This window comes from Pezoporus occidentalis, unplaced genomic scaffold, assembly GCF_034315485.1.
Source record: "Pezoporus occidentalis ecotype Australia unplaced genomic scaffold, CSIRO_AGI_Poc_V1 ctg115, whole genome shotgun sequence".
NCBI lineage: Eukaryota > Metazoa > Chordata > Aves > Psittaciformes > Psittacidae > Pezoporus > Pezoporus occidentalis.
The window spans coordinates 3,236,513-3,308,601 of NW_026912940.1; positions in this window are offsets into that span (position 1 = coordinate 3,236,513).

Consider the following 72,089-nt stretch of genomic DNA (forward strand, 5'->3'; position numbering starts at 1 on the left):
CAGGGGAAGGACTCTTCATGCTTTTTCCCCTGCCCCCATAGGAGACAGTTCTCCATGAACTTCTCCAACGTGAGTACTTCCCACAGGCTGCAGTTCTTCACAAACTCCTCCAGCTTGGGTCCCTTCCACAGGGTACAGTCCCTCAGGCACAGACTCGTCCAATGTGAGTCCCCCATGGGGCCACAAGTCCTACCAGCAAACCTGCTCTAGCTTGGGCTTTCATCTGCATGTGGTCACAGGTCCTACCACAAGCCTGGCCCAGTGAGGGCTTCCCATGGGGCTACAACCTCCTCTGGGTGCATCCATGTGCTCCACCATGTGGTCGTCCCCAGGATGCAGGTGGATATCTGCTCCTCAATGGACCTCAATGAGCTGCGGGTTAACAACCTGCCTCACCATGGTCTTCATCACTGGTTGCAGGGTAATCTCTGCTCCAGCATCCTGCTCCCCTCCTTCTTCACTGACCTTGGTGTCTGCAGAGCCGTTTCTCTCACATATTCTCACTTCTCTCTCTGGCTGCCATTACCATTGCATAGCAACTTTTTCCCATTCTTAAACACGTTATCCCAGAGGCACTAACATTGCTGCTGATGGCCAGCAGCAGGTCTATCTTGGAGCCAGCCAGCATTGGCTGTATTGAACAAGGAGGAAGCTTCTAGCAGTTTCTCATCTGTAGCCTCCTGTAGCCTTTAGCCTCCCCCACTACCAAAACCTTGTCTTGCAAACACAATGCATACATGTGCCTCTGCATAAAGTAGGTTCCCTGAAGTTATCAGACTTACTTCTCCAATTACTTGTTTAAAAAATATTTATTCTTCTGCCTCATTCTATTTCTCTACTTTTTGCTGATGTCTTCCTTCAGTTTTCTGTGGCCTGCACAACAGCTATAATTAATCAACTCCATAACTGCAGCCTTTGAAAATCCTTTGAAAACAACCTTTAAGACCACATTGCTGGTCTGTCTGACAGGGTGGTCAAAGCATGTGTCTTCTGAGTTGAATCTTCTGGATGCATCCATAGGCTGAAAAATCTTTCTATACAGAAGCTTTCTAGTGAGGGAAGTAAATATTTTGTCCTATTACCATATATTTATGCATATAATACATATTGCATCTGATCCTTTCTCATTTTGAAGTACTGTCCTCAGATAATCTGCTCCAAAGATATCCTCCGTTAAATCAGAGGTATAGGAAGTTAGGACAGATGAAGGTACATGAGGACTATTTGGACAGAGACAAGTTAGCCATAGGAAAGTAGAGACAAGTGTTCTTTGGAAAGAAAAGATGTGCAATATAACTTTCATATTTTGAAACTGGAAATACAGTACAAACAGAAATACAACATGTTGTTGCTGAATACAAGATTGGTTTTAATAAAGGTAAGTTGCAGGCTACACTTGTGAAAATGAAGGGGAATGCACAATTTTAAGGCAAGAGCATTGCTATCTTAAAAGTAGCTTGATCCCATCACCTTCTATTAGGGTTTTGCTATGGTGCAATCATATCTGTGCAACCATTTATTTACACCAAAATTCAGTCACTACATCATATACATAAAATCAGAAATTTGCAACAAGTGTTCACATGAATAAAGCACATCAAAAAAGACAAAAAAAACAAGGCCAGCTATGGCCTATGTCAAGCACAGGTCATTTCTAGTACTGCCAATGAAATGTCTCCTGTGAAAGGAAAAAGGATAAAAGCAAACTGAGCCTGGATTATACTAAGCTTTTTAGCTATTTTTCATGATTTTATCTCCTTATAAATAATGACTCATTTTATTTCAGTGCTTTGGCTCATGTAAAAGAATGGTTCAAATTAAGTGTCCTAATTATGCATTTAAATGGAAGGAGATTTTAATTTAAATTCTCATTGACTGCTAACAAGTTATTTAATAAGGAAAACCAGATCTCATCTGTGCACATTACATAGTTGTTGCATGATTTAAGACCCCGTGGGGTGACTCTTCAAGTGTTTTGCTTTGAGAGGAGCCAAAAAGTTCAAATTCTCACTCATATGATATGAACGGCTTAAGAACTGTAAAGTTGTTAAAGGCGTGTTTTTAGAATTCTTTCTTATCACGTATTGTATCAAAGTCTGTAGTCCGTATACCACTATAATTCGTGAGCGTGTTCCAGAACGGCATTAAGGAGTTGTTGAACATCTGCTGTATGTAGTTCTCTATGCTATTCCTGCTGCTGTTCAGCTGGAAATAAATAGTAAATTTTGCCTTTTTGTTCTTTCCAGATTCTTATAATTTTGCGGTCACTATTGTAGCTGACAGCCTTAGAGGCTGGAATTGGAGGATAGTGGCTTGATATTTTAGGTTAATCTTAGTTTATTTTTTTGCGGGATTCATGTGGTGCAAGGTACTAACAATGCAGCTGGGTGCTGGCTCAAGATTTGCTCAGCATCAGATGCTGCATATTGCCTTCATATTTCACCCAGCCTTCAGACTGGCAGTGGACAGTCTAGCTAAGCTATTTAGATGGTTGATTTGAGGTAGTTTGAGTCATTTCTTCATGTCACTTCTTATCTACAGATGTAAAAAGTTTTGTAATAATACAGTATTCTTTTGATTAGTTCAGGATATGCAATGTGGGATCCTGAAAAGCTTTTAATGAAGGATGTTAAACTTCCTATCTAAGAGATGGGAAGGGAAGGAATAAATTTTCTTTGTATTTCTTTATTGCTGAGGTGGTAGATTGCAGCTCTCATTTGATGCAATAATATCTAACCCTAAAGGATCTTTGAAAGATGAAGTGACCAGCTGTGCCAGTCAGTGGCTGCAAACATTTAAAAGACAGTAATGCCACACCTGGCCAAATGTTCCTGCTCAGAGCCAGCTGTAGATTCTCTTATGCTGGGAAAGTCCTTATAATCTAATTAGGATAGCTTTAAGAGGGAAACTGTAGGGATGAGGTAGATGTAGCACCTAGCTTTGTATGTGTATTCAGTGGGATGGAGGTAACTCAGGTCTCAGAGAACACTGAGCTGGTGAAAGCCCATGAAAAGTGTGGGGTTTGCTTCAGAAGATTCTGTCCAAGCTATTAGCTTTCACTACTGCCTATCATTATCCTTTCTAGAGGAGACTGGAATTAGTATTTATATAATCCAAGAGAAAAGCTAGTTTTTGCAGTCTGTGTTACTCTTCGGGTAAGTGATTACAGGCTTGGTTTCATTTACTCCATGTGTTAAAGAAAGAAACCATTGGGGTCTGGTTTGCTTATTCCATTCTTTATATGGCTGTAACATTTGTGTGAGCAAATTTCTTATATTTCTACCGCATATGCAAGATACTTTTGAAGCATATCCAGAAAGTTGTGTGAAGAAGTCTTAAAGCACATTTATGAATGAATGTTTCAGAACAAAAGCTTCTTTTCTTTCACTCTGTCAGCCTTTCAAAACTGATTCCTCTTTTGCATAACTTAGATCTTAACAATCTTTCAGCAGGATTGATTTATTTGATGGGTTCCACGAATAATTGTGTCAGGTGGAATATAAGTGATGTTTGTTTACAAGGCAGGTGATGATCATCATAGGATCACAGAAAAATTCAGGTTGGGAGGGACCTCAAGAGACCTGTAGTCCAGTCTGCTGCTGAGCCAGCTATGTTGTCAGATCAGATTACCTGCTTGCCTTAAATACCTTCATGAAAACAACTTGGATGGCTTAATTAATTAAATTTTATAGAAATGTTGGATTTACTACAAAAGGAGGAATATTCAACAAGATCTCACATGGAATCTGTGATCTAACTTGAAAACTTTTTAATGAGCATTTTTGTGTCCAACATGTATCCATTTCTTGGTATGGAAAGAGTCAAGTGCTGTTCTGGGAATGAAGCGCATATTTTAGTAATTAATCCCTCATGTAAGGGAAAGAATTTAACACTTAGTGTTGGCAGAGTTTTAACGCCCCTCCCCCCCCCCCAAAAAAAAAAAAAAACATTGCTTTGAAGCGTTCAGTATGGAAGAGTAGTCTGTTAGATATGGTATATATGATGCTGATAGTAACTCTGGTGACAAAGTTGATGTCATGTGTACATCATCAAAACACCGCAAAACTGAAATCTACTCAGTTGAAAGTATGAAAAGAGTTTGAGTCATTCTGGTGCCAAAGCAGAATGGTTTTTTGTTCCTGAATTATTTTTGTCCTTCGTATTGCTGTGTGAAAAAATCCCCTGCCTCAGATAACAGAGGTTAGTACCTGACTAAGAGTGAGCTGAAGTACTCCTGCATCTTATGAGTTAAAGAAGCAGACATCAGTTCAAACTGTTACCTACCCAGGGGTGCTGGACACAGTATCCCTAGGGAGTTCGTGGAGAGAGGTGAGATGTCACATAATTTCACCGAACTTAAGTTTCTTACCTATAATGATCTGAATACAGTTCCAAATTTTTCCACTTTCGTATTTTTTTCCCCAGTGCAAGCTATTGTCTGGCAACCTTAGCAACAGGAAGATTAAATTTCTATTGTGCTCTAGAAGTCAGCCCCTAACACGATGGCAGAATTACATGTGAGTTTGTGTGCCAGCTGGGACCTAACTGAACATATAATCAAAACAGTGTGACCACCTGGATGCACAATACTGTCAACTATAAAAAAAGGCATACTCCTAATAGTAACTGTTATAAACAGACCAAACAAATTTTACAGGTAGCATGGTGAGTGCTAAGGAGAGTTTTGTTCCTTTAAAACCTGTGTAAATTCTAGTTGTGGCTGTAGATTAAGACTTCCTCTAGAAAGATGATTTAGTGGGTTCCTGGCATAGCTTTTGGTTCTCCATTTACCCACACCACCCAGTCACCATGACATAGCTTCCATTTTCTCTAGTGATTTGAAGAAGTTATGCATAATCCACCTCTTATTAATAATCCAGTCCTCTGAGGTACCAAATATTCCCATTTCCCATTCATTTCATATTTTATAGGACCCTAAAAGTTGATGTAAAGGAAATATGCTTCAGAACACCTATGTAGCTATTATGATCTTTTCTTTTAAAGTAGATAAATTGGGCCCATAAGGCTTATTGTGATTAAAAGCTTCACTGCTTATGGTGAAATCCTAGAGATACCCATATTGCTGTTATTAGCATATAAATGCTCTTATCTGCCAGAGTTGGACATAATTATGAAATATGCCATCATTCCAGGATGAAGTTGGGAGCTGCCTGGGGTCCCATAACATTATGAGAATGAAGTAGCAATACTACTGTCACGGTTGAAGAATCACATTCATTACCAGCCCCTTTTTTTTTGAAACTGCTAACTTTACAAGAAAAAGACCTTACATATTAGGTAAAATTTCTGAGACTTATTTTAATGTCAAAGCAGACTTTTTTTCCCCAGTACACTGACTTTAATACCTTTACTTACTGTCATTTTTTGAATAGCAAGAAACACTCTTTTAACTTCATTTATTCCACATTCTTTGCAAGCACAAAGAAAACAAACAGCTTCTTCATAGTCATACTGTTAGGGATTTAACCTAATTGTAAAACAAGTACCTATTTATGCCATATTTTAACAGTCTGGCTGTTTTTTCTGTGGAGCATTTTAGGATCCACTTTTTTCTTATTTGCTTCTTGTTTGTGTGGTTTTGACTACTGCTGCACAAGGACTTCTGGCTGGGATTGTCTACAGGGCTTTGCATGGAGGCAGAAGCTGAATTGGTCTTTCAGCCTGCCTCTTTGTAAATATGTGAAACATAGCTAAGAAAATCCTTGATGGAGTTTTTCTATGGACCTAGCAAAAGGTGAAATAGGACAAACATCCTTCCACACAGCTTTATTTTCTAGAAACAACTTATTTTCTAGAATTTTTCTAGGTGGGTTTACATTCTGCCGGTAGTTTTGGAATATTCAGGCCTTATAAGGAGATCTAGATTCCATTAATGTGTATAAAAATTAGATGAAAAAATCTGGATCAAATAAACTAAACTGTGGCTTGAAATGTATGTTTCTTTGAATTTCTTGTGGTTATAACAAAACCTTTTACTGGGCATATTTCTGCGGTCACCCAAGGCTTATAGTGACATGACAGAGGCTATTTTTGCAGGACATATAGCCTGTATGAAACTTCAATAAGTTTCTAGGAAGTGGTTCTGTTCATGCAAGGTTTCCAGCTCAGTTTTCAGACTAGCAGATAAAACTGGCTATAAAACAGATAAGTATCCGGTCTTTTAATCCTTACCTAAGATAAACCTTTTGAGGTTCTGTCCTCACCACTTTTCTAAGGTGTACAGATGGTATCAGTTCTGTCAGTTCCTAGACCCAGATCGATCAATGTTGAGCCTGGATTTATAATCAGCAGTTTCTTGAGGATCCCTTGATAGCATGCATCCTGTTCATTATTTTTGACCCGCACTGCTGAGATTGAATCCATATGTTTATTAATTCCACAAGAAATCTGCCTGAAATCTAAGGTTGGTAATTTATGAGCTCTGGCTATATTATGGAAACCTTTCTGTGAGAAAATACAGTATTTAAAAAAAAAGAAAGAAAAGCTCACTTATTTTCATAATCATAAATTATTTCATACCTAATTACAAACAGACAGTCTGAATAATTGTCTTCATTGAAAGCTGTTTGACACTGAGAATATACTGCCTTATTTTATAAACTTTTTAATGTGCAGCCCATAAATATGTCACAGCTAAGGAGTACTGCATCTTTAAGTATATTAAATGCAGTCTTGTGTAACGAAACATAATAGGATTTTTAAATGAATTATAACAGAAGTATTTAACAATCAACTTTTTTAACTTTCTAGATGTGTAAAGCTTCTTTAAACTGACCAATTCAAGTTAAATATCTGAAAAGAAACTTTGTATTTGGCAGTATTGAAACAAATTAGTATGATTCTTGTTTCATGTACATTTAAAAGCAATAAAACAGTTTCAGGGAAACTGGTTTTAATTAATTCCTTTAAAAAGCACCTGTTAATGGGCTTTAGCACAATACCAAAGCCAAAGAAATGTGAGAAGTGAGAATGCATATGCTTTGTTTCAGTGAAGGTCATGCTGACACCTTTATAGCTGCTTAAGGTCTGAACTTGATATACATTGTACTAATTTGTAGGCTTCGATTTTAACAGCCATTCTCTTATTTTATATTGAGAATAATCTAATTCAAAACTTCATCTTGAGCTGGTATACATTTGTTAATAATGTCTCTTTTTGAGAGGATGGAATTTTATGTAAAAGATATGGGTAACAAGCCATGTAGCAAACTTCAAAGATAATAATCCAAAAAGCAGGGGAACTGTGGAGAGGGTAAGGGGTTAGAAAGGGAGACAATAAAAGACAGAATATTAAATTAGCTGCAGAAAACATAAAAAGTGTCCTGTACTCCGAGTACTAACACCTCAGTCTAAATGACGCATTCAAATAATTTCTGCTCTAAGTACTCAACCATGATTTCATCTCTAGTGTTTTAGGTTTTTTTTTATTATTTAGGAAAACAACTGGCCTTCATTTAGGTTGCAATGTTTCAGCAGTTAATTACAGCTCGTTTACAGTCTAAATTTGCCAAGCTTCAGTGTTCATCTACCCCCATTTATAAAACAGTAGTTCTGGTACCAGAGTCCCTATTTCACTGTTCACAAATCTGTCACAACTGGCATTAGGTTTTCTTTCTGTTCTTGAATCATACCTGCAGCAGATATGTGCAGTTGTGAAACCTGCTAAATAGAGAAATGATAGGCAAAATATTGTGCTTACCCATACCAAAATAATTCCACCAGAAATACTGACACAATATGTTCAAATAATCCATTTATATACTTGTGGTTGTGTCTTTCCTGAACCAGATTTGCCCTACATTTCAGAGTTTTATCAAAAATTTATTTGTTAATTTCAGTTACATTTGATTAATAATTGGGAGTTAAAAAAGCAATTTCCTGAAAGCATTGAAACTTTTTATCTTAACATACTTGGAATGATATTTTTCTTTGGAAATGCAGACTTATTTTAGTTTGACATTTTTCTACCACAAAATTTCTTAACTTTTTATTTTGAAGTTGAAAGAATTTTTCATTTAAAAATGTGATAAGATCAAAAAAGAAGGTGAAATGAAAGAAGTGAAACAACTCTTTGGTTTCAGTTAAATAGAAATGACATAGAATGGTGTTCTCTGTGGTTGTTTTGGGATATTTTTTCAGTGTTGTTGAAAAACTTTAAATTCTGTTTCAACTGACTTCCAGAAAATGCTGGAAAGGTTATTCTGAAGGAAATAAAAATTGAAAAAAAAAACCATTAATCACTATGCATAGTGATTTTTGCTTTATTGCATGAAAATTCAGGCATGTTTCCATTAAACATCTTAAACATATATGTAAGATACCTGCTTTAAGAAAGTGCTAAAGTTTTGTGCGCTGTGACCCCAGTATGAACCCAGAGATGTAGGCTTCATTATGAAGACTTTCAGAAAGATGGAAATAAATTAGATTGGTAAACGCAAATGTAGGTAACTTAAGAGCCCAGTTGATTTTGTCAGGTCTGTTGAGCACTTGGTGGTTTCTGGGAAGTCAGAGCTGTTTGAAAAATGCTGTCTGTAGCTAAAGGTGAGACAGCCTTGCTTAAAAAACAAACTAAAATAAACTAAAGCTTCTGCATTAGGTTTTCCTCCATGCTTTGCAGCACAGCTTACCACACATCAGGCATTGAAAGATTAATTTTATCATGAAATACAGTAAATAACATATTGAAGGGAACTGGTATATGTGCACCTTCCTTCCCTGAGCCCTGCAATTCTGCTGGTGTAAGAAGTGTTAATGGTTTATGGCAAAATATGTGTGGTGGTTGGTTTCTTTAGCCAATAGTGTCTCTGGTTTTCCTCCAAAACACAAGACCCAGAGAAGGAATATTTTGCCTGATTGCATCTCACCTTGTAGCCTGTGAGATTTCTGAGTTAGATACATGGCAAATGAGAAGATAGATAGTCTGGTGGTGGACTGGGCTTCTCTGACAAAAGACAGCTGCAATTCTAAATTCGTTACGCCTGGATGAAGCTGAAAGAAAATGGTGCTGGCTAATGTCTGGTGCCAGATGGTTTTCTGCCTGTTTCAAGCAAGAGCTCAGATGTTAGAACACACATTAAAATGATACTTCTGATTATGTTCAGTTTTGGGTTCACACAGCAGTGTTTTTTAATGCATGTGTATCATCATATTTTTCTTTATTTCCATAAAACTTGTTTCTCTTCAGTTACAAAAGGGTGATATCCATTAAAGGATCAAATAATTCAGATTCCATTGCTGTTATGGGGCGTTTTCAATTAATTACTTCTCATATAATAACTTCTTGAATCATGTATCTGCGAAACAATGTCCTTTTTAAAATGTTTAAATTGGAAAGATCGGAAATACACCCTGACTCTTCAGAACCTAAACTAAGCAGTGTGATCCATCAGCTCTGAATCAGTGAATTCAGTTGACTGGTAGTGGTCTACCTGGAAGTGATTAGCAAACTGGTTATGGTAATTGTAGGTAAAGAGGCAAGTATTCAACTTCTCCTGTGCCTCCAAAGGGCTGTGGAATATAGCCAGAGAGTTGCCCGAGTTGTTTATCTGTCTGCCTGCCTCCTTTGAAGTATTAAGTCATAGCAGTAATGAGAATTAGAAATGCATTCTTTCTAAATTATGTTCAGAATTTTCTTTTGTCCTGTTCTTATTTGAACAAAACCCATAATATCCATAAACACCACATTCTACCAAATACTAATTCTCTCAGAAGGCTACTATGTATCTCACATATCCGAGAAAAAAGTTCAGATCAGTAGTCATCTTGCCCTGATCTTTCTTATGTCAGCATTCAACATTGGAGCTGTCAAGGAAAGAAACCATATATTATTGGCCATAGTTGAAGCAAAATAAACAAGTGCTCAGGATAAGGTTTGTCAAGAAAGACTTCACAAAACCTTTATTTTAGCATGGAATATACTATACTCTCAGACATAATAGAGGTATTCTCCTGTTAACATTAAATGTCAATGACATTTTTCTCCTACAAGTTTGCTGCCTAATTTTATAGTATTGCATCTCTTTCCTGCTTAAAATGTCAGACCTATTTAAGTAAGTGTGCACTTGAAAATGAAATTAGAGTTTGTGGTGCTCTTTTCTAAACTCCTTGTGATAACCAGTTTTGTGTATCCACCTCTGTAAACAACAGTGAACACCACTTCTGTGATGGACACTGCCTTGGACTCATAAATGTTTTGACTGATTTGAGATAACCTGGCGTATAAATTCAACAAATAAAATCTGTAAGCTGTAAAATAAGATTCAGGAAAAACTGAGGTGTCTAAATGAGTGGTAATGGGAATCTATTTTTAGATGTTTCTTTCTTTGAACTCTGATTTGCATTGTCCTACAAAAGTAGAACAGTCAAGGGGTGTGAGAAATACAAGGTCAAAACTCTCCTTAGCAGGCAATGAATTGAAATCTGTCACCTGTGAGAATACTGCAGTTATCATACTAGGACGAGAAGAAAAGTGGGAAAGCACTATCTGTTCTTGGGGAAGTGTTTCATCACTCTATGACATGGGGCTCAGGCAAAGGATTATCACTGAAGGAGAGAAAACACAAAAACCTGTGCACTGAGACTTGCTAATTCATAAGAGTAGGTTCAGATGAGTTCCTCCCAGCACTTCTTATGCATTTTGCTGAATGCGGAATATTCATATACATCAGTTCTGTAAAATATATGGTAATTAATATGTGAGCCATTTTAACATCCTCTGTTGATGACTTCTGGGGCTTTTGATGCTGCTTGACCAAGATGCCTCACTGTCCCTGTATACCAAGTATCATAGCTGCTACAGAGAGGCCCAGTCACCTACATTCTTTGTAGTGGTTACAGAAGGTGCCTGCAATCTTTATTGATTCTTGCTCCATGTGATACACCCATGTATTTTTGGAGATGTAAGTCCTGGAATCTAAATGAGCTCAAGTATCTTGTGTTTGTATGGGAGGAGAGGCTGAAAATTACTGTATGGGTAAAGAAAAAGAGAGCATTAGAGAAGTGCTGCCCATTGTAAAATCCTTTGCTCAGGGTTCTCAAAACTTGTCTATGTTTTGATTGTTTTGAAGCCTCATCTAGGAATACAAAAAAGGAATATACTTGCTGCTTGTAAGCTGTATCCCAAGGAGATTCAAAGACAAGTGTAGAGAGCTGGAGGACATAAACAGTTTTTATTAGGAAGCTAAAATTAACTTCTTTTTTTTTTTTTTTTTAAATGGGTCTATAAATTAGCATTGCTGTATACGCTATATACTGTATTTTCCCATATATGCCTCAGGTGACCTCAGGAACCAGTTTCAGGCATTGAGGGCTTAACAGAAAAGAAAAATGAAAAGGTATTGATTGATTTCTCCTTGTAAGCCTAGACAAAAACATCCTTGCTTGTTCATAGTTTTTTTGAATATAAAGTACCACTGCTTGCAATACACTCGAAATAAAAATTAAACCTGAGTCCTGGGTTCAGCAGTAGCAGTCATGTTTCTCCTCCTTGGTAGCTGGTGCAGTGCTGTGTTTTGACTTTCGGCTTGGGAACAGAGCTGATAATAATGATGTTTTGGTTTGGCCAAGGACTTTGTGAGCCTCATGCTCTGCCAGGGAGGAGGGGAAGCTGGGAGGAAGCAGAGACAGGACACTTAACCCGAACTGACCAAAGAGGTATTCCATACCACAGCACGTCATGCCCAGGATGTAACTGAGGGTTACCCAGAAGGGCTGGGAGACTGCAGGGTTGGAGGAAGTATTGGTCGGTGCTTGGTCAGGCTGGGTGGGTGTGGGGGGGAGTTATTGGTCGGCGGGTGGTGAGATGTTGTGTTCTCTTCCCTTGTTATTTCCTTTATCATTGTTATTATTGGTGGTAGCAGCAGTGATTTGTGTTATACCTTAGTTACTAAGCTGTTCTTATCTCAACCCCTGGGAGTTGCATTCTTTTCGATTCTCCTCTCCGTCCCTCCAGGAGTAGGGGGAGGGAATGAAGAAGGGGAGTGAGTGAACGAGTTACCTGACTGGGTTTAAACCACGACAGCCCGTTAGATGATACAACTGTTTGGTACAAAACTGTACCAGTTTGTGCCATTTGCTTGGTACGAATCTATGGCATTCTGTTGTATTTCTCTATAAATAGGAAAAAATATACTTTTTAAGCTACTAGTCATTTAGAAGTGCCATATTTTAGAAACAGCTAGTATGCATTTAACAAACAGCCATGTGGATTCACCTAAAATTTCCCTGCAGAGTAACAACTTATCCTGCAAAGGATCCTGTATAGGTTGGGGTTTTTTGTTCCGAAAATGAAAGTAGAGGAAGAACTGATTGTGCTAAAGGGTATCCAAGTGGAATGAACTTTTTCCAAAGACAAGGATTTCAGCAGCATCCGTTTAGAATCTACCTCATAGTCTCTGGGATTTTTCAGCTGTTTACAGCCGGAAATAAATTACTAGAAGTACGTTGGGCTTACATATGCCTAGGTACCACACACCTCCTAAATTGCTATTTTTTTTTAAGCCATCTATGCACAATGTATCTGCTATGGATAGTGAAAAAGCCAGGGACTTTTTAATGGCTGATTTAAATGTAATTCATTTTTAAATGGTATTCATGGTGGAGGTGCAGTGAGAGGAAGCAGGAGCAAAGTGTGTAATAGAAGTTGGAAGTCAGGTGAAGTGACTGTATGGTTAATGGAGCTGTAGGCTACCAGTTGCTTCTTTGCTTTGAAAATCGTATGGCCACTATTAGGATACAGAAATGCTTCTTTTAATTCAGGAGAATAGGAGCTGTGTAAACAGAACTACACCATGAATAATAAACATAATTAAAGTGTTTTGTAACCTATTTGGATCTCTAATTATGGGAAGGCTTTCAGGCTGCCCTTGTTGGCTTTGTATGATCACTTAAAAACATGCAATTCTGAGTTCCAAATAAATTCATAAGGGAAATTCAATGAGACAAAGTGCTTGCCAACCCTTCAATATGTATGGTTAGTGACTAGTAGTTTTGATTAAAGCTGATTTACTTTCTTTAGGCTGAAGCAAAAATGCATTTAAGAGGCTTGATTAGAAACACTTGGATTTCATCTCTAGGTGAAACTGCTGCTGAAGATTAAGGAATTTAAGGAGCATAATGGGTTTTGTGTTTCATTGTGGAATAAGCAAAAACAAATTCGTAAAACTGACATAGTATGTAAAAATTAAGCACTGCAGCACCTAACTTGAGCATCTGGTTCCCTAAGAAGCAAGAATTACAAGTAACACTTTTCTGAAGTGCTAAGTGTGACTATAAACAGAATTTAAATTAGGCAGTGGGAAGCACATAGATCTGTCCAACTGGGAAATAGTGAAGAGAGCCAGTATTGCCTGAAATCCTCTGCTTCTCTGGACAAGAGAGATCTCATTTACAGCTTCCAAAGAATTCACCGGCACCAAGTACCTCTTTGAAACTAAGTAGATACACCTGGTTTTGACAAACCTGCTTTAAATTTCAGTTATGATTGAGCTCATCTTCTACATCCTGCCCAAATACCTATGCTAGTGAAAAGCTGGAGATTCACATGTAGGAATTTTGCTAACTTACCTCTGGATTTTGCATTCCTGCTGTGGGACTCAAACATTAAGGGCTGCAGTAGCTGATTTGTAGGTGTTGAAATAATCTACTGACTTCAGTTCTAAGTCCAAACTACATACTGAAAGGGTCTTCTCATGATTACCATCACATCTTCTTTCTTTTAAAGTGAATGCTGTTGCAGATATCCTGAGATCAACAGGCAGCTGCTGTATGTGCTTTCTCATGATGTTTTGCTTCTCAAATGACATACTGAGATGTCCCCTGTCACAGTTCTGCTAGCCTTTTATTATGTTTCTAGATGCAGGAGATTCTTTCATTTCTTTAGTTTCTGGTATATTATGCTAGACCCCTCAACAATACACAAAAGACATGTCCAAGGCTGGTATTGTAACTGATAATTCATTTTGTTATTGTCATTTTGCTTGGACTATGGATACCACTGAATGCAGCAAACTCTTTTTTTTTAAACCTGCTTCTAGTTTGTGCATTCTGGAAAAATGCCGTAGTGCTCAAATGAGGTACTCAGAAGAGCTGCCACAGAGAGCAGCATGAACAGACTGCAACATCAGGGCTACAGTACAAGAGAGCTTAGGGAAAGGCTGGCTAGTTCAGACTCACAGGCAGATAAAGGCATTATTTCCAAAGTTGTTTTGTGCCTTGTACAAGGAATGAGTATGAGATTACTGGGCTGGTCCAAGGAGGAACAAGAACATAACATGTATTTCTAAATCAAAATGAAATGTTACACTGGAAATCCCTTAGGTAGCTCTCACTATTATGTCTACATAGTGTAAATTAGTGTGTAGTGATGTTATTTCTGGAAAGGCACTGTGCTGAAATGTCTGCTTGTTAATAGGGCTGCTATTGTCAGGAACAGTATTTCCATTTCCAGAGATAGTTTGCTCAGCAGCTGGAAAGGAATAAGGCCAGGAATGGTAACCACAGGGCAAGCAGTTTGGGAAACACTGGCCTAGAGATTTACTTACTGAGAAAAGCCCAGTGGAAATAGAAAAATTCCACACTATGAAAAATATTAAAGCAATTACATACTATCTTGGATTTGATTGCTGTGGGTCATCCATAATCAAGCAATAAGTGAGCAGTGAATGGGCAAAAAAATCATCCTTAGAATGTGACATATCATTCTGCAGTAAATTACTAGGTGTCTTTTAGACTATTTAACTATTGTTAATGTGCAAATTCACATCTTTCACATGAAAAGCTCACCTTTCTCATATATTTTTTTTTCCCCTCTCTGTACCTCCAAGATATCAAATAGCCTGGGTTTAGTCCTTCAGATAAAAGCCAGACACTTTTTATTTAATTCTACATTAAATCTACCCATTGGTTGAGTCCTCAGTTTGAGCTACTGTAGAAAGCAAAGAGATGGTATGGACTTCCAAGGTCTTGTTTAATCTTGCTCCCTAATAAATCATTGTTAAAATCTAATCTATATCTATGGATATTAAGGGAGCTCTCTTTTCTTTCTGATACATATTGGAATCAGAATATGTATCAGATGTTTCTATTGTTCTGACATTTTAAATAAAACCAAGAAAAGATTGAAGAAACACGAAAGGGTCCAAAATGGCTGAAAAACTGAAATGCTTTTTGATAGGACTCTGTTATGAAAATATTTCAAGCTCAGCCACTTGAGTGTCCTATAAAACAGTGGAGAAAGCATAAAAGGAAAATAAATCAGGAAAATAGAAACTTCAGGTTTTAACAAATAGAAGCTTCTGGGGTCTAATTCTGTGCCTTTTGAAACAGTCAATTATGCTGTTATTGCATAGGTAAGGGCTGTAGGGTCTTTGTCATGGTTGAGTAGGGTGCAGTAATTAGGTTTGTTGCTGGTGTCACACTGCCAGTAACCCACTGATCACCGCCATGTAAGTGCAGCAAGACTTCTATAGCAACAAGTACAATAATTAGCCAGTAGAAAAAAATATCATTATGGGAGCCAGCACACAGATTTCTGGTTTCTTTTTCAGTGCATAGCACAAATTTTCTTTTAAATATAAAGAAAGACAAAGTAATGAAAGGAATATTGCTGTTCATGTCATGTAGCTTTGGGAATAAAAGCATGTTCTGTGAACAGGGAAAATGCAGTTTAGGGCCTGATTGGGAAAAGTCACAGTGCATGCTTTGAGCAGAAAGCAAGGGCTGGTCTATTAAGATCACATTAAATGGCTCACAAACTTCCCATATTCGCAGAAATTGACAAAGCTTGCCTGTTGATTTATTATTTGTATACAGAGTGCTGCTTCTTCAAGAAGATCATAAATACAGTTTCTCTGGCCCAATCAGCCTCTCTGGGTTCCTGATGAAGTGATAAGCACAATAAAATTCAGAAAGATTAAGGGATGAGGTGGAAAATGAAAGCTGAGCTGTGTTTCTGCATGTTGCCTTGCGTGAAACAGCCGCAGAGAGATAAGAAGCAAGTAGTAGAAAAATAACCGCATAAACACCCTTATAATGGAAGCTTGGGGCTCTGTCAAAACTCTCTTTCCAGACTAAATGTTTCAGATTCTCAGTTGCATAGATTTGGGAGGTTAATATTTTCTTAAAGAATTCTTCCACTTTAGAGAGTACGATCAATCCATATTGAAAAAAACACTAAAATCCTCTTCAGAATAGGCTATTTATTTACTGATACCTCTGGAATTCTTAGAACTGTTACTTTCATATGTGTTAATTCCCTGGTGCTAAAATAGTTCTTGACCAAAAAATTTTAGTAAGTATATATAAAGATAATTTAGCTGGGATGGAGAACAGACCTGAGGATCAGGAACATTTGCTTCTCCATTCAGCTCTCTGGGCACTTACTGTGTGATTTTGTCATGTTAGCTACATTCATCACTGTTTATTCATGTGTAAAATGATTGCAATGTGTTTCAGGGGTTTGGTGAGACCAAGTTATGCTGAATGCTCTTTTCAGATGAAGGGCTGTCAAAATAACTGTAACCAGTTTTATCAACCTGCTTTGATTGGCAATAATATGTTTGTTTGGTTTCATAACTGACCCTAGATGAAATGTGGGGGACTGCTGGGCTGAGGCTCTATTGTCATTACTGCTTTGCAGTATGGTTTGCAAATTCTGGAAAATGTCTACACTTGGTAACCTGAGAGACACTTGTTTGTGGGAAGGTATTTAAGTACTACACCCAGATTATATTATTTTTGTTCCATCAGAGTGTCACAACTGCAAGATGAAGAGTTTTTAAAGCATTCATCAGTTTACCAGGCGTCTGACAAAATCCCACCAATTCTTTACTTTTTTAACTCTAATTATGCTTATCATACAGGATACTGTAGTCGCTCTGTAGCCTGAATTAAGGGTGCATTCCAGTCTTAGCAAGTAAATGTTGAAATCTTGAAAGAAAACCATGGATTGTAGGAGAGAGGTTCCTAGGGAAGTCCCTGAGCAGTGAGACTGTTAGCTGGGAAGCTTGCAACATCTTTAGAAAAGGATCCTTCTGTTAAGCAGCCAGGAGAATCTGTCCTGAGTATATTTCCTCCTTGAGTTTTACTGCTGTCCAACATCCAGTTTACTTTGCAGGTGTTGGTAACAAGGAGAAAATAACATGCTAATTGAAAACTGATCTATTATTACCACTGTCCTGTTCCTCACAAGTAGAGAAATCTCTCTGAATAAACCTTCTGTGTGATTTTGAGACATTATGAGGATCATAACCCACAGGTGCTTAATCTCAGCTCTCATATCCGAGATTATTGCTGGTTTGTTTTTTTTTTTAGTAACTGTGTATTAGTGGGTTTGTTTTTTTTCCAGTGATCAGCATAAAGGGATATGAAAATGGAAAGAGGCATTCCATACTGATATCTTATTTAAACCTAACTAAAGACTGTTGCAAATTATTTCTCAAAATTGTAAATTACTTTTTCACAGAACTCACAACCTCAGCTGATATTCTAGAAACTCTTTCCTGAGGTCTAATAGCCTTTCTATTAAAGCTAATGGTAAAATTTCCATCTACTTCACTGGTGGAGGGCAAAACTTCAGTTTTATTCACACTGATGTTAAAAATTAATAGGAAATTTGCCTGGTGAAGTCTTGAGTAGGGTCAGGACTTGACAGTGTTTGGAGTGCAGAAGCTTTACATATTAATTTCCTGGCAAATTGTGGGTGTAAAGTACTTTTTCAGAAGGTGCCCCACGCCTTGCAGAAGCACATATTAAATGGGGACCTTTGCTTTGGATCACTGCAGAAATAACAGAAACCAGTAAGTCAATTTTCACTTTTAAACAAGCACAGTTGCTAAGGGGAGAAACCAAGGTGGCAGCCCTTGACATGCCACTCAGAGAAGGAAACTATTTTTCCCAATGCATAAACCAGCCTTGTGGTTCTGCAAAGAGCAGTCACTTTTCAGGGAAATACCTGAGTAACTTCAGTGCATACCATGCTATTCTTTTAGCTCAGTGAAGAGTTTAAGAGATCTAGACATCTTAATAAGATCCAGTTCAATAGTGTAAAACGTTTGCTGAAATGTACATCAATTCCAGTACACTTCAGTATAAGTAAAAGTAGGTGTAGGCTTAGGACTTAGCCTAAGGAAAGCAACATGTCAAAAACTTAAAAAGGGAGTATAGTTTTACGTGGTAATGTGAAGGTTTTTATACTGCCATTTTATACTCTTTTGTATATGGAATTCTGATGAAGACTGAGGTACCTTGAAACTATGCTTCAGGTGAAGGTCAGACACAGAAAACCTCTCTTGCACCCAAGCATTTACTCTCTCGTCAGATTTATATTCGTTTCTGGCATGTCCAACTAAATATATATGTATCAGATGTAAAATCATATTAACCTGCTGCTCACTCTCTTTACTACTTGCTGAAGTTCAGTGTGAGTGCTTTATTCTTTTTTTCCATATTAAAAAGCTACAGGTGATAATAGACTCATTTCTTAAATTCTTCCCCTGATAAAGCACTGCTGCTCTTACACTTGTGTTGATCAGTAAACAACTGGAGAAAGGAGAGCTGAGCGATTGTACTTGGGAAGAGAGCTGTCCAAGTTGTGCCTTTGTTAAAACTGTGGAAAGCTTGGAGAATTACAGTTCAGCCAGGAAAAACATTTTTAGCAAATGTGTCCTTCATGTTGTGAGTGTAGCTCAGCAAAGACATACACATTAGTTGGATGATGGTGATGGGGATGATTACTTTTCCCAAAGCCAGATGCTTGTTTGATCTTTGTTACAAAGAACTCTCCTCTAAAGGATGGCATGCCAAAGACAGCTCACTGTGGAGGAGAAATCAGAAAAGCTTCCAGGAACCTAAAGCCTCCATTTGATTCAGCCAGATGTCTTTTGGAAGAAAAGGCCTCTTTTACAATATTTTAGAGAGATCTGTGTCCTCTGCCTGCCAGAACATGGAATTGCAAAGCTAATGCTTGATCCGTTGTTTATCAGCTTTTCATCAAACAGAATTTACCCCAGGCATGTGTTACTGGGTGCAAAATATTTCATGTGCGGACTGCAGAAAGTCAGTGGGGGAATATTAAGGGTATCTCTTTTCTTGTGTATGTATGTATGCAAACTAATAGAAAACTTACCTAAATCTTTACTGTTATGTTACTGCAACACTATGAAAGAAATAACAGTTTCCCCAGGAGATACTATCACTTCTACATGGGCAAAAATTTGAAGTGGAAATTGGGTAGTATCCCTTTAAAGCAACAAAAACTTTAGTAGTTGAGGAAGGTTTCAGGCATAAAAATGAAACCACTGTCAAAACAGCCATCAACATTGAGTGGTATCTGGTTGTCAGGTAATCTTCTTGCTGGCACAAAAACGGGGATGTTTACCAGTCACTTCCACAGGAATGACACTGGCTTCCAGATGTGATCAATGTAGACTGTACTTTTCATTGATCTCTGCAATTTATCTCAACTGATCTGCTTCTGTGTTTTGTGCTTGGCTGACATTTTTTTATATGAGACTTGGTTTTACAGAATAGATAGCTTTTCCCACAAGACCTAGTTTGCAAACAAGATTGTAACCCGCTCTCTTGATTAAATGTTATCAATAGACAGTGACAAAATGTCTATAGCTGTCCTCCTTTTTTCTCTCTTTCTTTTTTTTTTTTTATAACTGACAGTCCTGCCACTTTATTTCATTAAGACACTACCCCTATGTATACACCAAATCCTTTGTGTTTCATGGTTAACTGGAGAGTCTAGTGCTTACTGTACATAAAGAAGTAAGTTGGGGGGATGCATTGAGGTTTGTGTATTAGAAATTCCTTTGGATGTCATGTTTGCCACTGGGTTGCCTTGCTAAAATGTAGGCATGATTTTGAGGGAAAAACATCTGCAGAGACAGTGTGCATACATATCTTGATCACATTTGTCTCTTTTTTAATTACAGCTGCAGAAGACCTAAGTGCTTTGAGTTATGTCCTGTGATTTAAAGGAACAAAGAGAGGATAAAAAATTACTACTATAGCTGGATCTCTTCCTTAGCTTTATTAAAAACAGAACAAAACAATTTTTTGCCTTCATATGTAAACAAAACACTGAAAGTGACCTCCCAACAACACCAGAACCTGCCTAATATTCATATTATGAGCAAGCTGACAATTATAAACTTCATTGGATGGTACTGAATATTTGTTCCATATCACCTCAAAATTGCAAAGTATCATCTTAATTCAGGTGTAGCTTGACAGCTTATATAGACCTCTTCTGGTGATTGTCCTCTGCACAGCTGTATGAAGCTCAGGTTGCTTCTCATGAGACAGAAGAAAATTGATACCAGAAGCATGTTGGAAGCTCAAGAGAAGGTAGTAAGTGATGCACATTTATTAATATGAGCAGATTCTGCTCATAATGAGAAGTTTTGTGGGGAAATAAATCTAATTAGACTTCAACAGTGTAAGTATGTTCAGTGAACGCAAACAAAGCTAAAAATAGAGACGAAATCACATATGTTCATGTGTATGTGTTTAGCTATTGAGTGTCCTTATGTACAAAATCAAGCACATTTTCTGGTGTTGCTTTAATGATGTTTTTATGTGGGTAAGATATAATTAGACTACCTCTGATATGAGATAGTCAATGAGATGCATTGTGTTTCATCAGATTCTACAACACAAACTTACATATTTTATGAGTTGTACAGCAAATATCTGTACAATATAGACAATATAGATTAAAATTCCACCTGCTGACTGAAGGTTTTTCATTTCCATATACTGTTATGTTAAACAAAATAGAGTTTTAAGTGATGGATACTTTCTGCACTGATTTAAGTTCTGTGTAGCCCTGTTGCAGTTAATATGCTCAGTTAATTTCTGGTGCAATTTCACTAAAGTCAGAATGTTAATGTCAGCATAGCTACACTCGGCATGAACTAAATCCGGTAGGATTACTCTAAGTGTATAAGATTATTGAAATAAATACCCACTTGTGCATTATGTCATAATTCAAAAACAATCAAATAAAAACTTAATTCTGCAGTTCTTCTCTTTACATACAGAAAAACAACTAACGATGTCTAACAGAAGTGCTGTTGTGAAGATGAACAGCTTGGACCATGATCTTAATAAAAATAGTAGGTTTGTGCTGTGTCCCTAATTCAGCAACTGTATAACAATGTATATTTAACAGAAAAGTAAAATGAAAAAATAATTATATGATCTTAATGGTTCTAAGACTTAAGGTTTTACTCTGAAGACACTCATGATTAACAATATTCATATGGGTGTTGTGTACCCTTAACTTTGGAACACCTGCTAAAAATAAATGAATTCAAATTGTTACTGGCAATTTAAAAGAAAATGATTGCCAACCTAGATCCACCTGCCATAATGTGTGGGCTTCATGGGTTTGTATTTAGAATCATAGAATCATGGAATCGTAGAATGGTTTGTGTTGGAAAGGACCTTTAAAGGTCACCTCTTCCAACCCCACTGCAATGAGCAGGAACATCTCAGTCAGATCATGTTTCTCAGAGACCTGTCCAACCTGACCTTGAATGTTTCACAGTGACAAGGCATGTACCACATCTCCAGGCAACCTGTGCTAGTGTTCACCATCATCATTGTAAAAAAACCTCTTCCTTATATCTAGTCTAAATCCACCCTCTTTTAGTTTACAGCAATTACCCTTCATCCTGCTAAAATGTTTCTCCCCATCTTTCTTGGAATCTCCCTTTAAGTATTGAAAGGACACATTAAGATCTCTCTGGATCCTTCCCTTCTCCAGGCTAAACAACTGCAGCTCTCTCAGCCTTTCTTTATAGGAGAGATGTTCCGTCCAATAATTTCTGTGGTCCTCTTCTGGACTCGTTTCAACAGGTCCATGTCTTTCTTGTTCTGAGGACTCGAGGACTGGATGCAGTAATCTGTCTTCAGAAAAAATAATGCTGATTCAAAATAGCTTTTCCATCTTCCCCTTCTCACGTCACACCCACATATCTCTAATATTCATCTCTTCCATGATTTTGCTTTTGTCTCTTTAAATAGCATCTGTGTTGATTTTTAATTTTTGAAGGCTTCTTTTTTGGCGGGGGGAAGAGGAACAGCTTTCTTGCTTGAATGATCCCCTCTCTGTAGTGTAGATGCCACCATACGTGTTTCAGTGTGATATCTCTCTCTTATGGTGCTGGTTGAATTTCAGTCTCAGTGACTTAGAAAAGAAGCATGCCTACCCTTGGCCTAATTTTGCATTGTACCTTTAGAGGAATTAATAACCATCCTTTTCACGAGCTTTTCAGTGATCTGTTTCATGAATCTAATATCCAGCATGTCACAATATTAATTTTTAAGCTTGGTTACATTTTGACACTACTCGATGGCTAGTTGATATACAATTACTGTTTTGAATGTAGATCACTGATTGTCTTCAGCTATTTTTCCTGAAGCTGTTGCAGATCAGGCAGGTGAGAGCACAGTTGCACCAGAAGTGTAACTATTATGTGTAACTATTATGCACTGGTAGAAAGCAAGCCACTTCCAAATGGGAAAGCTCTGACGTGCCGTCCCTAGTTTTCACTGCCCATGAGCCCATTATCATCATGAATGCCATGTGAGGTCTTTTTAAAAAAGTGGCTATGAACCCAGTATCAATATAAATATTTTCTCAAATTCTGAATCTGTATTTCTGTAAATTCTGCTGCATAATTCTTTCTACTGAGTAGTTTTGTCTCTTTAAATTCAGAGTCTATTACTAGTTTTACAACCCAGTCTATTTTCTTTGATTGTTTACAGCTGAGTATTAAGTAAACCCTTGGCACGGTATACATTCCAGCATGTTACAGTAACTCCAAAATAGGCAAATCCTTTCTTTAAGTGTGGCATCTTCCCTCATTTTGGTGTCTGGCAGTAAATGAAACCAACCAGATGGTCCTCACTGATCTGTATTGTGTGTGAGGCATCTCAGTGCTTTTATGTCAGGGCACAGATTTGTCTCATCTAACAGTGGCAGAGAAGTAGCTCTTTTGTTGTTTCTGGTTCAGATGGCTGGCAGCACACACAGTCCAGGAATGGCAGTCCTCCAGATTTAATATGATGCTGAGATTGACTAGTAGAGGAAATTGAGCAAAGGAGGAAACATGAAAGTTGCATTGTGTTTTTTGTTAGAAAGTTATTTTCATGCGGAGCTTGGCCACAGTTAGGGAAGAAATCAAATTGTATATCAACTATTTTGTTACGATCCCAGGCTAAGGGAGGACTAGTAAGTGGAAAAGGCAGTGCCTAGTGACCAAGTCTTTGCCAGTATGCCCATCCTTGGCCAAGATGGAGTGGTCTTGAACAATGTGTTGAGCGGCTTTCCGTTGTCAAACAAATTAGTAAGTATGATGCCATAATATGAAAGCATGTGGAACAAAAACCAAAAAGGAGTAATCTGTAGAAGAAAAGGATTACTGGAGTGTAAGAGAAAGGTGAAGTTTGGTTTCAGAGAGGAGAAATTTTTAGATCCTTCAGTTTGTCACAATAACTAATGCCATGTCTTTTTCAGGTATGATGGTTTGCCATCACAAGAGACAAAAAAACCCACTTGCTCTGAAAGCCGGGAAGCTCAGCAACTGTATTGTAGAAATATTTCTGCATAATAGACTGTCTTTATTCTTTCTGTAAGCAGCTGCTATTGACCACAGGTAGATATGACATAATGGAGGAGGTGAATGTTTGGTCCAAACCTGTACAGCCTTTTCTGTGTTCTTATGTCTTTAATTGCAACTTTTCTGTACTGTACTACTATCTGTTTAGTGGAAGAAGTAGTTTTTGTTGTTACCTTTCTAAACTCCTAAGCAGTGCTATGTTAAAATATAAAAAATATCGACCTGACTATCTCAGTGCCTGGGAAGTTATCTGAAGTTCAACACCTATAAAATCCAGATCTCCAACATTTCTCTTCTATGTTTTAATGATTTTGTGACCAGCCTGGAAAAAATTAAAAACACAGACAAACCACAGGAATTTAAAGGACACCTAAAATATGATAGTTTCTTGAATGTGGGCTGTATATTTGAATCTTTATTTGTTGCAAGTAGGGATAAGAGGCTCCCAACTTAGACATGTACAGTATCCATGTAGTTCATGTAGCTTTTTATTTAGGAACATAAGATGCATTGTCAACAGAGTTAATCTTTACAGTTCATGAGGAAATGTGTGAAGAAATAACGAATCATTATTTTGTATCACTTTTTAACCGTAAGTTTCCAGGTTTGTAAAAGAGGTTGGTTATCCTTATTTTTCAAATTAAGAAACTGAGTCATAGGAGAGTGGTGTTCTTCCCTACAGCTTAGAGGCACAATTGGGACTAGAACATAAGTCTTTAAACTGACATGATTTGCTTTAACTGTATCATCTAGAATAAGAGACCTCACTTGGAGTATTGCGTGCAGTTCTGGTGTCCTCAGCATAAAAAAGACATGGAACTGTTGGAACAAGTCCAGAGGAGGGCCACGAGGATGATCAGGGGACTGGAGCACCTCCCATATGAAGACAGGCTGAGAAAGTTGGGGCTGTTCAGCCTGAAGAAGAGAAGGCTGCGTGGAGACCTCATAGCAGCCTTCCAGTATCTGAAGGGGGCCTATAGGGATGCTGGGAATGGACTATTCATTAGGGAATGTAGCGATAGGACAAGGAGGGAACGGGTTAAAACTTAAACAGGGGAAGTTAAGATTGGATATAAGGAAGAAATTCTTTCCTGTGAGGCACTGGAATGGGTTGCCCAGGGAAGTTGTGAATGCTCCATCCCTGGCAGTGTTCAAGGCCAGGTTGGACAGAACCTTGGGTGAGATGGTTTAGTATGAGGTGTCCCTGCCCACGACAGGGGGGTTGGAACTAGATGATCTTAAGGTCCTTTCCAACCCTAACTATTCTGTGATTCTATTATTCTAAGATCACAAGACAGAGTTTTTCTTGTAGTCAACCGTACCCATAAACCCCCCAACTATAAATACCAGCAGCAATGTTTCTTTATATAATTTGAGACTCTCTTATAGCTTCATCCCAGACTCAATAAATTCTGGGAATGTCAGCTATTAGTCACAACATCAAGTTGCAACTGTAACTGTTCACACTGTTCATCTGTAACTATTAAAAATTCTGCTGGCAAAAATTACTTGCTCTTCACTGAATCACACAAACTTCCTATGGAAGGTGAAAGTTCTTCACTGTGGGAAGATCTGAATTATCTTGGTAGACAAGAAGAAAAGTGAAAATGTTGGTTTTAATGCCAGTATTTTTAAATTATTAGGTGTTTGCCCTATTACCCATTTCCTATATGGAATGTGACTAAGTGATTGTTAATGGCACTTGGGAAAGCTTGTTAATGAAATTTGATTTCTCAGCAAGAATAACAGAGAGCAAAAAGGCTTTCTGTGGGCCAGGCTGGGATGATGAATGTCAGAGACGAGTCTTAGCAGAACAGAAAACTCCTGACAGCACTGATGTCATGAACTTCCTTCCCCAGTCTTGTTTTAGATAAATGAAAACAAATATGTCTTCCTTAGGCGTTCAGCTGGCATCTTTTTCTTGCCAAGAGGATGCTTTCCCTAGTGATTCCTTACTAGCTTTGTTGTATAATTGTGCCTAGATTTCTGCTTTTCATATTAAAACCAGACTATTGTCCTACTTGCTGGTTGGTACTTAAATAAGTAAACGTTCTAGAAAGAAGTAATAGGAAACAACTGATTATTTTTTTCCACGTTTTCTTACACAACCTGAGCCTCTGCTATTCTGCTGCACTTTTCACAAATATAAATTAATGTCTACACATTTAATCACTTAGCTGTGTCATATATGTGGGCTTTTGTGTATGTAAGTGGAATTTGCTACTCAATCTCCTGCTTATTGCAGAGATACCTGGGAAGATTCAAGGCAAATGGGGTAATTCAAGTTCAGCAGAGTCCTTCCCCTTCATGGTCAGAATTTTCATGAGTAAGAAAGGAAGGATACTTTTTCCTTTTCTTAGTAGCCAATAAAAATTACAGATTTTTCTTCTGGCGTACAAAGTTCACAGTTAAGCATGGCCAAGTTCCAGTCAGCAAGTAGGAAAGCAGAAAATGGGAAAGAGATTTCTCTTTTTTTTCAACAGTGCACATTCTCCTTGGGTTGCCTTAAGTCACCCTCAGCTGTCTAGCCAGTAAGTCTGTGAGGCATATACTGAGGCTTTGCCTTGTGCTATATTGAATCTTTGGACACCCACATAGTATATGCGTGGTTTTACTTCAATGCATCAGCAATAGAAAAAGCCCTGACATGTTTCTGTTATAAATCTCTCTGATTAGTAAGGGAGTTACATTCAGGAAACTAGCTTTTATCAGTGCATGGAACCTTTAGGAGTGTTCTGAAGAACAGTACTTTTTCATATATTTCCTAATGGGAAGTGTGAAAAATCCCCATTATTTTAATTGCTAGGGAAAGTGTTATAAATGATGCATGAAAGTTTAGATCCTCTAAGAGTAAAATGAAGTTATATGACTGACTTGGTAGAAGAGTAGAAGACTGTTATACAGGAGGGACACTGAGAGGTTTTCACCTAATAAAAGGAATCCCTTTTTAGTTTTCATGCTGAGTGTTCTTCAGATTTGAATTGGCATTTCTTTTCCAGGCACTAATGAGCCAGTTGAAAGAAAATTCTTGGTAATGAATGACATCGAACTGATGACAAAGCAGAAAGTGAGTACAGTAAGGGAAGAAAATAAAGACTAGCACACTTGTTAAGATGAAACACCTTCTGCAAGTACCATGAAAGGCTTCTGGGGAGCAGGCAGCTTCTGAACAAATCATTCTCCAAGGAAAGCTAAAAACTTCCCACAAGGCTTTCTTTCCTCCCTCTCCTCAGGGTCTTTCGTATGGATTATTGTTTTCATGTGTATGTTTTTTTCTGGCACACAATTAACAGCTTGGAATACAAAGGTTGTACATAAAAAGTTTTTGTTTCAGATTGGTATCTTGCCAGAGAGAAGAATGTTGTAGTGGACTATACTGAAGATTTTACAGAAGTCCAGATAGATGACACTCATAGCTCTTCCCTTGTTCACTGATCTAGTCACTTGTCGTTTTTATGGATGACCCAATCCTAAAGGAGTTAACATATACTATGGTACCTCTCCCATATGACGCTAGCCTGATGGCACCAAGAAAACTTAAAAAACATGACTCAAAGAAGTATAAAACCTTATGCTACCACATTAAAACCCACGTTGCCTAGAGAGGTGGTAGATGCCCCATCCCTGAAAATGTTCAAGGTCAGGTTGGATGGGGCTCTGAGCAGCTTGATCTGGTTGAAGATGTACCTGCTTATTGCAGGGCAGTTGGAAGAGATGGCCTTTAAGGGTCACATAAGGAGATCAGGTGCTTTTAATAGATACATTCATTTAAAAGGTAAGCATTGGTGGCATAAGTAATACTTACAGTGCTGTTCCATTCTAATTTTTTTCAGGGAAGAAAATATGTATTTTATTTTAAGAATACTTTGTGTATTAGCAGTCCTATGTATACACAAATTTCTTCATAGTATTTTGTAAAGAAGTGGGGTCAGATTCATCACTGCTGTAATCCCAGTAAAATCTTAGTCGTCTTAGAGCCAGTGGCTGGCCCCCACATCATCTGTGACAGCAGCAACCCATAAGGTGAATACAGTCTTACCTCCACTGCTCTCAAAAGTGTAATTTTGGCATTTGAAGTCCTCTAAGGCAAAGGATGATAACATGACCCTGCTTTGCAGACAAGCGGATGCTCTCAATCCTCTCTCCTCCCCAGAGCAGGGACACCTTTCAGGTAAGTTTTGTGCCTCTGACTATGTTGGTTGATACCTGGGTGGAACTAAGCTTAATGAAATACCAGTTGGTTACTTTTCCATATGAGCTCAGTTAATCTCCGTCTTGCTTTGGATTTTAGCAATAATGCAGTAAGTGAATTTATCAATGGCAATTACAGATCTGTATTTTTGTTGCTTCCATACGATGCACTACTTGTGAATTGCAATCATGAAAGTTCTTACTGAATGCAAGCAGTCGTACAGTGTTGGTTATAATGAGAAGTTAAGCCCAGCTGCACCCCTCCCCACTGATCTCTGAGGACTGGCTGGAACACATACGCTGCGATTTTCCGCCAAATTTCTATACTCCTAATGCAACACTTAGGTGTATGAGACATGTAGACAGGGTTGTAGGTCCTCTGCACAGGCTACTATGCTCATATGCAGACATATTTGCATACCTGAACTCTCACTAGGTGTCTATGTTTGAAAAGGAAAAATTGAAGCTAACCAGAGATTTTTACAGTACATTTGTGAAGTAAATTTGAGCTTATTTTTTTGTTTTGTTTTGTTTTTGTATAATTACTGCTGTAAAAGGCAGAAATCACCCTGACAAGCTTCACTGAAAAGAACACTGCTTCACACTAACAATAGCTTGATTTGTTTACCTGAATTTATTAGAAAAAACCTGAGACTAATGTGCAGTGTCAAACTTCAGTTGAATCAGTCAGTGAGGAAGCAAGGAGTGTGACAGAAGAAAGAAATGAGGATGAAATGTCTTTCTAGCTTCAAGAGAAAACCAGTGGCATTAAAAATCTTACTGTTCAATTCTGGGATTATCATTAGGGTTTTTTTTGTCATTGGAAAGTAGGTTCTAAGGCCATTCTGCAAGGCCAATAGGCCTTGAAGGACTAAGTATTGGTTACCTTTACCGCAAACAAGAATTTGCCTGACTTTATATTGTTTTAAGCTCAACTAATTTTCTGCCTTTTGCAGGAGAAAATAACGAAGTTCTTCTGCTGGATTAGTTTTCTATTTTTTTTTTATCTTGTTCTTCATTAATTCTACTGACAATTTGCAAAAGACAGAAACATAGTCTTATTGGTATGGACCACAGTGTGTGCATGTAGTGTGAGTCACTATCATTCACTGTACAGTCAGCAAATTTCAAGTCCTTCATGTCCTTTCTTTAAAAAACAAAAATATCGGGGTAAACATAAATGTATTTGGGATGTTTTGGGTAAACCCCAAATCCCTTACAAGCTGGATCATTCTTATTTTGTAGGACAGGTATCACCTTTTAACTCTGAAGTTATGGACCTTCTTTGCAAAGAGTCAGTACTTGTGACTGAGTGGCTGACTTTTCTTGCAAAAAACCATGAGGCTGAGATGACAGGAAAAGTTTATTTATCCTCAGTAAAATCCTCATGTATTCATTTCAGTTGTTTAGTAGAATAATTTTTCATTTCTCTGTTTGGATCAGTGCCAAAAATCTTCCTCAGCTTCCAGAATCACAGATGCTATTTTCTTCTATTTGTCAGTTTTATCCAATTTGGTAGGAAGATATAGAGCAGGAAGCTATCTGTGGAATTGTACAATTTTCTTTATGCCATAATGATCACACAGGGAAATAGCCTTCACCCAGTGCAATATTTATAAATGTAACATTTTAAAAAAATTTTCTTTTGCATTACAGTTCTTCTTAGAAAGTATTGTAGCTAATAATTTACTAATTACAACCAAAGAAGACAAGGGCACAGAGATCACTGAGTAAGTGGGAACCAGACCTTAGGGGTTTTTGGTCTGAGGAGATGGTCTGAATCACTGTCTTTAACACCATTAAGTTCATATAAGTGTATGGTTCAGTGTACTTAAAACATTTATTATGATCCTAAATAGTAAAAAGCTTCCTAAAATGAATCTGCTAACAAGTAGGATTGTGCAATCAAACTAAGTACCATAAGATTAAATTTTGAGAGAAAATATCTTCTTTTTATGTAAGCAAGATAACAGCTGTTCTCTAGCCCCAGGTAGACTTCAGATGATTCATTTAGCTGAAAAAAAACACTCTGACTCCCCTCCCTCCCCATTTTCTCTGGGATCTCAGTATAAGTAGTTACTTGTTAGGAATAGTGCATACCTTTTCAGCAACACCAATCTAAGCTTGCTCAAAGCAAACTTGAGAGGTTGACATGACCGAAGGTTTTATCATGTCATAAATTATCTATGTCAACAAGGAAATGATCCTTATTATCAGGATGACTCAGAGACCTGACATCACACTTCTCTGAGTTACTCTTTAAAGAAGCCTGTCTCAATTGACTATAGAAGCAGCAGCTTCCTAAATGGGTGTTTGCATGTGAATAGTCTCCCTAAGTGTCCAAGGTACTTCTGTAATACAGAGATGAAAATGTAAACTCTCTCATGCTGTTGTTGTTGATAGATGACTTGCAATATTTACTTTGAGGAGCTTCAGACTTTTAATGTTACAAAATAGAAAATTAAAGATGCCACCTTTTAATAACTAAACCTCCTAAGAACGTTTTGGTTTTGCTTTATCACTTTTATTCTTGGTGACGGATAATGTTGCTGAAAATTAATTTTCCTAATATATGTTTGTTCATCCCAGGTAATTGCTAAAATACTAGTTTTGCATTTACATTTGTGTTCCCCAGCAGGAGGGCAAGTTTCCTTAGGACCAACTATTGCAAGTTAAATTTTGAAATAAAATACTCAGGACTATGAGAGTAGCATATGATCTTCTAATTGCCAGTTGAACAACTTTGCCTTTCACACTTGGAGTATCAATTGATAACGATTTGTTTTTGCCATTGTTGGAGCCCATCTTGCCAAGCCCTGTGACAACATTTTGCTGTTCAGCACTCTTAACATTCAGCTTTCAATTCCTGGGTGACATCCAAACCCACAAAGTGACAGTTGTTTTCCAAGTTATAAACACAGCTTTGAATCCATTAAAGACTCTTCCGCTGTTTCTTCTGTGACTTCTGTGTTACAGAAAGAACCAGGCAAAATTCCTTTGCTCCTCAAAAATGTAATATGTCACAGCTCATTTGAAAGAGCATCTCCACAAAACAAATATTTATAGCAGAAGCTAATGTAGCATCCCCAAGTGGCATCTGGCAGTTTGTGATATTGAACAAATAACACTGGAGATTGTTATTCCCCAGGGCATTTTATGCAAAGGAGCTTAGACTAAGCTAGAAAGAATTAAAGCGCCACAGGTTTCATGATGGAGACAGCTGGCTTTAAATTATGTATATCTGCAGCAAAGTTCCTAAATGCATCACAATCTTTTTATCAAAAATCATTATAAAAAAGGAAAAAAATAGCAATGAAAATAGGTCTTATCTGTATTGGAATTGTATACAGCACTGCTGGAAACCCCCTAAAAGTGGAAGGAGACCTTGTCTCTGGATAGCAGTAGTGTATTTCTGGAGTAAATGCATTTCTGTAATCCTATTGATCAGCTTTCTGAATTGGTGAAAAAACAATCCATCTTCTGTTTTATTTAGGTAGAACAAACAGAATTGAATAAAATACCTGCCAGTGTGTCCTGGTTTCAGCTGGGATAGAGTTAATTTTCTTCCTAGTAGCTGGCACTGTGCTGTCTTTTATATAGTGTGAAAACAATGCTGATAACACACTGAAGTTTTAGGTGTTGTTAAGTGATGCTTAACCTGATGAAATACTTTTCAGTCTCTCATGTTCTGCCAATAAGGAGGAGCACAAGAAGTCAGGAGGAAGCAGTGACAGGACACTTGATCCAAAAAAGCCAAAGGGGTATTCCATACCAGAGCACATGTCCAGTATATAAACTGGAGGTAGCTACCTGGAAGAGACTGATTGCTACTCAGGTCAGGCTGGGTATCAGTCAGTGGGTGGTGAGCAACTTCATTGTGCATTACTGCTGTTTATTGTTTTTTTCTTGCCTTCCCCCTTTTAGTTTTATATTTTTTCACCTTGTTGTTTCCCTTATTGTTAATAGTAGTTGTAGGAGTATTTTGTACTTTTGTTATTAAACTGTTCTTATCTCAACCTGCAGGTTTTACATTCTTTTGATTCTTCTTCCCATCCTGCCTGGAGAGGGGGGTGTAAAGTGGGGTTGAGCAAGTGGCTGTGTGGTTCTGAGTTACTGGCTGTGTTTAAACCATGACACAGAGACATATGGAACTGGATGATTAAGAATAATTGGAGAAAAGAATTTTTAAAATTAGTCAAAGATTTGTGGAATTACCTTTCAACCTTAAATTAACCCAAATGCACTTTATTTATTTATTTATTTTTTACCCAAATATCTCTAAAACATTTCCTTTTCTGAAAGAAATTGATGGAAGCTAAATGGGGAAGCCACTTAAAAACAGGGAAAACAAGGCAGGTTAAAATCCACTGTAGAGAATATGTTTTGTGTGTTTTGAGAAACAAAATTTGATAAAATGCAGTACTTTCTATTGTGGTGAGCAAAATAGAATAGTAAGTATTTCATAGTCCAAATATGTAAGTTATTGTCCAGGATTCAGATGAATATATGTGGTTCTCAAATTGAGAGTTAGAAACAATCTTTTCCTTATTTTGTCATAGGCAAGTATAAGTAATAACCACCCCAGAGTTACAGCTTTATATAGATGGCTCCCATAAGTAAAAAGAAACAAGACAGAATTTGTGGTCTTTCTTATTTTTATGCCATTAATGATTCTAAGTTCTATAAGAGAGTTAACATGGGAGTGTGTCTCTGTCTTTTTTTGCCCTGTTATGAAAGAGTACTGGGTGTGGCTGGGACAGAGTTAATTTTTTCCACAGGAGACCATATGGAGCTGTTCTTTAAGTTCATGACTATAACACTGTTATTGATAACAAAACAATGTTTTAGCTATAGCTGAAGGGTGCTTAAGGAGCATCAAGGCCTCCTCTGTTTCTTAGTCTGCCCCCCACAGCAAGTGTGCTGGGAGTGGGCAAGAGGTTGTGAGGAGACACAGATGGTAAAGGTGACCCCAACTGAACACAGGGATATTCCCTACCATATAATGTCATGCTCAGCGATAAAAACTGAGGATGTAATTTTAACAAAATAGTAATTGCTCAGAGACTGGCTGGGCATCAGTGTGTTTGTGGAAGATGCTAAGTGCGCCTTTCATCATTTGCATCACTTGGTTTGTTGTTTGTCTTTTGTGTCTTTTTTTTTCCCTTTCCTTCACCTATTAAAATATCTTTAATTGGAACCCACAAGTTTTTACAACTTTTGCTCTTCCTACTCTCTTCTTTATCCCCCTGTAGGGGAAGGGGATGAAGCAAGCAGTTGGGTAGGTACTTAGTTACTGACTGGGTTCAAACCACCACAAAATGGTGAACTTAATAAGCAGTTTGGAATAACAAAATGTGTCTTTCAGTGATGTAATAAACTCAACAACAGACAGAAAAATGAATAAATATGAACTCAGAAGAAGAGGAAATAACTTATTTTTGTGATAGAGTAGCCACTAGGTTGAAAGTCTAAAATAAACTACTTGTGCCTTTACAACCAGATGAAGCACAATAATCTTGCTGAATTATAGTGTTTCTCTTTCAGTTCAAAAATTGCCTGAAAAAATAACAGTAACTTTCTGTAAATAATTGCATGCTTTTGTTGATATCTGTGGTGCACCACTTTTACACTTCCCAGGAAGTTTTCTCCTTTGCATAAGAATCCTGTTAGGTCTCTGTAATAGTATTGAAAGAGTGGGAATCCAAAGTGTAGCATTGTCTGGTTTTAGAGATATGAACTTATTCTTTCTTACTAAAGGAAATAATGAGTCAAAAGGGAAAGTCAGCCCCAAAAAGTCAAACCCAAACTAGTAGAAAATTGTTCTTTTCTCTGCCAGATTAGAATAAACTTAGCAAGTGGCCATTGGTATGGGCATTCTTAACCAAGAAAACTACTGAAGCATTAAGTTCCCACAATTAAAAAAACAAAAAAAAAAAACAAAAAAAAACCCAAAACACAACAAAAAACCCTAACTCAAAACCCTCTATAGTTGAGTTACCTCATAATTTTTCAACTTCATGCCTTAAAACCTGAGGGAAACATTACTGAAGAAAGGTTAGTACTTGATAAAAGAATTAAGAAACCAAGAAGCAAGAATCTTTTTCTCAAGGTTCTCAGCTGATCTGAAGAATCATCTTTTCTGTAACATAATCCTGAACAAGAAAAGCCCCACCTTGATCTTTACACAAATATTGCTCAGACCCCTTTTGATGTGTGCAGGTGCTTAATGACTTTGTTCCAGTTTGTCTTAGTATGATTTTTCCTAAGACAGAAAATAATTATTTAAAAAGCAGTGCTTTTCTCCAAAGGAATAAAGCCAGGATAGAAAGCAAGGATTTCAGCCTTGCACTGAGAATATATTATGCCTATAAATAATTTTTACTGTGAGATAGAGTAAGAATTTGTGAAAGAACGGATCATCTGCATTTACTATAAATAGACACCCATTTTCTCAAAACAGTCTTTTCCTAAGCAATTCTAACAGCTATTTAGAATTATTCCTCAAAATGGAAACTATTACTGTTTCACTAGCAAGTTATTGTATTCCAGGGGATACTTCAGCAGAGTAGTTTGGTTAGGTAGGGTAATGTTATGCATTTTTTGTTGATAACGTGGTTGGAATGTTGATCAACATCTCGATTACTGTATTGTTGTGGCACTCTGCATTCTCTTGAAATGATTTCTGACTATTTTCACAAAGAGAAGTTTAACTGAATACCAAAAAAATCTGTTAGAATAATTTCAAAGCATGAATCTGATCATTAATTTTTTGTCACTTGCATGAAAATTGTATTACATTCACCTACAGTGTGGAGTCTGAAACAAGTAGTGGTAGAGTATATCAATAGCTCAGAGAAACAATCATGTTATTTGCAGCACCTATCTGTGTGTGCTGTGCCTGCAACTTAAGGGGGAAAGAAATTCTTTTTTTTTTTTTTTGACTAAAACTCTCAAAATATTGAATTTGGACTTTCTGTTGAGGACCATATGTTGGTATAATGTAAAGCTGAAAATGTGGAGCCTGATTTGATTTTCAACCATCTCTCAGTCTGGAGATGATGAGATACCTTCCTGTGGAAATACACAACTTCAAGAAGTTTTCCAGGTCAGTATTCTAAGGTGGGTGGAAAAAAACCAGAAGCTAAAACCACCACCAGCTCTTGTGTGCTTTCATAGTCAATATCTTTGAACTGCTGTTATTACTAAAAGTCCAGTATTTTTTATCACTTTGTAGTGACAGGTAGAAACTGTCTTCCTTGTTAGGCCTGTTGCAAAAAAAAGGGTAAAAATCTGATTTTGAACAGCTCTGTAGTTTGCTACCTTGAACCATAGTGTTTGAATGTAGCATATCTTAGCTAGACTCATGGTAAGAAACAAAAGAATGATTCATACAGAGTGCAGAGATCATCTCTGTGTTTTTCAAATGAAAAAGAACCATGAATTATTAATACAACTGCCAGATACTTGACAATACTTTATCTGTTGCAACTCTTATATAAAACATCCAGTCATTTACCTGCATTAAGTTCTCTGCTTTGTACCAGTAAATAAACAACTTTTTTTGTGAGATAAAATAATTTTTAAAAGATTGAAGTTTACTTACTGCAAGGATATTAACAGTGACAAAAACAGTCTTCCCTTTTTTGAACATAGACAAAATAAAAATGTTCTTCCATGGAAACCAAACTGTTAAAGAACTTTTCCTCCATGCACTAGTCAGTAACTAGCTAAGCTTTGCACCTTAAAAGAATAAAATATTTGGACAAATAAATCCCAGGCAACATTTCTATGGAGAATGTCTCAATATGCTGTTTCCCTTTAGTCAGTCAAAACCCTATAGAACAGTTTGGGTTTGGCCCAGAGAAAAGGATTACAAATGTATTTGGGTGTCAGAAGACACACTTAGGAAGAAAATCCATGGGATTTTCAAAAAATGATGAAGTATTTTGCTACTTAGTGAACTTAGTTCTGGCTACAGAACTAAATTCATTAAATATAATCATATAATCATAAAATCATAGAATCATAGAATAGTTAGGGTTGGAAAGGACCTTAAGATCATCTAGTTCCAACCCCCCTGCCGTGGGCAGGGACACCTTATGCTAAACCATATCACCCAAGGCCTCGTCCAACCTGGTCTTGAACACTGCCAGGGATGGAGCATTCACAACCTCCCTGGGCAACCCATTCCAGTGCCTCACCACCCTCACAGGAAAGAATTTCCTCCTTATATCCAATCTAAACTTCCCCTGTTTAAATTTTAACCCATTACCCCTTGTCCTGTCACTACTGTCTCTAATGAAGAGTCCCTCTCCAGCATCCCTATAGGCCTGCTTCAGATACTGGAAGGCTGCTATGAGGTCTCCACGCAGCCTTCTCTTCTCCAGGCTGAACAGCCCCAAATTCCTCAGCCTGTCTTCATACGGGAGGTGCTCCAGTCCCCTGATCGTCCTCGTGGCCCTTCTCTGGACTTGTTCCAACAGTTCCATGTCCTTTTTATGCTGAGGACACCAGAACTGCACACAATACTCCAGGTGAGGTCTCACAAGAGCAGAGTAGAGGGGCAGGATCACCTCCTTCGACCTGCTGGTCACACTCCTTTTAATGCAGCCCAGGATACGGTTGGCTTTCTGGGCTGCAAGCACACACTGCCGGCCCATGTTCATTTTCTCATCAATGAACCCCCCAAGTCCTTCTCCACAGGGCTGCTCTCAATCTCTTCTCTGCCCAACCTGTAGCTGTGCCTGGGATTGCTTCGACCCAGGTGGAGGACCTTGCACTTGTCATGGTGTCGTGGTTTAAACCCAGTCAGGTAATTCGTTCACTCACTTCCCCCCCTTTCTTGCCCTTCCCCTGCTCCCGGAGGGACAGAGAGGAGAATCGAAAAGAATGCAACTCCCACGGGTTGAGATAAGAACAGTTTAGTAACTAAGGTATAACACAAATCACTACTGCTACCACCAATGATAATAATGATAAAGGAAATAACAAGGGAAGAGAATACAACACCTCAGCACCAGCCGACCGATAACTCGCCCCCCAGGCCCGACCAAGCACCGACCCATACCTCCTCCAACCCTGCAGTCTCCCAGCCCTTCCGGCTAACTCCCAGTTACATCCTGAGCATGACGTGCTGTGGTATGGAATACCTCTTTGGTCGGTTTGGGTCAGGTGTCCTGTCTCTGCTTCCTCCTGGCTTCCCCTCCTCCCTGGCAGAGCATGAGGCTCACAAAGTCCTTGGCCAAACCAAAACATCGCGTTATCAGCTCTGTTCCCAGGCCGAAAGTCAAAACACTGCACTGCACCAGCTACCAAGAAGGAGAAAAATGACTGCTACTGCTGAACCCAGGACATTATCCACCCCTTATTCCATACCATTCACGTCATGCTCAGATCCCACATTTTCAATATACCATCACTCTTATCTAAGTGCATGGACCAGTAGCTATAAAGCTGCTGCGTGCATCTGGTCCATGATGCCAGGCTCCATCTCTTGTAACAGTCTTTCAGTGCAGGAGAAACTGTGTGCAGTGTTCACACTTGTGAATAACCTGGGCAATAGTGTCCATTGCTAAGTCCACCCCTCGATCATGAGTCCATGTCTGTGTTGCATCTCTGCTCTGATGGCCTGAAGTGCCATGGGCCCACCAGGCTTAAAATAATTCACTGTCCCCTTCAGCAGTTTCTGCAGCTTGTTGCTGGGGACTCCATACAGCTGCCTTCCATCTCCGATGCTTCCAAAGCACTGGAGGGGCCCAGTGGACTAGGTACTTGCCCATGCTGTCCCACACACCCTGCCACTCATGACTGTCCAGCCTTGGAGAAAACCTCTTGGTCCCCCTATATCATCATCTAACCCCAGACAAGACCCAAACCTGACTCTGCTTAACTTTTGAGATCAGACAAAATGGTTGTGGGTAGCACACAGCCTGTGTGTGTGCCAACATGCTGATCCCCATCACAATCAGCAGGCAGGTCCCAAGGATACCCAAAGGACATTCACAACCTTCAGAACTCTCACACGATGCTGCTGTACTTGTCACTGGGGCTGGTGTAGCTGCTGTACTTGTCACTGGGGCTGGTGTCGCTGCTGTGCTTGCCGGCTCTCCCACCGCCAGCTTCTCTTTTCCTGAGTCCAGCTCTTCCTCCTCTGCCTTGCTGGGAAATGCTGCGTGGTCTCCTGCATCCTCCTGGGGCTCGGCGGGCGGCTTCCGGGAAATGCTCTCGGCCGTTGCGGGGCTCGGCTCGGCCCGGCCGCGGGGCTCGGCTCGGCCGAGGGTTCGGCTCCTCCGCGGGGCTCGGCTCCTCCGCCGCCTTCTCCCGCTGCTCGGCAGCCGCCTCCTTCCTCTCCTCGACCGCCCCGACCTCCTCCACCGGCAGCCGTCCCCTCGCGGCCTCCAGCCCCGCTCCCGCCGCCGCTTGGTCCCCGGGGCCGCTCTCCCGGGCCGGTTCGGCTGCCGCCGGCTCCCGGGGCCGCTCCCCCTCGGCTCCCCGCAGCCTCACAAAGATGGAGAGTAGGGCGAGGGCCAGGACGGTGAAGAGCAGCCGGACGGCCAGGTACAAGTCCATGGCCACGTCCGTCCCGCCCTGCTGCTGGAGCCCGCCCGTATTACAAGCCATTGCCATAAAGCACAGTGAGACAAGAACCTTAGCCCAAGCCCCACACTTGATAAACACTAACACAGCAAATACCGGCTCTACGTAAGTTACAACATTCTGAAGCTGTGAGATCAACAAGAACAACTCTGAGAGCCAATAAATCAGCATTGTGACGAATGACTATTAATTCGGTCAGATCTGTTGTTATCTCAACCCTTCGTGCCCCACGTTGTGCGCCAAAACGAACTGTCGTGGTTTAAGCCCAGTCAGGTAATTCATTCACTCACTCCCCCCCTTTCTTGCCCTCCCCCTGCTCTCGGAGGGACGGAGAGGAGAATCGAAAAGAATGCAACTCCCACGGGTTGAGATAAGAACAGTTTAGTAACTAAGGTATAACACAAATCACTACTGCTACCACCAATGATAATAATGATAAAGAAAATAACAAGGGAAGAGAATACAACACCTCAGCACCAGCCGACCGATAACTCGCCCCCCTCAGCCCGACCAAGCACCGACCCATACCTCCTCCAACCCTGCAGTCTCCCAGCCCTTCCGGCTAACTCCCAGTTGCATCCTGGGCATGATGTGCTGTGGTATGGAATACCTCTCGGTTTGGGTCAGGTGTCCTGTCTCTGCTTTTGGCTTCCCCTCCTCCCTGGCAGAGCATGAGGCTCACAATGTCCTTGGCCAAACCAAAACATCGCTATCAGCTCTGTTCCCAGGCCGAAAGTCAAAACACTGCACTGCACCAGCTACCAAGAAGGGGAAAAATGACTGCTACTGCTGAACCCAGGACACATGGTTAAACTTCATGAGGTTGGCATCAGCCCACCTCACAAGCGTGTCAAGGTCCCTCTGGATGGCATTCCTTCCCTCCAGGGTATCAACCAAACCACACAGCTTGGTGTCATCAGCAAACTTGCTGAGGGCGCACTCAATCCCACTGTCCATGTCAGCCACAAAGATGTTGAACAAGACCGGTCCCAACACCGATCCCTGAGGGACACCACTCGTTACTGGTCTCCAGCTGGACATTGAGCCATTGACCACAACTCTTTGTGTGCGGCCATCCAGCCAGTTTTTTATCCACCGAGTGGTCCACCTATCAAATTGATGTCTCTCCAATTTAGAGACAAGGATGTCGTGTGGGACAGTGTCGAACGCTTTACACAAGTCCAGGTAGATGACATCAACTGCTCTACCCCTGTCCATCAGTTCTGTAGCCCCATCATAGAAGGCCACCAAATTGGTCAGGCAGGATTTCCCCTTAGTGAAGCCATGCTGGCTGTCACCAAGCACCTTGTTGATTTTCATGTGCCTTAGCATGCCTTCCAGGAGAATCTGCTCCAAGATTTTGCCAGGCACAGAGGTGAGACTGAGTGGTCTGTAATTCCCCGGGTCATCCATTTTCCCCTTCTTGAAAATGGGAACTATATTTCCCTTTTTCCATTTGTTGGGAACTTCACCTGACTGCCATGCTTTTGAAATATGATGCACAGTGGCTTGACAACTTCATTTGCCAGCTCCTTCAGGACTCATGGGTGGATTTCATCAGGTCCCAGGGACTTGTGCACGTTCAGATTTTTAAGATGGTCTCGAACCGGTTCCTCTCCTACAGTGGGCGCAAGGTCTTCATTCTCACAGTCCCTGCATCTGCCTTCCAAGACTTGGGTGGTGCGGTCAGAGCCTTTGCCAGTGAAGACCGAGGCAAAGAAGTCATTCAGAACCTCAGCCTTCTCCAAATCCCGTGTAGCCAGTTCTCCTGAGAGCTTCCTGAGGGGACCTACATTCTCCCTAGTCTGTTTTTAATTCGCTATGTACTTCTAGAATCCCTTCTTGTTATCTTTAATACCTCTAGCTAAGTTTAATTTTAACTGGGCCTTAGCTTTCCTAACCTGGTCCCTAGCTACTCGGACAACATCCCTGTACTGTTCCCAGGCCATCTGTCCTTGCTTCCACTTATTATAAGCCTTTTTTTTAATTTGAATTTTCCTCAGGATCTCCTTATCCATTCAAGGAGGTCTCCTGGCCCTCCTGCTGCACTTCCTTCTGGTTGGGATGCAGCACTCCTGAGCTTGTAGCAGGTGATCCTTGAATATCAATCAACAGTCTTGGGCCCCTCTGCCCTCTGGGGCTGTATCCCATGGAACCTTCCTAATCAGGTTCCTGAACTGAAGGCACTTCTTTTGTTCCCAGTCATCTCTTTGCCATTGTCAGAATTGCATGTTATGTTACCAAGAGATTCGCATACCTAAGGCAATAATGATTTTGGATCTTGATTTGTGGTTTGCATTCTTCTTTAAGAATGATAAATAGCAGTAACTGCTAAAGTCTACCTAACGTCTTTGAAGTGTTTAGAAAGCATGGTTGAAATAGATTGACAAAGGAGAAGATGGTCAGTCTAGACTGCTTAAACATGTACTGCAATTCTGCACAGACTGACTGAGTAATTGGAGCCATAACAAAAGAACAAGTTCTAAAAGTAATAGACATTACTGAAGACAATAAGAAACTCTTGAATCAGCAATGTGGATGTTGCACAAAGACCCCTTGTGTAATTTTTATAAATATGACACTAGTATAAAATGTTACCTTTTGTTCACATCTCCAAAATGACTATTCGCAAGTTTATGTATTCAATTAGAACCAAACATATTTACTTAAAGATAAATGTTACTCTCCTATGCCTATAAAGAAAGGGAGATATTTTTGTGAAGTTTAAGTTTAACTTCCTGGGAAAAATACACAACCTTAAATACAATATACTTGTTTCAGAGGTTCCTCATGTCCAGTTGGTGACGGAGAAAAGCTGATGTACAACCAGATCATTGCACATGTCTGTTTTTTTTTTTTCAGTTTAATCATGAGAAATATTTGTTTGCTGGCACTTGAGTTAAGAGCAGCCAAGGGAAAGTTAACAGCTTTCTTTATTCATGAATTTAGAAGACACAAAGAATATTACTTTGTGTTGAATGAAGTATTATCTTCATCCTCCAGTAAGAAATGTCATTTGGTCATTTGGATGGCAGCACTTTTTTTTTCTGGTATAGATTTCCTCGTGGATTTTCCTTTTTCTTTCTTTTTTTTTTTTTTTTCAAAGATTTTCAGATAAATGTCTAATTCATGCCCAGTTTTTCTGAAGGCTCTGTAACTGGGTCCAGCAGAAAGCTGCCTCAAAGTTTTCTAAAGTCAAATGGAGGTTTTCTGTTGGCTTTACATAACTGTCTAGAAGGCTCATGGAGAGTTAAATCCAATACAGGGTTTAAAAGGCTTGACAGTAAAATAAATATAACCAGTAATTTGCATAAGTGTCTTTGTTGTTCAGTTCAGTGCCCTTGCTTTAGCCACCAAAAATTTTGGCTAATGTGGGAGGGTTTCCTTGAGCCGCACTCAAACACACCATTTTCTGATTGATGTGCAGTCCACATGAAGGAGAATAGTGCTTTCATTTGATGAAAACAATTTAGAAAGAATGAATGGGAAAGATTATTACTCACAGAACCATGCAGAGACACAGAATGCTTGAGGTTGAAAAGGACCTCTGAAGGTCATCTGGTCCAACCCTCTACTCAAGAAGGGCCACCTCGGCTGTTGCCAAGGACCATGTCCAGATGGTTTTTAAATAACCCCAAGGAGGTAGACTCCACAACCCCTTTAGGTGACCTGTGCCAGGGCTTGGCCACCTGCAGAGTAAAATAGTGTTTCCTGATGTTCAAGTGGAAAATGCGTCTGAGCATATTAGAGGTGGTTTGGCAGCCATGAAACATGGAAAGTAACCCCTTTCTGTCTTAGATTAAGCTGTCTATCTTTCAGGATTTTGGTGCAACTTCATTAATGTAGTTTAGCCTGAGGACTGTTGCCTGGGATTCAGTAAATCACATCTTCTCTTCTATGGAGAAGAAATGCTGCAAGTGATAGATGTTGCAATAGTAAGAGGGCACATGATAAAGTACTAGCTGCTTACTGAGGAAGAGATTTAGGTATCTGTTTTCTGAAAAAGGGCATGTGCTATTGGAAGAATAACTACCAAAAAGCCCAGTTTCATTCTCATCATTGCCAGTAACTGAACTGCTGATGTTCTTGTGTTTTTTAGCATGTTGCAGTTGAGCTGATAGACCAGTGATTGTCCTCACATTTGAAACCATCATAAAGAGTGAGAAAATGAAGTACCTGCTCTAACTGGAAGTTAGCATCTGTGTAAAAGCAAAGACATAAACCAAAATACTTATTTGTCAGCAAAATTGCTTCTAAAATTGGCAAATTGCTAACAAAAAAGGCAAATCACAAACGAATAACTGCATGTTTCCTTAAAAAGCTACAGATTTAATTAGAAAGCAAAAAGCACTCATGCTTATTCTAGGAAAGGGGTTAATGCTGCCATTTCTGGTAGGATTAGAATACATACTGCAAAATCATAGAATCATAGAATAGTTAGGGTTGGAAAGACCTTAAGATCATCTAGTTCCAATTGAGAAATTTTCTTTTAGTGTAATGCAAGTATTTAAATGGTGCAAGACTCACAGGCTTGTGAGTCTGTCTCCCTGCTTCTTGGGCTATTTGGAGGCGAATGCTAGCCCTTTTTTTTTTTTTTTAATATTATCAGACTATAACAGAATCAAGAATCACAGAACCAGGAATGAGAACCATTTTGATGGAGTTAATTTCAGGTGTTAAACTGAAATACCTTTACAAGGAAATAAAAAAATCCTATATTGTTAAATATTAGTTACTTGTTTATAAAATTATTAACAGAACTTGAACTTCATATCTGAAAGATCTAAGTTCCAACAAATACCTCACAGCAATAGGAGATAGCTCTCTCTTCTTTGTATTTTCACAGTTATTTTATGAAGGCTTTCAACTACTTATAGCTTTCAGCAAGAGACTGCTTTGAGTCAAGGAAACTATAATTACAAAAGACATCATTGAACTGTCTTCATACAAAAGGAGACTATGGAAGGTACAGTGGTCACGTTTTATGACCCTAGTCTTTCAATCACATATGCATGGATTGGTGTCTAGTCCTACTAGTTTGAATTCTTAATGTGTGCAGTTCTCTCTGCAAAGGCATTTCTATCCACCTAAAAGCTGGTTTCTATTTAAAGAAAGTATGATTGACACCTTGGTATATGTGAAGAAAAGCTTTGCTCACAGGGAGGTACAATTTATGGTTCACATCACATACTGGAAGAGATAATGAATAAAATTCTCAGTACATATAAAATTGAGAGCCATGTATGAGCCACATCAGTGTGTTGAATTTGCATAGCCTGTAGTGGTTTGGTTGTAAGACACTCATTTTTGGGACAAGCTAGTGGCAGCTACTGAGATAAATACACCAAAAGCCAAAACCTTATTGTAGCTTATGATAGTGCTTAAATCCTGGAAGAACACCTTTATAAATAATTCCCTTCACACACTTTATATATATATTTTTTTTCTTTAAAACAGACAAGAGAGGGCTCCCACGCTGAATTCTCCCTTTGAAAAAGGCTGTCCCTGATTCAAGCCAACTGCTCCCTACTCCCTAGACTGAAAACTGGGGACCTTTCCAGGTTGACTGCTCCTATTCACCTATTCATTTGTCTGCGTCTTAAAGCCTTTCACTGACGATGCCTCCTACTTGATGTTAGTGCTTTTTCACATGTGCCCCTCTCAGGAGCTCAGGCCCTTCCTTCCAAATTCCTAAAGAAGGATTTAAAGGAAGTGCCAGTACTTTCTGATTGCTCCTTTATCAGGGGCCTGGCCTGCCCCAAACAATTTGCAGATTGCTTACAGACCACTGTCACCAGGCCTCCAACAGTATCCCTGAAATGTCTGATTGCATCCTATGAATAAATGTGATGAGAAGTCTTTCAGCAATTTCTCTTCAAACATTTATGTTTGTTCAGGTGAACTTCATATGAAAATGGAGCCATAGTAATGATAAAAAGTAATAACCATACTTGCCATAAACCTCCATAGAATGGATATTTTCTCTTATCTAATGCTGTAATTTGGGTAATTTAAGAAAAGTTATGATTTCACTGGCATTTAGTTTCCAAGAGAACATGGAAATGTTAAATATTTATACAGTTAAGTCCATGGCTAATGTATTTCACATTCAAACATTGCATGAATTTTAATTGGCAGCATGAATTTTATGCTGTAGGATATTGCACAATGTTGTATGCAGTTTGAAAAGTACACAGTCAAAAACCACAAAGAACTGAACCCCAAAACAATGAATACAATTTGAAAATCATTCTTTCACATTTTTAGTGTCATTCTTTCCTGAATTGCCTGTATTGAACAACTTGCTTTGTCTTTATGCTAACAAAGCCAGTCTGATTTATTGCTGAATTTAGAGGTCAAATTGCATTTCTTGGCTCAGGATCTTAAGCATATGCAATCCTGTCCATGTGTCTAAAAACTCAAATATTCTGAATTGCTGTGAAGGCAAAAAAGAACTATCAGAATACTATTCATACTTTGCTGACTGCCTGAATTATTTCTGAGCTAGAAGCTTCTGGTATTGGCTCTGTAGCTGTGTAGCTGTATAGCTGTGGGTTTTTTTTACATCAAATCACACAAGGTAACACGAAATCTAATAAATTACTGTTCTCCTCCCCACACCCCTGAAAAAAAAAAGAAGGAAAAAGATACAAAGTAGAAATGAATTTATTAACTTCTCCCAGTTAAAGTTCTTGAGTCATTAAAGCTTCCAAATCAGAAGCCTTCATCACCTTCAAGAAATTTAAGAAAAGATCTTTTCCATGATAAAAATGTCTTGCTGGGAAAAAACGCATCATTCTCTTGTCTGTTGCCTCCTTGGGAGTAAGAAAGCATTTAGTGTGAGTTATTATAGCTCTGCATCAGAAAATGGTTCCCCAGCTGCAATCTTAGGCAAGAGATGCTACTTCGTAGAATGAAATAATTTGGGATTCATGAGCTACCTCAACCCAATCAGGCTGACCACAGAACTCAAGCTTCTCCTTTTCTACTATTAACTTATTATAGTGGTCAAAACTCCAAAGCTTGATTCCTGAATGTGGCAGCTCTGAAGACTTGGACTGCACCTTTAAGGCCAGGTTGGGGACATTCAGTGGTCCCCTGCTTTAAGAGGCATTAAACATTCTCTTCTTAAATACTAACCTTATTGCACTATCGTCTTGGGTTCAGCAGTAGCAGTCGTTTTTTTCTCCTTCCTAGTAGCTGGTGCAGTGCTGTGTTTTTGACTATCAGCCTAGGAACATCGCTGATAATACTGATGTTTTTAGTTGCTAAGTAATGTTTACTCTGACCAAGGACTTTCAGAGTCTCATGCTCTGCCGGGGAGGAGGGGAAGCCGGGAGGAAGCAGATGCAACAAGATGGAGAAAAGGGGAGATTTGATACTTTGTGGACAGACACAAATGGAACATACCCTATAAAAGTGATTCCCAAATTCTTGTTTGAACCGTTTGATATTTAGGGCTATAATGAATAGTCTGCAGATTGACTGTTTTGCAGGAAGCATTTTTGATCATTTTCTGTGCAGAAGAGTGGTGAAGGCTGACAGAAGTCTTTTGCTCAAATTCCCTTCCACCCTCCCCAGGAGCAATGAACTACATAATTCACTGACATTAGTCTAGATTGAGTGCAAATATCTCTCCTGAGAAATACCTTTGTTTACTGCAGGATCTGATTTCAACTTCCATGGAATATCAAGCCTGTGTGGGTTACATGTATTTTGTCCACCCAATAAATGTCAAGGTACTGGAAGTTATAATTCTTTGTAGCCAGATGTAGCCATTTTTCAAGATATTAATTTTCAGGCCATCCTAAACTGAATTTGTGTCTGAGTTTCCTCACCTGTGTGATGGGAACAAGTCCTTGCTAACCTACTGTACTTCACAGTATATTTCAGTTAATTCATTAATTTTTGGAAACACAACTGAGACCATTAATAGATGCCTTATAAAAGAAAAAAAGTCTTAATTATTGTTAGATGGCTACAGTTTTCATTATTTTCACTCTTCTACCTGAAATCTGCAGAGTTAAACTTTAAAGGCTCCAATAATTCCAGTGGGGACATGACATCTATAGCTCAGTACAGTGTAATTATTCACACAATGATCTTTACTTTCAGATATAAACCTAGTTTAATTTAAATTTTCCTGAAAACAGCCATATTGGTACAAGCATAAATTAAGGTAGATGAACATTAATAATGTCAGTTCACAGCTGTTCTTAACTTAAATAATTACTACTCACTTCCTATGATCAACATTTTACATGCCTAAACTATTCAATTAGAAGCACAAAGCACTTGCTTCTGTTATTACTGTTAAAATGAGGCCTTAACAGAAGTATGGTAGCACTCATGTTACAGAATAATACGATTGAGGCTGTTGATTTATTAACCAAGTTGGTTTGTGTTTGATGGCAGTTGTGAATGTGCGGATTATTGCAAATGCATTTAAATAACCCTTGAAGTTAATGCTACATTAATTACTGAGTCTATGAATAATCTAGCATATGCTGCTATTAATTGCATCCATTATCAGAAAATAAACATCTCTTTATAAAAACAAATGATGCTTCATCTTAATATTCTCTGTTTTGATATCCTCCTTCACATCTGTTGCTACTTCTGTTTTAGTGGGTTTTGCTATAAAGAACCACCTGTTAATTGTAACAGATATTTGGGATGTTTTTATCCTTAGGAGAAAAGTAATGGACTCTTAACCCTCTGAATAATCTATTTAAATCTCACTAAGATTTTTTAAGAAATCGCCCCACTTAAATATATTGATTTTTTTTTTTATTTGAATAATGATGAATTAGAATAGTGCTAATGCAGTATTCTGTTAATATTTTACTACAATAATGACAGCTGTGTTCAATAAACTGTTTAGAAAGATAGTAGGGGAAGTATTTGCTTAAGGTAGGATTTCTTGTTCTGTAAGCAAGAATTACCTTCGCAGTAAGCCCCAAAAACTGGTTTCAAATGGGCTATATAGCAATCTGAGAAAGTAATTTTTGATCAAGTTTTGCTTTGACTTAATGAACTGCCTACTCTGTAAACCTGCCATTTCTTAGCCAGCCATTTCCATGGTGAAAATCTTCAATCAGAGAGAACAGACTGGCTTTTAAAGTGCAAGTTCCTCTGGAAAAGTGTCTCATTATAAATCACATTATAAGATTGTATTGACTTTGTTTCAGATTTATTGTCTTTCAGATTTTTCCCAATTGCAAGGAGAAAGTTTTTTCCTGGGGGAGAAAATTTTCGTCATTGCAGACTGAACCTGGGTTGTGCAATTTTTATGTTTCCTTTCCGCTCTGAACATTATCATCTGTTAAAGTTCCAACTGGACCAAACCTGGTTCTGAGTCATTGTATTGTTATTAACCTCTTTCCACAAACGTCTTCAGTAATTGTATCTGGGGGCAGGATTCCTGGCAATGAGAATGTAATTACCAGTTCTTTCATTCATGTGCAGTAAGAGCGCCTATCTCTTTGTCTTTTTTCCATTAGCTTGGGTAAGACTTCAGCATTAGCTATAGTAAGGTCTTTAGAATTAATGCACAAAGAAATCTAACTTGTAATGCTTGGTGGTGCTTTAGTTTCAGCTGGTTCTCAGTTGCATCTTGTACTCCAGAGAGTAATTGCAGTAAAATTAATCGGCAAAGAATATTGTTAAAAGCTATTGATACTCCTAATGCCCACCCACCCTCACCCGTTATCGTGTAGTCTAATTTTCCTACAGCCTTGCTTCACACACACACCAATCTTGCACTAGTTCACTTTTCAGAAGAATGCTACCATTGCCCAGCTCAGTTTTCTGGGCTTCCCTGTTTCAAACTCTCCCATTCTTCTTTGTCATTCTCTCTTTATATCTGAAGTATATTCAGGATTCCCTCAAGGTCTGTAACTTATGGTCACAAGCACTTATAATATTGCTGCTTTTTTATTCAGTATCATAGGATTGCAGCAGTCATTCAGGTACTCAGTTTCAAGGCTGTCCTTCTGAAAGCTTTTAAATAAGTATTTCTTAACTCCAGAAAAGTATCTTAGTCAGCCATTTCTGTGCAGGGTGTAAATGCTCTCTTCTTGTTAAGGCAGTGCCATTTAAAATATCTAAGGGTTGTGAATCTATTATAGACTATTATAGAGAGTCACTGGACAGAAAAGTGTCGTTGATGTTAAGCAGTTGTTGGCTTTATCACTGAAATAGCTTTTGGTGCTATGATGGAGACCAAGAGCTCTCACTCTCAGGTCTGTGCCTCCCATGTAGGAAGTTGTGGGTCCTACTGTCGTGGTTTAAACCCAGTCAGGTAACTTGTTCACTCACTCCCAGTGAGTGGTGCCGAGCTGACAACAATCGAGGTCCGTGTCCCCCCACCCACCGGGGCTCTCCCCTTCCCTGCTCCCAGAGGAACGGGGAGGAGGATCGAGAGAGTGCAACTCCTACGGGTTGAGACAAGAACAGTCCAGCAACAAATCACCACTGCTACTATCAGCTAAAACAATGATAATTGAAAATAACAAGGGAAGAGAATACGATACCACCGGCCAAGAAGGCGAGTTCCACCCGGAAGCCCCTGTCCTTCCAGGTAACTCCCAGTTACCCCTCACCCCGGGCATGACGTGCTGTGGTATGGAATACATCCCCGGCTAGCCCAGGTCAGGCGCCCCGTCTCTGCTTCCTCACAGCTTCCCCTCCTCCCTGGCAGAGCATGAGCCTCACAAGAGTCCTTGGTCAGGGTAAACATCACTTAGCAACAACCGAAAACATCGGCTTCACTAACACTGTTCTCAAACTGGAAGTCAAAACACAGCACTGCACCAGCTAACACAAAGGAAAAACATGACTGCTACTGCTGAACCCAGGACACCTACAAAGCCTTTTTTCTAGTCCAGCGTCCTGAGTCCAGTGCTGTGTTTTGACTTCCAGCCTGGGAACAGTGTTGGTGAAACCGATGTTTTCAGTTGTTGCTAAGTGATGTTTACCCTGACCAAGGACTTTGTGAGGCTCATGCTCTGCCAGGGAGGAGGGCAAGCTGTGAGGAAGCAGTGACAGGACACCTGACCCAAGCTAGCCAAAGAGGTATTCCATACCACAGCAGGTCATGCCCGGGGTGGGGGGTAACTGGGAGTTACCCGGAAGGACACGGGCTTCCGGGTGGGACTCGTTTCTTGGCCGGTGGTATCGTATTCTCTTCCCTTGTTATTTTCTGTTATCACTGTTGTCGTTGGTAGTAGCAGTGGTGATTTGTGTTGTACATTGGTTGCTGGACTGTTCTTGTCTCAACCCGTAGGAGTTGCACTCTTTCGATCCTTCTCCCCGTTCCTCTGGGAGCGGGGAAGGGGAGAGCCCCGGGGGGCAGGGGGGAGGGCCTCTATTGCTGTCAGCCCGGCACCACTCACTGGGAGTGAGTGAACAAGTTGCCTGACTGGGTTTAAACCACGACATCCAGTGAATCTTGAATTCTTTGTAAAGCACTGTATCTTCAAGAAAAGATGTGAAGCGTCCTTTATCCCACAGACAATGCTCTCTTCTCCCTCAGCATTTTACTAGCCTCTATCATTGTGCCTGTGGGTACTTAAGAGAAGAAAGAGAGGGACCTGAATCTCCTCACGTGAAGATATTTGTGGGCTGTGTTTTCATTTTGCTTTCATCACTGTGTGCGAGATTGTGTTTTAATGAAGCTAACAAACAAGTTCATTTGGGGAACATGGACATTTTGAGGATTTCACATGAGATAAGGTCTGAGAGGGGAAGGGAACCTGTTAGAAAAACCTGGGGAACCTTCCAGCAAAAGTTTGCATTTCTGTGAATTAGGGTTCTTTCAGTCTTTGTCAAAAGGGATCTTTTGGACTGCACATAATAGAATCTGACTAAGAGAACATCATTTGGCAAATTCACTTTTCAGATTTAAATTGTATCTTCATTCTAATGAGAGCTTTTGATTAATTTTTTTTTTCTTTTTTTTTCTGCTGCCTGGGAGATTGGTTCTCCTCACATCTCCCTTACTTACTGCTCTATATTATTTCCTTTAAAACAACACAACCCAAACTATGGTGTTTCATAGAATCATAGAATCACAGAATACTTAGGGTTGGAAAGGACCTTAAGATCATCTAGTTCCAACCCCCCTGCCATGGGCAGGGACACCTCACACTAAACCATGCCACCCAAGGCTCTGTCCAACCCGGCCTTGAACACTGCCAGGGATGGAGCATTCACAACCTCCCTGGGCAACCAATTCCTGTGCCTCACCACCCTAACAGGAAAGAATTTCTTCCTTATATCCAATCTAAACTTCCCCTGTTTAAGTTTTAACCCATTAGCCCTTGTCCTAGCACTACATTCCCTAGTGAAGAGTCCATCCCAGCATCCTTGCAGGCCCCCTTCAGATACTGGAAGGCTGCTATGATGTCTCCACGCAGCCTTCTCTTCTCCAGGCTGAACAGCCCAAACTTTCTCAGCCTGTCTTCATATGGGAGGTGCTCCTGATCAGTTCCCTGATCATCCTCATGGCCCTCCTCTGGACTTGTTCCAACAGTTCCATGTCCTTTTTATGTTGAGGACACCAGAACTGCACACAATACTCCAGGTGAGGTCTCACAAGAGCCAAGTAGAGGGGCAGAATCACCTCCTTCGACCTGCTGGTCACTCTTCGTTTGATGCAGCCCAGGATACGGTTGGCTTTCTGGGCTGCGAGAGCACACTGCCGGCTCATGTTCATTTTCTCATCAACCAGCACCCCCAAGTCCTTCTCCTCAGGGCTGCTCTGAATCTCTTCTTTGCCCAACATGTAGCCATGCCTGGGATTGCTCTGACCCAGGTGTAGGACCTTGCACTTGGCATGGTTAAACTTCATAAGGTTGGCATCAGCCCCCCTCACAAGCATGTCAAGGTCCCTCTGGATGGCATTTCTTCCCTCCAGCGTAACTGAACCACACAGCTTGTGGTTCATAGGCAAACATGCTGAGGGTGCACTCAATCCCACTGTCCATGTCAGTGATGAAGATGTTAAACAAGACCGGTCCCAACACCGATCCCTGAGGGACACCACTCATTACTGGTCTCCAGCTGAACATTGAGCCATTGACTACAACTCTTTGTGTGTGGCCATCCAGCCAGTTCTTTATCCACCGAGTGGTCCACCTATCTTCTTTCTTGTAATTTTTTTTTTTCATCACTAATTAAAGTCTTTGAATTATGAGGAGAGCTTTAAGTAGAGCTTATTTCTAAGGCAGATGCCCATATGCTGGCAATTTCAATATCCTCATCACAAAATTGGAGCCAAAGTCTGTGTGTCATTGATGCATTTTCTTTTAACAAATATTTGTATATATGAAAAAAATAGAATTCCTGGGATAGTTATGATGAGACTGTTAATATTTATTAGTACCTAAACGTTATGAATGGGAATACAATGAGTTTCTTAGGTTAGTTTAGTTAAACATCACATCAAGTAAACTTTTTTTTAACAAAGGTTTGCTAAGCTTTGCAGAAAAGCAGTGAAAGTATTATTATTGGAGGCATTTAAAATTAGACTAGACAAAAACTTCAAAATATATCCTGGTATAAATTATGCATCAGTAGGTAGATGCACTAGATGAAATGATAAGTCTTTTTTGTGTGTGCATGATGCCTCAGATCCTGTGATTCAAGTCTTTTTTGTACCAGGCTGACTAATTTAATCATCAACTATTATCATGTGCTACTGCATGTGTCAAATATAGTTTTTAATTTATGTCTAATAAGTCATTCTTTCTGCTACATTATTAAATACAAATTGGTTGCTATGAGAAACAGTAAATGACTGTTCACAGTAGGCATAAACAGCAAAGCTAGTTGTTGTGTAATTAAGTAAAAATCATAGACCTCAAAGTGAAGGCATTTTTGTGTATCCCAACATGTTTTAGTGTAACAGAAAAACAGCAACATAATCAGGTACCAGTTAGCTAAGATAATATGATGCTTCTCTCTAAATACACTAATTGATGTTTGACTTGATGCACTTAATTTGTTATGTATAGATTAAATAGTAGTCTATTTTGTGGAACTAGAGTCAAGTAATAGTGGAATGGGCTTTGAATTGCCGCGCTTTTTACATTTCTGTTTCCATATTTCTGCTGCAGACATGTGCATGATTTCCTTTGTGTTTGCCTAAAAACTCAGTCATTTAATCCTAACTAACTCTACAAACGGGTGAAAGAATTTTGCTTTTCAGGTATGTTTTTTTTGCTTTTATAAGAAATAAACCCTTATGTCTGGGCAGAAGGATATGTTACCTCTAATTTCACTCTCCTTTAATATCCAACTTTTTCTTGACATGATCAATTAGTTTTCACTATATTGACATTAAAAGTACTTTTAATTGTGCTTCAATATCCTATTACATATACATAACTTTGAGCACTTCAGAAAGAATGGGGTGACATCAATTTTTTAAATTTATATCCCTCTAAACTGATTGCAAGCTAAAATTTAATTAAATGTATTAGTAGCAGTAATATGTGTATATATATATATATGTATTGTGCTAGAGCTTGGATTTCCTGTAGTGCAGCTGTTAAAAGATAATGTGGTGATGTAGGGAAAGTCAATGCTATAATTTATAGAATAAAGAGATATTAGTAGCTTTTTTTTTTTCTTTTTTTACCATTATTCATGTTAATGGAGAGGGAAAGCAGGGAGAGAAAGAAAATTGCCCAATGTAAGACAAGTCAGTTGGTCAGTTTAAGTCTGTTCACTGGAGAGGCATGATCTCCAGTGAATCACGATACTTTACTGAGCTCATGCTGTGCAAGTACTGTGTAGTTGGAACTGACTGTACTCCTGAAGAATCTCTTGTTTGTTTTCACAGGTAGTAAGGAGGATATCATGCTGTGTTTGTATTACTCTAACAGCTCCCCTCGTTCACCTTCTGTTAATTAGACATCTTTATTTTAGTACAGTTCTAGCATTTAAAACGTACTTGCTACACATGTATTTGATTCACTCCTTTAAAGCTCTTACTAAGTTTTTTTGTAAAGTCGAACTGCTGAGTATTTGTTTATTCAGAGAAGGGCAAGGTCTGTGGAAAGAGGCAAGGCCTATTATTATGCAAACAGATGCATCTGGAAAAAGAGCCTTTCTTCTCCAAAGCAAAAGCATCAACAATCAAGGCAGTATGAGTTCAAAAGCAGGAAAGTGTTTTCAGCACATCTGAGGCTGTGATAAACTATTCATACTTTGGGTAGCAGACTATCTGGACTATTTGGGAATCTTACATTTTTTTTAGAAAACAGTGTAATAGTGAAATAGACTGAGGAAAAAAGCGAGCAGATTTCATACCACTGTTAGCACCACAAGAACCAGCAGTAGAAACCATTTAAGTCAACATCCAGATCTCCAGATAAGGTGAGAAGGTAGTCTGCCCTTATATGAGCTGTGGGGCCAACTGCTTCCCATTATCCCTGCCAGATGCAGTTGACATGAGGAGTAGATAGATCAGCAGTGGAAAGGTTGTTCTTCTGTGTAGTTTTTAGAGAGCAGAAAGCTTAGAGAAGCTGTTGTTTTAGTAGATGCTTTCTGCCATAGTTGGCTGCAGAAGAGCTGCCCAGAGAAAGAGCATGCTGGTGTACCAATTAATTAGCGTGTTGTTTCTTAAGACTGTGTTCTAATGGTGGAGCTTAAAGAGGTTGGTGGGATGAGCTTCCTGTAAGTAGTCTTGTTCACTGGTGATTGAAGGTCTGGGGGAATCAGCAGATACTGCTCTAAGACGTGAAGCATACTAGAAACCCTTGCTGAGAAAGGATGTTCTCAAAAAAAAAAAAAAAAGGAGAAAGCGCAGAAAAAACAAAAAGAAAACCAACAAGCAAACAGATCCAGGTGGGAGATGGAGACTGTAATGTTAGCCTTTTCCAGGACACTGACAAGGTCACAGAAATAGCTAACTTAGGTACCACCAAAATGCAAATATCTACCATTTTTTGTGGTGTATTCTGAGAGGGTCATACTTCCTATGCTGATGAAAAAAAACTATTTAGATGTGGCTTCTTTGTATGAAGCATTACTCTCTGCTAAGAATTTTATGTTTAATCTTATTCATTGATGTGATTTAACCCTAGCTGTCAGCTAAGCACCACCTAGCCACTTACTCACTCACCTGCACTGGGATGGATGGTGGAGAGAATTGGAAGGGCAAAAGTGAGAAAAATCATGGGTTGAGACAAAGGCAGTTTAATAGGGAAAGCAAAAGCCACCCACAAGCAAAGCAAACCAAGGAATTCATTCACTGCTTCCTATAGACAAGCAGGTGTTCAGCCACCTCCAGGAAGATAAGACTCCATCATGCATAACAGTTACGTAGGAAGAAATGCCATCCGAATGTGTCTCCCTTCCTCCTTCTTTCCGCAGTTTTTATTGTCAAGCATGACACCATATGGTATGGGATATTGCTTTGGTCAATTGGGGTCAGCTCTCCTGGTGTGTCTCCTTCCAGTCTTTTGTTCACCCCCAGCCTGCTCACTGATGGGGCAGGATGAGAAGCAGAAAATGCCTCAGCTCTGTGTAAGCCCTGCTCAGCCATAGCTAAAATATTTCTGTGTTACCAATGCTGTTTTCAGCACAGATCCAAAACAGAGCTATTGCGAAGAAAATTAACTCTATTGCAGCTACAACCAGTGCATTTACAAATAAGACTTGGGGAATCTATTATGGCATGTGAACTCTGCTTGCTCCAGTTTTATTATATTGCTGCAGTTCTGATAAAGCTTGTGTGATTGTGCTCTAGACCTTGCTGATTGCTATTCTGCCAGTTACTGCTCGTTTTACATTATCCAACAGAAAAATATTGACTTCTGTTTGGGGCTAGTCCATTAATCCTCAGCATCTGCAGTTTGGGGAAGTCTAATGATTTGGTTACATGCAGACTTCCACTTCTCACCTCTGATTCCTTCCTTTCCTGTTGGGCAGAAAACTCTACCTTCCCTTTCCCTGTTTCTAGCTTAATTTCTGTCTGTGACGGGTCAGAGAGATTTCAGAATCACACCAAATTTTTATTTTTGTGTAGAGATTTATGAATGGAGACACTCTGGCTGGTCAGCAGTGTGTAGCTTGTTATTTGTGCCTCTCCAGATATTTTCAGAACATATTAGTAGTGTCAAAGGTAACAAAATAATGATCATTACTTTTTTCTCTTTGTGTTTCTTGATACTTATGATGGGGGAGAGGAGGAAAAGTGCTCTGGTTGGAATTACTAACCTAAAGAACAAAAATAACTACAATTTTAAGCATCAGCACTGAGAAAACTTGTGGGTTCCATGCGGCTGCTGAGCTTACTTTTTGTGTATCTCTTTTCCCATTGACAGAGAAACTAAAGTTTCATAAAATATTATGAGATTATATAAATAAAATATAACTAAAAACAAAATATAAAAGTTGGCACTGACTTCTTTTTGTTAAATGAAGGTTGGTGGCTTGTTAAATGAAAGTTGGTGGCTTGTCAGTTGACTAACATTTTTATTTTACATTGGACTTTTTTTTCTTTTTATAGCTAAGATAAATCTCCATTAATGTTTTCTGAGTGTTTTTCATGTGTCTTAAATGAAGTCAAGCATGACAGAGTCACCTTTCAACTGACTTTTTTTTCCCCATATAAACAGTATTGAGTTGCTAGATGATGAAGTGCTACAAAACTTGAAAGAGCACAGGAAGATACTTAGCATCCAGACAGTTATAATTAATTGCAGCAAATCATATTATTGATCTTTTCCTATTGGAACAAATAAGTTATTTCAGTCAATTGTAAAAGTTCTTTCCATGTGCTTGGCATGTAAACTCCAGTGTTTATTTTTTCAAACACTGGAGTATAGGAAACACTGTGGCAAAAAAAGTCCAGTGGAAAGAATTTATTTTTCTTTTTTAAGAGAAGTTTGTAATATGTCTACTAATATGGAATATTTATTAGAACCTTTCTGATAATTTGAATGGTCAGTACAGTCCTTTTGATGGCTGTACTGCTGACAGTGGCAACTTTCCATTATCCAGCAGTGTCAATAAGGCTACCTTATGCTTTGTATGATGTTGTTTCTTCAAGTATCCAGCTGACTTTAAAGAACCTTAACCACAGTACCTTGGAAGGAAGAGGCAAAACATTTTTTCTTCAATTTATGGATTCTTAGGAGATTAATTTAAGACTAATTATAAAGCTATAAAAGTGTGTTGGTTTTGTTCAGGAGCATAGGTTTAGAATGATTCAGGTTCTGAATGGTAGAACACTGAAAAGCAGTCCTCTTGGGTGAACCACATTGTGCATTCAAAGTCTTGAGCCTGCTTAGAGCCAGTATATCTGTTTATGTAATATGCTGTGCTCTGCAGAAGTTTAACATGGCTATAAAGAATTGTATAACAATGTTTAAGTTAGGTAAAATTTCATGCTCTGTGTACATATAAAAAAATAAACATACATATATAAATACACCCTCTAATTTTCCTCCTTTGAGTCCCAAGACTAGCTATGAAATGTTATGCTAGACTTTCTTTATTCTGCTGCAGCACTATTTTCATCTCTTTCAAAACTCTTGAGCCTCAGAGCTTTCAAGCTTCTGTAGCTGCTTGATTTCCTTTATCCATATCTTGTCCCACATCTTATCTGGGTTGTGTTGCCTTCTCCTCTTTCTGGACAGTAATACAATTCCACTTGAAATGCAAAGTTAAGCTCTACAAATGAAAATTGTCTCATTTCTTTTTTTTAGACTTTGTTGCTGCATAGCAATTGTGAAATATCTGTCAGGTTACTATAGAGTAACCGAGTGATCTAGAGTGATTTTCTATAAACATAAGAGATGACAAATATCTGTACTGCTATTTATTACTTTTCTTCTTCCATGTCTTATAATAGGTAAATGCCACATTTTTATTGTTATGATTTTAAGAGAGAGATGGAGGAGAGTAATCTCCTTGTAACCCTGTTGGTAGCAGCAAACCATACCACTACCTCCTGCAAGCTACATGTTGGTCCTAAGACCTGAGTATGCAGAGGGTTTGATTAGGCCATCATTATCTTTCTTTAGTGGCTTAAATGATAATAATTTATTAGGTCGAGTCTATGTAATTTATTGTGAATTCACAGTCTGACTTATTACTATATGTTTATTTTAATTAACTTGTTTAATATATGTTGACAGAAGAAGTCAGCTTGTGAATATTTCATTATATTTTATCTCTGGAAAAGTTATTTCAGAACCTGGTGTGACTGAAAATAATTATTAACATTTCTTCAGTATATCAAAACTAAATATTTGGTCACAAAAGTCGTAGAACAAAAACTTTGCCTGAATGTGTTGAGGAAGGGGAATATTTTCCTTTTAAATGTGATTCACTGGTGGTTATAACTACTAGCATGTAATTATAGTCTGTGAAATTGGGCAGGGTAGATTTATCAGAAGTACAAATAAACCCTGTGGGCTAAGCAAGTAGGTGCTGTGGTTAGTGTTTGGTAAACAGTACTGGGACACAGCAGTCCCCGTGGATGAGCCCTTTTTTTGTGCTTTCCACATAGCACATGGTCTATCAGCCAACTCTGGGCTCTCACTGGTTATGGAATTTTTAAGAAGGCATGATTTTGTAGCACCAGCTGCTACCCTGCCCACAATAAATGAATTAACTATATATATACTTTCTAAAGTTTAACTGTGGTAGCACAATTCAAACACAAAATTTAGCCCTTTGTATGGTATTTTTCAAAAACAAATCTATAGTGGAGTTCCTCAGATTCATACTTCTGCATCTGACATTGTGGATTAAGTAACAGACACTGGCCATCTTTGGTGATGTTTCTTCTGTACTTTTTTAGAAACTTCTAAGAAGTAGAGTTCATTGCAGGAACAGTTTGTACTGTTTACTTAGAAAACCATGCAACCCCCCATAATGACCAAAATCCCAGGCTACTCTGATTAATTTGCCCTGCTTCTTCATCAGCAGCAAAAGAGATGTCTCAGTTCATACTGATACTGAGGTTATTATCCAAGTTAGATTTAAATGAGCTAATTCAGCTGTAGGAACAAGTGTAATTTAACGGATGGTGAACTGTGAATTCCATGCTTCTGTAATTAGACTGCTACCAGGAACTGAGTTAGCACAAGAAATTGTACAAAACATGGAAGTTTACATTATGATGTATACAATGAGTGCCTTAAAGAGCATAGAGCTCTGGACTTTCAGTAAACTAATTTTTCCCTGGTATACTATGCCAAACAACCAGGTAGAAGTTTTGAATTGTTTCACACTTTGCTGCATTTTTAGTATTTTTTTTTTCCCATTGATATGTGATCTTAAGTGAATAAACTTCCTGTGCATGTAAATATGGACAGTAAAATATGTTTGAGTTACCAATTTTACAGTTCCAAAATTATTGAACCTACTGAATAATTTCAGCAGAAGTTAGAAGAAGTAGATGTCTCAAAAAAAAAAAAAAAGAAAAAATCCATATTTATGTGTGCATACCTGGCTTGTGAAAATAGACAGCCAGTGTTGTGTTTTAAGCCCAGCCATAACTCAGAACCATGCAGCTGCTCTCTCACTCCCCCTCCCCCCCCTGCCCCCCCTTCTTCCCCCCTACTCCCAGAGAGGGGTCCTTAGTGCATGAACCAATCCCTATAAAGCTGCTGAGTCCATCTGGTTCATGATGTCGGGCTCCATCTCTTGTAACAGTCTTTCAGAGCAGTAGATGTTGTGTGCAGTATTGGATCGTTGCCCACTGATGCTGATCGTTCTTTTACCGCAGAGTTCATCTGGTTTCATCAAAGTTCATTCTTTGTTAGGATGGTGGTCGGAGGGAAGGCAGGGCCAGTTGCTGGTGACCTGGAGACATCTAGTTGGTGGGCTATAAAGGTGCTACATAGCAGGCAACAGCACACAATTGAGTTTATTGGCTGTTTTCCCCTAAAATCAAATCCCCTTGAGGTGTACATAGGACTTCCCCATCTTCCCACATTACCCACCAAGTATATCCAGGTCCCTGAGCAAAAGCAATCCCACGAGTGGGTTTGCCTTCACCTGACGCAGGAATAACCCAGACTGTCTTCCCCAGCAAATTCTTCACGTGCACCACGGGATCTTTGTCCCCCTCTACAATATGTAAAAGTTCTGACTGGGCTGGGCCAGCCCTGTGGGCAGATCCTCTGGTGTTGACCAACCAGGTGGCCTTTGGTAAGTGTGTATCCCAGTGTTTGAAAGTCCCACCACCCATTGCTCTCAGTGTAGTTTTTAAAAGCCCATTGTACCGTTCGATTTTCCCAGAGGCTGGTGCATGGTAGGGGATGTGATATACCCACTCAATGCCATGCTCTTTGGCCCAAATATCTATAAGGCTGTTTTGGAAATGAGTCCCATTGTCTGACTCAGTTCTCTCTGGGGTGCCGTGTCACCACACAATCTGTTTCTCAAGGCCCAGGATAGTGTTCCGGGCAGTGGCATGGGGCACAGCGTATGTTTCCAGCCACCCGGTGGTTGCTTCCACCATGGTGCTTGCCTTGGTGGATTGGTGGGAGAGTGATATAATCAATCTGCCCGGCCTCCCCATATTTGTACTTCAGCCATTGTCCTCCATACCAAGAGGCTTTAACTGTTTATCTTGCTTAATTGCAGCACATGTTTCACACTCATGAATAACCTGGGCAATAGTGTCCATTGTTAAGTCGGCCCTCGGTCATGGGCCCATCTATATGTTGCATCTCTGCCCTGATGGCCTGAAGTGTCATGGGCCCATCGGGCCAAAAGTAATTCACCTTTATGTTGCCAATCTAAGTCCATCTGAGCCACTTCAATCTTAGCCCCTTTATCCACTTGTTGGTTGTTCTGGTGTTCCTCAGTGGCCCGACTCTTGGGTACATGGGCATCTACATGACGTACCTTCACCACCAGGTTCTGCACCCTGGCAGCAATATCTTTCCACAGTGCAGCAGCCCAGATGGGTTTACCTCTGTGTTGCCAGTTGCTCTGCTTCCATTGCTTCAACCACCCCCACAGGGCATTTGCCACCATCCATGAGTCAGTATAGAGGTAAAGTACTGGCCACTTTTCTCGTTCATCAATGTCCAGGGCCAGCTGGATGGCTTTCACCTCAGCAAACTGACTTGATTCACCTCTCCGTCAGCAGTTTCTGCAACTTGTCGTCCAGGACTCCATACTGCTGCCTTCCACCTCCGATGCTTTCCCACAATACGGCAAGAGCCATCAGTAAACAAGGCATACTGCTTTTCACTTTCTGACAGTTTATTATATGGTGGGGCCTCTTCAGCACGCATCACCTCCTCCTCTGGTGACATTCCAAAATCTTTGCCCTCTGGCCAGTCCATGATGACTTCTAGAATTCCTGAACGTCTGGGGTTTCCTATTCAAGCTTGTTATATAATTACTGTAGCCCATTTACTCCATGTAGCATCGGTTGCATGATGTGTAGACGAGACCCTGCCTTTGAACATCCAGGCCAGCATGGGTACCTGGGGTGCCAGGAGGAGCTCTGCTTCAGTGTCAATCACTTCTGAAGCAGCTCAAGCCCCTTCATAGACTGCCAAAGGAATTGAGAAAAATGCATTGGCAAGTAGAGAAAGAAGGTCCTAAAAAATGTGCCAGTGGAAAAGTAGGCATTATGAGATGCCAAACAATCTACCGATGTTGATTCGTTGTATGCATTTTGTTGGGAATGGTTTAAGGAAGCTATATTTTCTTAAATACCAAAGTCTATCAACTTTAGGAAAGCACACCTAAATCATTTAATTGTTTACAGAAAAATGTGGATTTATTTTTTTGTAATACCTTTGAAATCTCTTGGATTTAAAACTTTCTTATTGGTATATTTACATTTCTACAGTAATTTTTATTTCAGGTTTTAAGAGCAAAATTTCACCAAACAGTAAAAGTATTAGTTTCAAGTCTTAAACTTTGACGGTTATATTTATATCCAAAGGTTAGAACATCTTCCTTCTCATCAAAAGCTGGATAATGACCTGGTAAAAATGAGAAACTGGTGATAGCATATGGTGGTAGAAGAGACTATGGTTAAATTTACAGTTGTAGGGTCAAATCTTCAGGAATACCTAAAAAAAATTAGCTAAGGATCTAGACATTTCAGAAATGCCTACAAACTCTCTTTTTAAAGATGAGTGATGGAGCAGTTGTGCTTTTAGTAAGTAATGTTATGTCATTAGTTGTTACACCCAAATATTGTTTGAATCAATTTCTTTGTTTTAACTCTCAATGCATACAATGTGGGTACATGAATGAGGTCAAACACAAGTGACTGTAAGTATTTGACAAAACACAACTGTTAAAGAAGGAGAAACATAAATCTGAAAGTGTAAATCTTTGTCTGGATTTTCATAAGGGAAAATACAGACGTGCAATTATGAAGCCAAGAGTTGTAGTAGTTAATGGGATGTCTGTCAAAGGAAGTGTAGTAACTGTTGTTAGTGACTCCATTTCCACCTATGTTGTCTTAAGGTGCTGATTAACACAATGCATGGAACAAATTGCAACTCTTCTGTGTTAATAGTTAATATAATTCTTTACAGGAACAGCATCAAATAAAGTCTGTGACAAGATTTTAAAGAAATATTTACCTATTTTTTATATACATATGGTAAAATAGATCTTGATATATGCTAAGGTAAAAAAAAAACCAAAAAACTCCCCCAAACCAACCCCTAAATCCCAAACCAATCTGCCACTCCCAAAAAAAATCACTCCCCCAAACAAAAAAAAAAAACAACAAAACACCAACCAAAAAAAAAAAAAGAAAACCCAAAACAACAAAACCCAAACACAAAGAAACAAACAGAAAAAAAAACAAACCCAAACTAACCCCCCAAAAATCTAAGCAGGCTCTTGTCTGTCTCTGTCTGGTATGCAGTTTTGGAGTGGGAAAGAATTTAGCATCGCTAGATTTCTGAAATAAGTAAATGATTCCTTGAGGTATTCTACTATAGAAGGAAAAGAATGTTCTTTTCCTTTTAGAGATATACAAATAGAAAATATATTCCTAACCAGGACTGAAGTTGATTTCAAAAGCTGTGGCTTTCTTTAGCAAAGCCTAGATATGGAACTGTTGGAACAAGTCCACAGAAGGACCACGAGGATGATCAGGGAATTGGAGCCCCTCCCATATGAAGACAGTATGAAGACAGGCTGAGAAAGTTGGGGCTGTTCAGCCTGGAGAAGAGAAGGCTGCGTGGAGACATCATAGCAGCCTTCCAGTATCTGAAGGGGGCCTATAGGGATGCTGGGGAGGGACTCTTCATTAGAGACTGTAGTAATAGGACAAGGGATAATGGATTAAAACTTAAACAGGGGAAGTTTAGGTTGGATATAAGGAGGAAATTCTTTCCTGTTAGGGTGGTGAGGCACTGGAATGGGTTGCCCAGGGAGGTTGTGAATGCTCCATCCCTGGCAGCGTTCAAGGCCAGGTTAGACGAGGCCTTGGGTGATATGATTTAGCGTGAGGTGTCCCTGCCCATGGCAGGTGGGTTGGAACTAGATGATCTTAAGGTCCTTTCCAACCCTAACTATTCTATGATTCTATGATTAGTTATCATTCTGTTTTGCTCAGTGTTGTATAGGAAGATGAAATTTGCTCTTGTCCTTCTTCAGTGCTATACTCTCAAGATATTCTCCTAAGAGCATGGCATGGAAAACAGTACAGTCTCTAGAATGATATCCAAAAAGATACCTTTAAAGCCTTGTCTTAGGTTAGACCTTGTTTGAGATTTTGCTTGGTTTGTGGTTAAAAGGTTAGTATTAGTATACCTAAGATCTTCTAGCTATATCTCATCAGTGCTATAATCAGTAATATGCTCTAGTTATCCCTTCTTTATATTAAAATAATCCATAATTTAGGAGTAATTGATATTTGCACTGTGGCTTGAATAATAGTATTTGAGTTTTCCTGATGTTTTAAATATTTAAGGACTTTTTGAAATCTTTGTTCTTCAAAAGAGAAAACCACAATATTTTAATCCTCTGAGCAATAAGAGTATTTCAGATAAGAAGCTTGGTTTTATGGAAGCATCATCTGAAGTTCTTGATCAGTATGATTCAAGGCAGAAATTTCTTTAAATTAGGTAGTAAAATCTTTTACATGTAGACTAAATTTAGAGAGCTTCTCTGCTAAAATAAAAACAGTAAAACCAAATAAACCTAAAAACTCTACTGTCGAAACCACAAATTGAAATAACTTTACTAAAAAAGGTATTAGAAAAACTGCTCAAATGTTGTGCCTGTGTGTGTGTGTGTGTGCATACATGTATATAATCTGAAATAATATGAAGGTAATACTTTTTCCTCTGACATGGCATGTAGAAAGCTTCATACCATTTCCATAGGACCTATCTTTATGCTTTAATAAGTGTTTTAAACCAAATCCTTTTCTTATCTCACTTTGGTGCTGTGAGTTCTATTGTGTTTCAGGTCTAGCATTACCGAAGAATACCTTTCCATCATGGCCTATGCCACATTTAACAAGAATTTCCCCAGTACAGCAAAACATGACACTTTTTCTTATAAACTTTTTGGTATAATCTAGATAAAATTTATTATGTTTCCCTGCAAAACCAGGTTTTGTAGTGTCTTTTGATGGAATAAATTTATCATCCTAGAAAAGGTTTTGTTGATCTGGCTTCTCTCTTCTGCTCTGTATGATACGTACTTATGCCCACTGCTGCAGGTTCAGAAAAGTCAGCATGGGAAGAAACCTCCTATTTGTACTTTTCTGGCTGCCTCAGGAGGTTTAATTTGTTTAGGTTGTTACATTTTGAGATTTTTAGATAGTTAGAATTTTCCTTTGTTTTTTGAACATAATACAAGGGTATCTACAAATGCCCTGTTATATAGGTAGGGGAAAGAAGCAATGGTTACAGTAACAAAAGCTTGATTTAGGATTGTGATGGAGAGGAGAAAATTTACTGGGGGAAGTATATAAAAGGGAACTATTGAAAAGCAAAAGATGTGGCTAAGTTATACCTACAAGGTCTGTCAGACGTAGTTATGTCTCAGGACTTGGTCATAACTAGGATGTATGAAACCAATAATCCTGCAAGACTCAGCAAGGCAGTGTTATTAAAACACCAGCCCAGAGGACAGTGCTGTAGTGTTCCTATGAGAAGCTAAGGAGACAGCTTAGTAAAGCTACCTGCCCATGAGGTACCTAAAACTTTGGTTTCTGTAAATGGCCATGTCTAATTGGATTTAAAATTAAAATACTGCCACTTCACTGGACTTGAAACTGTGCCTAGGGATCAGGAAAAATGTGGACAGAAAGAAAAGCTTGGATGCTTAGTTAGTTTCTATAGTCTGCTTTTCTGTATGTCTCAAAATATTGTGTGATGTCTTACCTGAATTATGGTGATTGACTTGCATCTGAATTAGTGCAGATAGACCATTCTGCCAACCCTGAAGTCTTTGAATTTATGAAATTGCACATGTTTTTCTCAAATCAGTGTTTCATCTTGACATTACAAAATAAAACTAGCTGTTTCTTAACTAAAAGTTGCACAAAGTTTGAGGCTTCCCTTTTGACATATCATAGAATTGATCACAGTCTTAGAATCCCTTGGAAGCCTTGGTGCAAATGAAGTTTATTTCATTTTAGTTGCTTTCAAATGGACTGGATACTAAATGACTATGTCTTCATGCCCTGGAAAGGTCAGTTGCCACAAAACGGAAAACAGTTATGACTGGAAATGAAAATGGCAATTGGAAAATGTTCACTTCACTAAATGCCCTGAAAGTTACAGCGGAGCGTGAGTCACTGATTAGAAGGTGACTCTGGGGGAACATGAACACTACTATGAATAATAAATGTATATAACAAATGGATGAAAGAAGAATTTAATAACGTAAATCAAAATCTGGAAATTGTAAGGAACTGATAAGGCAAGGACAGAAGGTGAAATTTATAGTCAGAAGAATTAAGAAAAATAAGAGGATTAAATATGCAAAGAACAAGATGAATCCTAACAATTTTATCAGGATGTTTCTGGATGGCAATAGTGGAATTGATCATGTGAATGCAGAAAAGGCAGACATGTATAATAAATATTTGTTTTGGGGGAAGGAGGACAGGGAGGAGCTAGCTGATGTAATATGCTTTGCTTTCCAACTGTAATTAAGAGGATTAAGTAGCAGCTACTAAACTAGACATTCTTACATCAGCAGGTCCCAATAACTTCCTTATTAAAACATGGCAGAACTGCTTTCTGGCATTTTGACAATCAAGTCCTTTTTTTCCAGTCATTTGATACTTTTCATCTTTTCATGCACTATTGCAGATATTGAGTAACCACTCAGCAGTTCTCTAGACGTTGTACATAACCCATTTAAATCTCCTATTAGTAACACAACATCATTCCTTCATATGGTGTTTAGCACATCTCATACTGAGCTGTAAAATTCACCTTTTTCCTCATTCATCACACTTTCTTTGAGCCATAGAATTGTATGATAGTAGTCTTTGCATGTGGGGTAGAAAAATTTGCAACTGCGAGGGTTTTTTTTTCATTTACTGTGTTTAATTGTACTACTATTTTTGCTGAGAACCCTACTAAGAATAAGATCTGAGAATCAAAGGCATTTAAAGTAGACTAGAAACTAATGTTTGTAGTCTATATTTATCATGGGAATAAGCTGTGAGTTTGAAAGAAATTTGCTTAGCCTATACATGTTCCATGATAAAAACCAAGATTTATTGCTAGCATGTTACTGGTAGTGTATTGTTACGATATTGAGACCTCTAGTATAATATTGTTATCTATGCCTTCCATGTAGTCATGGTTCAGACATATTTTGGGCTACGGTGCAACCTGTTGAGGACTCTTCTTCACAAGAATTGACCATTGGAAATCCCTCTTTAGATAAGATTTCTTCAAAATAGCTTGTGAAGCCAAGCATGACATATATTAACCTTTCAAAATTAGAAGGAAGAACACTTGGTTGTTAGATCCTGGAAAAATGTTCTAATACCTTAAGAAAATTGCATTTGCAGTTCACCAGTACCCTGAAATTATTCTTAACAGAAGTCTGTCTTTGGATGTTGTAAAAAAGTGGCAACAGGATTATTATAAAGTTTATTAAAACAGGTGAGTAAAAGTGAAAAAAAAAATTAAAATAATTCCTCACACTCGTGGTCAGGCTGAGAAGCTGTTAGGTGATCTCAGCAAGCTGGTCTGTGTAGTTCTTGTGCAACTGTATTTCTGCCTGCTGGATTCACTGAAAAGTGGATCTGGTAGCTCCTGCTTTCTTTTTCTAATACAAATACGTTCTTAGAAATAGATGGAAATGTTTTGTCTTCCTCATTTTGTATTCTATCTCTCTAACCCTCCCTCCCCTGTCCCGTTGCCCCATTTTCTTAATAATTAATTCCTCCAGAAGGAAGTTTTAGGCTTATTTCCACTAGACCTATGGCTACTCTCTACTGTTTAAATATCCATGTTCTTTGTTCATGGTCTCTCTTCTGCTGAGGTGATAGACTCAGGTGATGACTTCTGTAATACATGCCTAGAGTGACTCGCAATCACTGAGAGAGAGAGAGAAAGAGAGGGAGAGAGGTTTTAGGCTAGGCTAGGAAATATGAAGTCATAGATGCATATTTGAGATTAATTTCTGCTGCACATCGCTGACTGCTGCTGAGTTTAGGTATGATGGTAGTCAGTTTAGATGAGGAGAGGAAGCTAAATTATCGGTAAGCTCTATTTTAGAACCCTTATAACCGCCTTTACTGTGTTTCTCTAGTTATCAATGTGGTGGAAGGTATGTAATTTTTCAGTAAGATTTAGTGTCTGGCTGTCTATCACCTCTTAATTTACTCCGGTTTAGGGTTGTCATCAAGAGTAAGATGATACCATGACAGTATTAGTAACAGAATTAGTTACTTGTCAAAGAGAAAATCAGTAACAAAGTATATCAGTGTAAACCAGAAGTACTAGAGCTAGAGCTTAGATACATTCAGTTTGGAAAGAATTTAGAGGGAGGGTAGGTTAGTTACCTACTGAAAAAATGTGTTTCTATAATTTTTTAAAATTCTTTTTTTTTTAAGTAATGTTTTAATTTAACAAAGAATTAATTCTGGACTGTGTTTGAGTGGAAGTCAGACTAGATGATATTCACGTTCAACCTTATCTGTGAAGGTACTTCAAGATTCCCTACTTGCTTTACAGTATGAGCAATGTTGCTTACTAGATTGTTTTCATGAACAGATTCCTTCTTGTTAGAGTGATAAGTGCCTTTCATGTTTTCTTAATCCTTTAAAGTTTTTAATTATTTTCATCTGCATTTTTTTCTGTGTCTAATGAACTATCTGTTTTCCTCTGTCTGGATACTTTTTTCCACATGTCTACCCTGTTTTCCCTTCTGTCACATGAACATATTTCTCAAATTAGTCCTTCCTGTCTTCCTGGAAACTAGACTTGCATTCTTAATGGAGTGCAGATGAACAGACTTGCATTGGTCCTTTTATAAATGACCAATGAGACCTGGAATTCTGAAAGTATTTAGCAGGGGAATGAGAAAAGACAAGGATAAGTATATTCATTTTTTGTTAATGCAGACACCTCTCTGGTATGTATGCACCTAGTGAATCCTTCCTTCTTTATAGAATGGAGAAGAACTTTTTGCATTTGTTTGCACTGCGGATCTGTTGTGCAAATGAGATCTGTCATGCACTCTGTATTAGCTGTGTGTTCTTGATACCCACTGTTGCAGAAAGCTTATTAGCAGGAAGGGCAAAAGAAATATGTTCAGTATAATACCAACCATGCTTTAAATCATAAGTGTGGAGCACCACAATTTGTCCATGCTGTAAACTTTATTTTAAATATCCAGTGCCTTCCAAGGGTAATACAGTGTATGCTACAGAACCCATTTTTGTTACATTAGATTTCAGAGATGATGTCAGAGATATAAATCATCATAGTCTACTTGGTATCACAGCTGCTTAAAAGATGGATTCCACATAATTTAGATTCAAACAGCTCTAGTTGAGAATCTTTTATATTTCTGCACTGGCAGTACCTTGAATGGAATGTGTTTTCTTATACCAGGCATATTATCTAGTAATATCTAGTGTGTTAAGTGTATCTCAACAGTGTGCTAAGTGTAGCTGACATTTACTACATGTTTGTTCTCTTATTTTTGCTGGTTTGGAGTGAAGGAATAGTCTAAAGCTCTTGGTATTATCTCTGGTACTAAAGAGATGGGTTTCAGATTTCTGTTATGGCTGGGATTTCCGCATTCCTGTTTTGTAGACATGGATATTTCCACATAATCTCTTAGGGGTTGTGATTATCCAGCCAGAAGGTGGTGAAGTTATAAAAAATGGTAACCTGTCTTTTTCTACCAGTATGGGATTGAAACGGTGAAAGGTATTGTTACCAGACACAGGAGCAGGAGAGCTTACTGTCATCAGGGATTCAAAGTGACTAATTATAGACATACGTTTTTTAGCAAAGGAGATTGTACTGTGGGTGCCCTTGCACAAGCTTTTCTCTGATCACTAAATTTGTCTCTGTCTTGCTTGGTTTCAGCTAGTCATTTATGAATTAATTCCATCAAGGCACTGGTAGCTGTGTGGGTTGTTGAGCCTGTGTTGATGAATACATGGAGCTGTTCATTGTTGCTTGCACTTAAATCTTCAACATCTAAGAGATTTACTCAGTTTAACTTAAATTGCCTGGTCAGAGAGTGGGATCAAGGTTAGTGTGCTCTCTCATCCATCATTTCGTGCCCATATTGCTCTTAATAGTCTGCCTATAACTTAGTTGCTGACATCCACAGTGAACTTGGAACACCTACACGTACTTTCTGGTTTTGTTATGGATTATGTTGAGATATTTTTAGTAAAGGGTCATGCATAAGTGTTGATACTATAGGGCAGATGGACTACACTAGGGTGCATACTAATCTTTTTTCTAATGTCATGTCAAGATGGTGCTTGTATGCAGGATTGCACCTGTGTGCTGCACATGCAAGGCAAGTTTAGCTTTGGTTTCAAAAGTTAAAATTGATCATGTTCCTTTTTGAGAAGCATTGAAAAAGAAATCCATTCAGACAGCATTAGAGAGGTAACCAGGGCATGAAGACATTCTTGGGACACAGAGGAACTGACTGAAAGATTAGATGTGCTTCTTGGACTTTTTGTCAGGCTGTGTGGCTGTGTCATCAGACTCACATCCACATGAAGAACTTTAGTGCAATCTGGCCAATTCTTTCAGCTGGATATGGACTTTGGGGAATAGAAAGAATGCTACATCACTCCTGCCCCCTTTATCTCTGTTTTATCTTCAATTCTGTGTGCCTGCAGTATGCTTTCTTTCTCAGTAATGAATCTGACTGTGCCATCAGTTGATGCAGGTTATTAGAGGGTTGCAATTTTGGAGGAGGCAGATATCTGGAAGAGCATTTGAAAGTGCTATCCAAATGTACATGCGCAAATTTCCACTGTTTTTATAGCTTTTCCCACTTATGTGAACACAGCAAAACAAAAAGATTAATGTTACTGGATTAACCTATTATTATAATTTATTAAAAAAAAAAGCTGTAATTTTATAAATAATTGTCAGAGAAGAATGATAAGTATGGAAAATTGGGTAAAAAAGAAATTACAAATAAGGCCTCTTTTGGAATAACCTGAAGAAGAGGTGCCCCGTTATTATTGTAGTTCACTTGTATCCTCCAGGACACAAAAGAAAAAGCATTTTCTTTTATGGATTAAGAACACTCTGCACTGAGTATAATTAGGAAGTATTTTTCTGAAGTGGCTAACCTGAGCTTTGTGCAGGTAAAGCTGGTAAAACCCTATGTAACTACAGCCTAAGACATATTTTAAACTGTCACTACAGAAGGTAGATGAAGTGAGCACCGTTTTGTGGTATTAAAATTTCAGCTTCTGATTTTTCTTTCTTTTTTTTTTTCCTGTTTATTTTAACTATTGTTAAACTTTAACTGTTTGGATTGAAAGTTGGTGTTATGAATTTTTACCTCAGCTTTTTTTATAAAAAGTCCCCAACAAAAAAAAAACAAAAAAAAACAAAACCCAAAGGCAAAATCACAACACCCCCCCCGAAATAAAACCCCAAGCCCCCCCCCCCAAAAAAATAACCAACGAAAAACCAATCACCAAACAAAACTCAAAAACCTTTAGCCAATCCAGTTTTCATGTTTGAGAAAATCAAATTAAAGAGTATTACTTTGCCTCTATTAGATGATTTCTCACCTATAAAAGTCTCTACCTCCTCACTTGAGCTCAATATTACCACAGTTATACTCAGTGGGAGTTTTTGCTCCCTCCTCCTCATGGCACTAACTTATATTTCCCATGCAAGTAGACTTAGATCTATCTTGGAGGTTCTTTAGCTTAGCTCATCATGCCACGTAGATGCTCCTGCTGGTCAAGGTGTGCATATTGGGTTATACCCGTGTCTCTTGTGGTTGGGTTAACTGTTTTTTGCATGTCATGTTTCAGCAGCTGAAGCCATGGGATCTGACTTAATCATTACAGTGCAAAGGAAATTTTCTTCACTAGAACATGCTTCTACATGGAAATAGAAATGACACATGAAAATGGGGTTTCAGCAGAATCCTGTCAGAACCCAAGCTCATTCATTTTTTGACGGCAATAGTGTTTATCTGGTGTCCTGCATGATGCACTGTGGGAGAGCCGAGAACTTAGGAAGGTCAGTGTGCAGGCTTGGTGGCCTAGACTCTAGAGCTCACTTGTCGTAACCTTCTAAGAAAACCACCAAGAAGGTCCTGAGACATTACTTTCTGTCTCATTGCCTTGGCCAAGTTTGGCAGTTCGCTTGTTCATGAAGTCACTCTGTTGGTCTCTGCCCTCATCACTTGTTAGCGTGAAATGACAGAAGGGATCTGGAGAGCCAAGCAGGTAGTGCTGAGGACCTTTATGCATTTCAGTGGTTTTGTATTGGATTATTCCTGTCTGGACACACTGTACTGAAAGCAGTTAGAATGCATTAGGTATGCTGTTGGAAACTGGGATTTTTTGTATTTACTTTCATCTCAAACAAGTGCAGTTTTTACAGACCTTTTCATGATGCAAATAAAAGTACTAAATATAGGGGATTAATTTACAAAAGACAACTATGTATTTGAACCCAAAAGCTAATGTTCATGTACCCTAGGACTGCCTAATATATTTTCCAGAGCAAAGTCTCCAATGCAATACAGTTTCTCTATTAATGTTCTCTAGCAGCTGAATCATGCTGACTTAAATTAAGCAATATGACTTAAGGTAAAGAGAAAGGATGAGAAATATTGGGTTCAAACAGTTTTGAAAAGTTGTGAGAAACTGCAAAGAAGGGCTTAAAATAGAGAATTAGACAGACTTCTAAGGTATGACTAATACCACTGTGTATCATGATATCTGGTTTAATATTAAGGAATTTTGCATTTAATATTAAAAATATTAATATTACAGTGGTACAGTGGTAGGGTTTTTTATCCTTTAGACTTCCAGTAAATGCAAGGAATTTTCTAAAATCCTGTTTTAGATTGTAAAGCCAGTGATTGCCCGCTTCTCCTAACCTGCCATGATAGTCACTGCCATTCAAGAACAGGCTTCTGGCAGACATTTTATTTGCTATGCTATTATACATGGAACACCTCTTTGCCTTGAAC